Raw genomic sequence first — 72089 nt, forward strand, 5'->3', positions numbered from 1 at the left:
CACTTCTGCTCGAGCGGCAGAATCTGCGCTTGAGGGACCATCCTGTGATCTTGCACTTTACGCTCGAGCGACTAGAAGTTCGCTCGAGCGAGAAATACAAGCTTCCAGAAGTTTTCACATTTTGCAGGCCGCCTGAGCGACATAAGTTGTGCTCGCTCGAACGGGAACCTCAGTCTCACTCTCGAGCGACCGTCGAGTGGCCATCGAGTGGAGATTTCACATAACTAGCGCTTTTGCAAAATTTACAGACCGCTCGAGTGAGGGAATCTACGCTCGAACGACCCCTTATATGTTTGCATGTCTGCTCGAGCGAGGGTAGTTGCACTTGAGCGTGACCCCTATTTTTAGCAAGTTTTGTTAAGAGTTCCAAAGTACATTTTGGCATTCACATTTCATCCTAGACATTCCTAGGCCATGATTAGGGCTCAATAAAAGGTTAAGACCTAGAAACACATTAAGGAACGAAAGAAGTTTAGTACTAACCGAGTGTGTGTTTCATTATGTGTGTGTAGGCCATGCGCCACAAATTGTTTGACTTGTCTATTTTGCAAGTGGAGCCATCTATGTGTAATAGCTTTGTAAAGCTATGTTCACGTTGAAGTATTTTCTTATATGATATGACAAGAAATGATCAGTTTTTTAAAATGCTATGTTCTGTATCAATGAATAAATGTCCAATTTCTGGCAAGTATGCGTGGCATCCTTAGCACAAGGCCCTTGCCTAGGGGTAATAATACCGTGGTTTACAAGTACAAGGCCCTTGTCCGGGGGTAACAATACCGTGGTTTCAAGGCCCTTTCCGGGGAAGCAATAATATTGTGGTTCAAGTATGATACAAGTTTCTCAGTACTGGAGGTTACTTATGGAACTAACAAGCATGATAATGTTAATGGATGTACCGTGTATGATTAAGCATGAACTTTGATTTCTGTATGTAGTTTGAATAAGAATATGAATATACATCTGTTTTTTATATGAACTATGATTTCTGAATCTGTTATGGACATCATTCATTTAAACCCTTTACTTTGTTATTATTCACTGGGCTTCCGCTCACTATTTATATTATGTATGTAGGTGAGCAGGTGCGTGACCAGGCCTAAGTTACTGTCTAGAGTGTTTTGTGTCAGCTAACCATTGTGCCTCCTAACGAGGTTCCTTTTGAGTAGTCAAGTTTTGCGAACCTCATGAAGATGTTTTGTTGGTTGTTTTGCTTATCTGTACGCTAGGCTAAGTCCCTTATAACACTATATGTATGGTGATACAAGTCTTATAGAAGTTTGACATTATATAAGTTTAAAACTTATTTGTCTCATGTATGTCTTCACAGCTTTATGGACCGTGTATTTTGAATAATTGCTTCCACAGCCCCTTATATGTTTGTTATTCTGTTAAGAGGCCTTGGGTAATCCCAGGATTACTGGCCAATTGCGTCACTAAACCTAAAGGGGCAAGTTTGGGTCGTGACAATTATATTTAGTTTGAAAAAGCCATCAGACATCTAATCTTTTCCTACATACATTCTGTTTTTGGTAAGTACAAATTTGTTACTTTCAAAACTAGCCTAAACCCATTTTTACTTAACAGAGATCCGGAGATTAGATTCTTGCGAATGTTCGGTACATACAGTACATTGTTGAGAGTGAGTTCCTTTCTAGATGTCATCTTTATAATAATCTTTCATTGTCCTTCAACTTTAGAAGTTGAGGAGTTGCCCATAAAAAGTTGTTCGCCGTTATCCACTATAGAATAAGTTGTGAACATCTCTTTGTCGGCACAGATATGGCGAGTAGCACCAATGTCCACCCACCATTCTTTAGGATTTCCGACAAGGTTTTCTTCGGAAACAACTGCAGAAAGATTTATGTCCTTAACACCATTGGAAATTTTGTTCACTTTGGTCATATTGGCTTGAGCAGGCTTTTTGCTTGATTTTCCTTTACCTTTGCGTTTGCTACGGCAATCTTTGGCCGGATGTCTCTCTTTGTTACAGATGTAACATTTGCCATTAAACTTGTACTTCTTAGTTTCCTCTCCTTTAGAGCCTTGTGCGGAACTTTCTCCAGAATACTTTCGTTTCTTTGCTTTTAGAGCATGTTCCACCACATTTGCCTTAAACTCTATTGGATGCTTACCAGCCCGTTTCTCTGAATTGCGGTTGTCCTCCTCAATTCTCAAACGCACAATCAATTCCTCCAAAGTCATTCTTTGCACTTGTGTTTGAGGTATTTCTTGAATTCCTTCCAGCCTTGTAGTAATTTTTCAATTAAGGCAGCAACTTAGAAGGATTCATGAGAGACATGCCTTCTGTATGAATGTCATGCAGAATGAGTTAGAGATCTTGAACTTGGCTGATCATAGTCTTAGAATCAACCATCATAAAGTCCAGAAATTTTCCTACTACAAATTTCTTCGAGCCAGCATCTTTTGTTTCGTATTTTTTCTCCAGAGACTCCCAAAGTTCATTTGTTGCCTTAATAGGACTGTAAACGTTGTACAGCCTCCGTTTGGGAAGTGGGTTGGCTTTTTGACTTTTTTGGCTATTTTAGCCTGGGGCTAAAAAGCCTGGTTTTGGAAGGACTTTTTGGGTTTTTTGGCTTTTTGATGAGGTGTCTTCTTGTTAAATTACCAATATGCCCTTTTTGGCTTATTTTATTTTATTTTTATTTTGGATTTGGATTTGGCAAATTTTGCTTAAATGTTATTTATTTATTTATTTATTTTTTAATTTTCAGTTTGGATTTGGCGTATTTTGCTTAAATTTTTTTTTTATTTTTTTATTTTGGATTTGGCGTATTTTGCTTACATTTTATTTTTTATTTTTTTATTTTGGGTTTGGATTTGGCATATTTTGCTTTTAAATTTTTTTAATTTTTAATTTTTTTATTTTGGGTTTGGATTTGGCATATTTTGCTTAATTTTTTTTTTAAGTTTTTTATTTTCGGTTTGGATTTGGCGTATTTTGCTTAATTTTTTTTTTATTTTGGGTTTGGATTTGGCATATTTTGCGTACATTTTTTTTTTTTTTTTTATTTATTTTGGGTTTGGACTTGGCATATTTTGCTTAATTTTTTTTTAAATTTATGTTTTTGTCCTTTTTTTTATACATTAATTAGTTCTTGTTCTTTAATTTACGTTTTTTGCCTTCTTTATTTTTATTGGTATACAATAACTTTTCTATTTATTTATTTGTAAATTACGTGGCGAATGGTAATTTATGTTTTCATGTTTTTTTTTAAATGTTTTTGAATGAGGTGTATTTTTGTCGTTATTTTTTTTTAAATTTACGATTTTGTCATTTTTTTATTCACTCACATTAATTTATGTTTTTTTTTCTTTTTTATTTTTATTGGTATACAATAATTTTTTTTTATTTTTCAAAAATGAGTTTTCATGTGTTTTATTTATTTCTAAATTACGTCGCGAATGGTAATTTATGTTTTTATATTTTTTTAAAAAATATTTTTGAATGAGGCATATTTTTCTCGTTATTTTTTTTAATTTACGTTTTTTTTCATTTTTTAAGTTTTTTCTCGTTATTTTTTTTTAATTTATGTTTTTTTCATTTTAAGGTTTTTTTTTTTTTTTTTTTTTTGCAAATGGTTTTTTCATGTGTTTTTTATTTTAATTTTTATTTCATTTTCTGTGAAATGATAAAAAGTGAGGTTTTATTTTATTGTCCTGTGTATTTTAAATAATTTAATTTTAATTTAATTTTAAATATTTAATTTAATTTTAATTTTAATTTTAATTTTATTTTAAATTATTTAAATAATGTAAATAATCTAAAAAATTTAATAAGCAAAAAATTAAAATAAATATTCAAAAAATTTAAATTGTAAAAATTTAAATAATTTAAATATTCAAAAAATTATTTTAACAAAAAAATTTAAATAATTTAAAATGTTAATATTTTAAATTAAAAAACAACTCTACACTCAAATCGTAACCAAACACATAAAATAAAACTTAATTAATAAATTATTTTTAAAACTCATAACCAAACACATAACTCGAAACTCCATACTAATTTCACAATTCTACACTCAAAAAATAACCAAATACATAACAAAAAAATTAAAATATTTAAAAATATTTTTATAAATAGAGTTTGAATTTATTTTTATAAAATATTTTAACAAAAAACAAAAAAATGTTTTAAATTTTTTTTTTCAACTTTCTTTGTTAAATTTACGAAAAGGTGTGTTTTGGGAAAAGGTTTTTTTTTTTTTATATTAATTTTTGTGTGTTGCAGTTGATGGTGATGCCCAAAATTAACATGTGGGGGTAATTTCGTAAATTGACCTTGGCATTAGCTGTTGGGCTGTACCTGTGAAGGTTTTGTCCCCATGTGGCTAAAAAAGCCACCTTTGTTGTGACATGGCTATTTTAGCCCAAGTTTGGCTTCCCAAACACCACTACAATGTGTTATCAAGCCCATTCAAAATGTAGTTCCGACAAAGAAAATCAGCATGTTTCGAAGTACCGACTGCAGCAATCACTTATCAGTCGGTTTCATCCTCGTTTAGAGTAGGAGTATTCTCACGGAACAAACGCCGCTAGGTTTAGAGTAGTAAGATAGAACATCATTTTCTGCTGCCACCTTTTAAAATTAGTTCTTAAGAACTTCTCTAATTTTTCACCGTAATTGACTGGCACAGTCACAACAGGAGAAGGGATTGGAGCAATGGCAGTCACCATACCATTATTGGTTTGAGCATTAGTTTCAGTAGTCATGAATTCTAAATTACAAAACAAAATTATAATTAGAATTTTATATTACACAGAAAATTCAACCAAAAACACAGAATTTAATTCTATAAAAATAAAAGAAACAAGAATTGTAACTTTTATTTCTAATTAATTTGAAAAAAAAAAATTATTTAAACAAATTAATTCCACGCAGAAAAATGTTTCTGTAACACGTCAAAAATTAAAACATTAAAAATAGAATTTTAATTAATGAACCCTCAAAAATTATTTCTGAAAGCCAAAATTAATTTCTGACCAACTTCACAAATAAATATTCTAAATTATTAATGATTACCAGTATATTACTACTAATTGTCAAAGAAAATAAACAGTATACTACTATTATTTATTTTTTCAACCAGAATATTATTTTGTATAAGCATAGAAAAATAATTTCTGTAAGAAGAAGAAAGGAAGAACAGGAAATAAAAGAAAATTTTTGTATAAACAGAATAATTCTAATCTGCCTTAAGATTGTTGAAACAATCTTCTGTGTAAAATAAAATAACTTGAAACCAAATCAAACAAATAAAAATAAATTACTTACATAATTTATTTACCAAACCGAATAAGTACAAAAATATCAAGTTGAGTATGTGACTGTAACAAGCCCGCGGGGGACCTCGCTACAGCTCGGACTCGATTTTGTTGTCACGGTTCTAAATCTGAACCAAAGAGTCCAAATCCGGCAAATCGTTTTGAGAAAACAGATTTTTGAAAGAAGTGCCAAACATGGACTGCTTTGCCAGATACAGAGTCGCCACCTAAATATTTTATTTTGGGAAATTTAGGAAACCTTGACTCGGTGCCAAAAGGCCACGTGTCCGTCATCACCAAAGTTGCCTCGGCTCGGGAACTTGGGTACGATTGGGGAAGGTCACTTCGTGAGCACCCCCGCTCGCCCGATCAAAGATCGGCCTCTACTAACCGTGATATCTATTTTTGAAAACTTTGTGTGTTCTTATTCCGGTTATTAGCCTAGGTTACTATGTGATGCACACAGCATATAAGTATAGACTGGATCGCCCGAATTGGAACAAAACATTTCATGCTTGTTTATTTGAAAGATGATTTGCTACTCGCAAGTAGGCTTAAAATGCAGATTTTACCACCCGCAGGTGGGTTTAGAAAAGATGGTTTTGCCACTATCTAGTGGGCTTAAAACAAACAGTCGATGATTTATTCCAATCTAAACAACTCAACCTTCACCCACAGGCATTCAGGCAGATATATCACATAAGCACATAGCCTCATGGTAAGCATGCTATTCATGGCAGTCACTCACACGCATGCGAGGATGCTAAAGCATAGAACTTACCGAGTACTCCAAGCCAAAATAGGAACTACATTAGAAATCATGCATGATCCTAAGTATACAAAAATGCTTAATGCAACACATGCAAAATGCAACTATAGTAGGCTCGGCTATTCTAAGATGGCATATGAAATGCTACAACTAACATGTATTCAACTTGGAATTGAAAATACAATGCAGTTAGTATGATGCGCCGAGCCCGGTGCATGCAAAACAGATGAATGATGCAAACATGCTGTCATACTGTATGCTAATTTAAACATGCCCTAATCTAACCATCATAAGCGGATAAATAAAAGGGAGAAAGACGTGGGGTTGGAAGACATACATCACACTCACGCACACTTATTACAGTTGTGCCCTCACTCGGAGGGTCCGAATAAATAATACAGTCCAAATTACAGTTGTGCCCTCACTCGGAGGGTCCGAATAAATAATACAGTCCAAATATTACAGTCCCCAAAATAAAAGAATATTACAGTCCAAAATATTACAGAATTCTAATTAATTAATGAATTAACTAGAAAGCAAATAAACTGGCGTGCAAGCCAGGGACTGCCTTGCTTCTGGTGGATGATGCATGTCCGGACTGTCTTGCGCGGAAATCCACCGGAATGCCCCGATTAGCCTCTGTTTACACATGTTCTTGAAATACGTGCCAAGTTCCAAAAAGTTGCTGATTCCTCGTTTTGCTGCAATAGAGAGCAGAAAAGGGGCATAGCAATGTATTTGCACAAATATATGCATGTCTCGATCCTCGTGCCACCAATCACGCATACCGAGACATGATGGCCGAGGAGTCGAAATGCACAACTCAATATAGGATGAATGCACATGAAACTACAGCTAAAACCTAACTCCATCATGGATAATCCGGAGTGTCGGTGACTGGGGAATTGAGACACATTCCGTCACTCGGAGTACGAAATGTACCTCGTTTCCCGTGCCCGGGCTAACTCTTATTCCAGACACGATGCAATATGCATGATATGCATGAAATGCAACTAAGATACAATCCTAACATACTCAATGCTATGAAAATGAGATACCTCGAAATGCGTGCACACGGGCACGCAAACCGAGAAAATGATATGTCTCGAAATGCATGCACGCGGGCACGTAAACTGAGGCGATGATATGTGTCTCGAAATGTGTGTGCGTGGGCACGCAAACCGAGGCGATGATATGTGTCTCGAAATGCGTGCGCATGGGCACGCAAACCGAGGCGATGATATGTGTCTCGAAATGCGTGCACGCGGGCACGCAAACCGAGGCGATGGCGGAATGCAATGTAATGACATGAAAACATGATGTGGGCTTATACCAACATGAGTGAGCCTCAGCCACACTCACATGGGATGCCGGTGGATAAAAATAGGGTGCCTCGAAATGCGTGCACACGGGCACGCAAACCGAGGCAATGACAGAATGCTATGAAATGACATGGAAATGACAAGTGGGCTTATACCAACATGAGTGAACCTCAGCCACACTCACATCGGATGCCGGCGGATAAAAATGAGGTGCCTCGAAATGCGTGCACACGGGCACGCAAACCGAGGCAATGACAGAATATGATGAAATGACATGGAAATGACAAGTGGGCTTATACCAACATGAGTGAACCTCAGCCACACTCACATCGGATGCCGGTGGATAAAAATGAGGTGCCTCGAAATGCGTGCACACGGGCACGCAAACCGAGGCAATGCTAAAATGTGATGAAATGACATGGAAATGACAAGTGGGCTTATACCAACATGAGAGAGCCTCAGCCGCACTCACATGAGATGCCGATGGCAAAAAATGAGGTGCCTCGAAATGCGTGCACACGGGCACGCAAACCGAGGCAATGCATACGCAATGCAAATGACATGGAAACTGACAAATGGACTTATACTAACATGAGAGAGCCTCAGCCGCACTCACATGAGATGCCGACGGATAAAAACGGAGTGCCTCGAAATGCGTGCACACGGGCACGCAAACCGAGGCAATGATGAAATGTGATGAAATGTGGCAAAAATGATATGCAAGCATGCCAATGGAATTTCAGCACTAAAATATGGGGGAAAACAGTCCCGAAATGAGGCGAAATGACATGAAATGCAAGGAAATGTCCCGAAATGCAACATTAGGCACCCGAAATGACCTATAGCTATGCCAAACATGCACAATATGGATATGAAATGCAAAGACAGAAGCTAGACAGTCCCAAAAGATGCACTTTTACAGTTATAAACATGGCCAAACAGCAAGCATAGGTAGGGGAAAAATAGCATGCAAGAATAGGGGCCAAAAGAGGGGTAATGAAGCAAGTGGTATAAGAAAAACCCAAACTGAAAAATTTCCTTCTACAACACTGAAGATGGACCAAAAATATGAACATTTACAGTATATGGCAGCCTCAAAATCAGTATACAAACATGCTAAAAATATGATGCAAAATGAGGCTCAAAAGGTGCTAAAACATGAAGTATACAAAATAATCACCAAACAGAAAAAAAGTGTGAATGAAACATGAAGTATAGGCCAAAACAAGGCCACTTTCAGTTCGGACCAAGGTCCAAAAACAGAAGCAAAGAGGGCTACTAATTTATGCAAAAATGGGGCCAAATAAGGGATATAACTACAAGTGACACATAGAGACACCAAACAATGTTGAGCCATTCTCCAATGTTGAAGAGGGGCTCAAAATAAGCCTTATATCAGTTTACAACATGCTCGAAAATAAATTGCTCATGGGTCAAAAATAGCATGCAAAACTATGACATACAAGATGGTCAATGAAGCAAGTGTATCATGGAGGGCTCAAACAGGGTTGAGCCCTTAATGAGAAGTGAAGATGAGCTCAAAAGATGGCCCTTTTCAGTTAGGGCCGGAGCTTGAAACAAAAAGGAAGTGAGGCTTAGAAATGGATCAAGAAAAAGGGTCAAAAGGGTAAAAGTGTAACTTACCCTTGAAGATTCGAATTTTTGTTGCTTCTTGGATGGATTTGCAGCTTCTTTAGCCTTCAAGAATCCCTTCTTGCTGCTGGAAATGAGATGGTGGTGGTAGAGCTTGGTGGTGTAGAAGGAATGAAGGTTATGGACTTAGGGTTTTTTGAAGAATTGAAGAAGAAGAAGATGGAGGTGGCTATGGAGCTTTGAAGAAAAGTTTTTCTAACCCTCAAGAAGAAGACCCTCAGCTGGCTATATGGTCAAGAAAGGGGTGTAAAAGGGGGTGAATTGGAGAGCATAACTCTCTCCCAAAATATCCCCCGGATACAGAAAATATCTGGGGGATATTGCCCCACAGCTGGAAAGGGTACAGTGAGAAGAACACGGCCGGCCTCTCACTTTGGCTGGAGGTGGCCGGCCGGCCACACCCCCTAGCCGGCCAGCTAGGGGTCAAAAGGGTCAACAAGCTTTTCTGGCCGGCCAGATATTGGGGAGGTAGCCCTATGTGTGTACAACACAACCATGTAATTGAAGTTCCAAGAAAGTGGGCCCAAGGGGTTCAACAATGGCTCGAAAAGAGGGGGTCAAAAGGGTCAAGTTGACTTACTGGCCGGCCATGAACTTTTAGGGGCCTCTCAGGTGTGTACATCACAGATATGTGGTTCAAAGTTCAAGAAAAAAGGTCCAAGGGGTTCAACATTAGCCCGGAAGAAAGGGGTCAAAAGGGTCAGGTGACCTTAATGGCCGGCCACCAACTTTTAGTGGCCTCCCAGATGTGTAGATCACAGATATGTGGTTGAAAGTTGGCAACACTACCCCTAGGGTGTTCAACATTAGCCCGGAAGTTGGAAAAACGGGCGCCGGGAGGCTCCGGAGGAGAGATAACTGGTTGCTGCAACAATTACTAGCCTCCCACCCTTCAGTGACCTTCCTGGTGATAAAACAGAGGTACCTGCCAAAAATGAACGAAAACCGATGCAAAACGAATGTTCGGGGGCCAAAACACGCAGTTCGGGGCCCCGGAAACTGCCCGTTAAACACCGAAAGTGGCGTTCGGCCACGAAGTGGGTTTCTCAGACCCCAGTGTCCCTCAAAAGGGAGAAAATAAGATGTATGCCAAAAATCAGAGCAAACGGAGATGGTTAGGCGGTCCCGAACCGAGGCACACGGCCTGACGGCTCCGAAAACCGGAAACCGGGCTCCAAATTGGGAAAAATGGCCTACGGCCACCAAATGTAGCCCACGGGCACTGAGAGATAGTCTACGGGACCTCTCCCTTCCCTCAGGAAAAGAAACAGAGAAAACCGAGTCTGGTTCGCAAACCGAGACAAGGCACAGAAGAGGGTTCGGAAATCCGGAGGCGGGGCTCGCAGCCAAGACTCTGAAACTTCTGAACGAGCACATTATGCAATATCACCAAGTGCTCAACTGGTGACGTCTGAGTCTCAAGGTCGGTCAAAAATGGGGTGTCTACAGTGACACTCTGTCTTTAAGATAAATTTGCCCCGCTCTGGTGCTTACAGTTAAATGGTGTTTATCTCCTAAGATACAATGATCTACACAGATTGTAGTAGCACTCCAAACAATCTGCACGATGAACCAAACCTGTGTTCTATACTCTTGGAATTTTTCCCTAAACAACTAATATGAAGAACAATGAAACAGAGTGCAAAAATGAGAGAGAATAAATTTTTTGAATATGAAAAATTGCTAGAAATGATCTCTATTTATAGGCAACTTGGTGGAAGTTTGAACAGATCTGAACAGGTATGAAAAAGAACTGAATATGTGCAATAAACCTGAACAGATACAGTTTGAATTTTGAACAAATCTACTGGCAGTTTGAATATGTCTATAACTGCTAGGCAGTTTTAAAACTGTTAAAAAGTAGTTTGAAATTGTTGGAAATTTGGACTGGAGGAGACTTGTTTGGACAGAAATTAGAATTCAAATTTGGCGTGAAATTTGAATTAATTTCTCGCAAGAATTTTGTCCAAAAAATTAATATGAGAACCTACTCGAACCATAACCCAACTTGGGCTCGGCACAACCGGTCGGACGGCGACGGTGGCGTGCGTGTGTGGTGGTTTAAACCAAAGGCCACTTTGTCCATAACTCTTTCATTCTACAAACTTAGAGTGCCCCTTGGGGCCCAACCCTAGTGTTGCCACTTAGAACTTATATACACATACATAAGTTCTCTTAACTTTCCAATGTGGGATAACCATTTCAAGAAAACCCACATCTTACTTCTTTAATAGTCCATTCCACGAACCCGAAAACGACGTCAACTTCCCATTCACTTATAAATGGTTTTGACGAACCGTCTTTACTGTGTGACTTGCTATGCGGTAAGGAACACGTTACCTCTTTGGCCCCACCCCAAAAGAAGTGTTGGCCCCATCCAAATTTAGGCTCAAAGTTAACCCAAAATAAGTCTATAAAAATAATAATTCCAACAGATATTTTATATGATGTTTATTTATTTTTTCTCATCACGAGGGTTGTATATAGTTATTTTTTTTAATATTTGAGAAAATTAATTAATATCCAATAATAGTCAAAATCATAAATAAACAAAATATATTAAATTCCATAAAAATTGAGATGATTTGATTTATAATTTTTTTGGAAATTTTTTTTTTTTTGGATGTCCAATCCTAAGCTCCATATAGGTAAGAGTTTTGAGCGAGTGATTCTACTTACACTATTAATTTACCTCCTTATACCATTAAAAAAAAATGTGATTCTCATTACCCCCATTATATTACCAAAACTAACCCTAAACTAAAAACTTTTCAAAATTCTTTCAGTTTTGTCTCTTTACACCGATAGCTTTTGGTAATACAATGCTAAAGAATTTAAATTACTCTAATGCTGTGTTATCAAACAAACTAATTTTTTCCAGCCATTTGTTGGCATTTGATTAGATAATTTTACTTTACTTTAACAAGAAATTAGTTGGGGCTCATTTGTGAAGTAACTGTTCGGTAATATATTGATATACAAAGTAGATTACTCTAGTGTCATGTTGCCGAACTAAAATAAATTTTGTCCAGCCACCTGTCACTTTACGTGTGTTGTAGACTTTCTTTATTGTTATCGCATTAAAGGCATCCGTTCGTTTTAATGTAATTAATATCTCTTTTGGTCGCACTATACTCTTTGACATGTCAAATAACAATGATGTTTCTTCCTCAAATAATCCACTAACAGATGAGTGTCATTCAGGATGTTCAGTAGCAGGATAATTGTACTTGCATTGCTGTAATGAATAAAAACATAATCCTCCCAATCAAAAATATATATATATATATATATATATATAAATTAAAACTAGAAATGCACAGTAATGAATAACCAAACAAATTAAAACGTTCATCCTTGCATTATCGGAAATGTATTTTTTATTCGACAGTGGGTTACCAGACATATATTTTTTATTAGGCAATGTGATTCCGGACTATTTTATTTTGTTTGATTTTGACACACCAAACAAAAGTCGAATAACTCTCTCAAAAAACGAAACAAAAACTTACCAAACAAATAAAAAAAACTCATAATTTCACTTTTTTTTATAGTTCTTCAGTATCGTTTCTTCATTTATTGCTTTATTCTATAATTAAAACATTATGATTCTCACTTTTTAAAAAGAGATATTTAGTAAAAAGAAAACTGTGATACATATATATACTTTTTTAGAATGCAAATGTTAAAATATATAAAAGAAGTGAATGAAAAATTAGTAACTTTTTTGGCTATTTAACTTTTTGAATGTTTGGTTAAAATATGAGGTAAAAAAATCTAATATATTTGGGATGACATTAGGTTTTTACAAAAGAACATGTGAGAAATAGAGAGAAAAAAAAAATTTAACTTTTCTGTACAGTTTGTTGATTTTTTGACATTTTATGAGAAAACATCTACCACGGGATCCGTTTCAATAACTCGAACTATTTATTTTATAAAACCCTCTAAAAAAATTATGTCGATACAATAATTATAATATTTTTATTTCATTGCATATATTTTCAAAAAAATAAACGACAACTATATTTTTATTTTATCATAATTTTTTTATTGATTTTTTGGTTTGATTTATTAGCCCTTTTTTTTTATAATATATATCTTCAATGGTATTTTTTTTTTCAAATTTATTCACAAATATTTTGTTGGTATTTTTTCATAATAATACAAGAAAAATATATAAAATAAATTAAACAGAAATGACAAAATGATTTTTTGTTTATTAAAGGATGAAATACATAATAAATGGCACAACTAAATACATAAATAAATTAGATTACATTACTAAAAGAACAAATTATTAACATAGATAACTAAAAATTAGAACTTGTTGAGATAACCTAAATTCTAAAAAATTAAAGAACAAATAATAAGCAAAGAAGCAAACCAAAAACTGTGTGATACTATAGTTTCCTTAAAACAGATTCACCGCCTCTCAATGGATGATGAAGGTACGCCGGTGTTTGTCTCCCAGGATACGACGGTTGAAACCAGCTAATACAGAAGCACCTTCTGAATAACTTTGGACAATGGACGCACTCTCTCTAACAAGAACCAAAGAAGATGCTAACAAAAAAAGATATGAAAAATTTTCTTCGGTGTAAAAAATCATCTCAAACTTTTTATCTCAAAACATCATCTCATTTTCCGTCACAAAACCTCTCTAAAAACAACCTACTAAGTTAGAGGAGAAAGCCCTCTATTTACATTAGTTGGGGAGAGCCTCAACCATAAAGGCTAACATCAATAGGGCCATCAAATGTCATCAACTCTAGCCATTAGGGATAGAGTTACAAAGGTTTAAAACTTCAAAACCATTATATAAATCATAATGTGTATATAATACATAAGTTTTGAGAATTAAACTAGATGGGTTACAACATGGATACGGGTGTTGGGTTACAACCCAATCCAAGCCCAATCTCAAACACATGCACAAACTAAGCCCAGCATGGTTCCGCCCAAAGCTTAAGACTAGGTTTAAGTCCAAGTCTAAGACCAAACCTAGCATATACACAAGTATAAGTTTAGGCCCAGTCCAAATCAAGATTAAGTCTAAATCTAAACCTAACTTTATTGATGCCCATTTTATGAGACAATTCTTATTCATAATTCAATGGTTTCAACTCATTATTTTTGTGTTGCAATCTTCTCACTTAAGAGAATACAAAACTATTCAGACCTACCTCAACTGGCTGTTAGGTTCCACTTTAATTTCGAATTAAAGATACTGAAAACCCATTATTTTCCAACAATCCCCCACATGAATAAAATTGGCCAAATAAAGAAAAACGAACAACGCTTAACAACAAAGACTCTGAGAGAGAGCACATAGAATAACCCTGCACTAGAAAAGATAGTTGTTAGCCTTGAACCTTTCATAGTAAAAGCCTATTGGATTTACTGGCTGACCAGTGAACGTGATCGTGATGTCTTGAACTATTCTGCCGTTTATGTAAATTGAGACAATAGACCTCACACAGGAGTCACTCCAACCATTATTCTTGTTCTCCCTGGTGTGTCCAGTTTGGCCCTGGAACACTAGCCTGGTTCATAGAGTGTTTTTAAAGAATTCAGCCTCGTCAATTATTAAAGAAGTGGCCCTACTTCACACTCACATAGGTGACCTACATAATTGACTATTCATAGCACTTAGGTCATTAAAAGCATCAGCTTAACCACCCCATAGGGTATCACTGTATAAAGGAATGGGTAGGAGCATTTCCCTCTGTAGTGACTCACCCGTTACACGCAATTAGATTGTCTCTTTGAACCTAGATCTTGGAATTTCCAGTCAACTAGGTTGGGTTTTTTGTTCCGGCAACATTCGCTAAAGGCCTTAACCCCATTCCTTTTAACGACCTTTCTATTAACTCTCGATTTAACCCTTTCGTTAACGGATTCGTAATATCGTCCTTAGATTGTATATAGTTTATAGTGACAAAACATGAGATTAGTCATAGTATGGAACTACGTCTTCAACAAAAATGTCTAGACCTTTCATCCATGCCCTACCAATACTTGATTGGTTGTCGCAAAGTATACAAAATTTCTGGCACAAGCTTTGATCAACATGGAATATCCTCAAAAAACTGACAAAGCCATTCAGTTACTTTAGTAGCTTTATCTAAAGCAATAAATTCCGATTTCATCATTGTTCTCATGATATACATTTGCTTAGAAGATCTCCAAGACACAGTTGCAGCTCCAATTAGAGAAAACAAATCCACTAATGGATTCGTAGTCTTTGTATCAGATATCCAGTAGGTGCCTTTGTATCCTTTTAGTACAATTGGATATCAAGTGTTATGTAGCCTAAAATCCCAAGTGTAGTGTAAATAATCCAACACCCGCATAATGCCCTTTCAATGAGTAGTATTAGGATTACTCGCGAATCTACTAAGCCTGTTCACTGAGTAGGCTATACCAGGCCTTGTATAACTCATCAGATACTTTAAACTTCCAATGACCTGAGTATATTCTAGTTGAAATACACTTTCACCATTATTCTTGGCCAAATGTAGACTCAAGTCTACCAGTGTCCTCGACACACTTGTATCTGATTTACTAAATTTCTCAAGTATCTTGTCAACATAATGAGACTGAGAAAGTACAATACTACCATATATTGTAGTAATCTTAATACCCAGAATCACATCTGCAAGGCTCATATCTTTCATATCAAACTTAGAGTATAACATCCACTTGGTAGTATTGAGTATCTTCTCATAACTACCAATAATGAGCATGTCACCTACACACTGACACAACACGACATATACTATTGTCAATGTCTTTAACATAAACACATTTGTGAATACCCACTTGGCAACATAGTGTAGTCAAATTCCTCATGCCATTATTTCGACACTTATTTCAAATCATAAAATGATTCTCAAGCTTACAATCTTTCATCCTGGAACCGACAAACCCTTCAGGTTGTTCCATAAAGATTTATTCAACTAAATCTTCATATAGGAAAGCTATATGAACATCCATCTTGATGTATCTCTAGACTTCGCACAATTGTGATCACACTCACCATAACTGGTGATCACGTATCAAAGCAATCCAGGCCTTCTCTTTATCGGTATCCTTTGATAATAAGGCTATCTCATTGGCTTTCATTCACTTGCATCCCAAGGCTTATTATCTATGCAAGATAAAACTAAATTTTCTAGAGAAATCACAACTTCAAAGAAGCTTTTAGCCTCACTAGCCACCATATAGGTTTAAGAAGGTTTAGATAGAAGAACTTTAAAGTCCTAGCATATTAACATCTTTTAGGCTCATCTCTTTTCTTATGAAAATCATTTCCTCAATTTCATGATAGTATTCTTGTGTAAATCTGAATATCAGATTTGTCTACACAAAAAACCCGTATGCTCTACTATATTATGTATAGCCATTGAATATAAAGTCAACAGATTTTAAGGCTTATCTTATTCATCTTGGGTTTAGGTATTGCCATATTCTGCATGACACCCCCACATTTGCCACTTTTTGCGTGACACCTCCACATTTGTAGAATTTATACGAAGGCTCCCGGCCTCTCCAAAAATTCATACAAGGTCTTTAAACAATTTCATATGTCGCAATGATTATGAAACTCTCAAAATCATATCATAGAAAACATATTCCCAGACCGTCATTAACTGAATTAGGTCTTTCACGAATTTAAGGCACCAAAACAAGTTTGGTCCAACATGTCACTCTGAAGCCAATAGTCTTACTATTAGGAAATACAAATCCAGTGTTCAATAGTCTACTATTCGGAATTTCATAACATGGCCAGTAGTCTTATCACTAGGAATCACTAATTTCTCAACATATGCTTAGTAGACTTTCTACTACTAGGAATCTCAATGTTTTGACTTATGATCAGTAGTTACTTTACTACTAGGAATCACAACATCTTGACATATGATCAATAGACTCTTAAATTACTAGGAATCATCATGTCTTGACATATAATCAGCAGCCTTTCCGTTACTAGGAACCATCATGTCTTCACATGTGATCAGTAATCTATTCACTACTAGGAACCACAATCTCATAACTGTGTAGCCAGTGGTTTAACATCTCCTAGGAACCATAAATTTTCTATCTCTATGATTAGAGATCTTGTACTCACTAGGAGCCACCAATATAAGAGTATATTTGGAATTTAAAAAATTCAAAAATATATTCACCCACCCCAATGGGTTGTCTCATCTTTGCTTTCAAGCAAAGTCACATAGCAATCATACATGCTATAACTGACATAAAGATAACATGCTAATTGCCTTTGATTAATTCAGAGATATTATCATGCAATCTTATGATTTCCTCTAATCACACTTGATCTCTCTAGATCTTTCTTTAAGAACCTCGCAAGGCTTAAGGTTGTCAGGTGGAACCATATTTTCTGTTATCACCTCTTAAAGCCATTTCGGAAAAATCACTATAGATTTTCACTATTCTGTTTTTCTAGAAACTAATCTTAACACTAAAAAATTCCAAAGTCAGAAATTTAATTCAAAACTGATCTCACCATTACCCTAGAATTGAACATGGTCAGGAAAGTTTCCAAAAAGACTAGAGGGGTCACACCGGTTCCACTTAAGACCCAGTTAACCTTAGACAAAAGTTTCAAGAGCATGTTGACTCCTAATTCATGAGAAACAAATTTAAAATCAAGTTTTTTAGGGGATAAACTAGGTTAAAACAAACTAAATCTACAAAACTTATAAGTAATTAAAATTTGCTATCAGAATCACACCACTCATAAAAGTTTATCGGTACTCCCGGAACTAAACCCATTATTTCTGAATAAAAATCAGAAATATTTTAGCTAATGCTAAAAGTTGGTTTCTTTTACCGAAACAAAACACTTTGGAAATAATCAAATTATAACCAAATACTTTCTCAAAACTTGGTTTCCTACCACTTTGGAAATAAAAAGATTAAACCCAAAGATTTTCTTTAACCACAAGGGTTTGAAACCAAATCCATCTTAGTTGTCATTTCTGAACAAATCAGAAATACTCTTTAGCCAAGGCTATACTTTGTTTTCTATCATAGAAAACCAAAGCACTTTGGAAATAATAAAATTAATCCCAAAGACTTTCTCTAAACCCGAAGGTTTATAATTTCTTTCTTTCCCCCTTTCTTTTTAATATGGTGAAATTATTACAAATTAGAAATTAAAACCACTACAAATGGAAATGGAAATGCAAGTACAATTGTTACAATTACAAATTGTCTAAATCTACAAAACGGAGTTCATGGTTGCATCTGGAATCATCTTTTTAGCCAGGGACACACTTCTCCACTTGTAATGCTTATTTTTGTATAAAACACATTACAAAACTCGATTCTCATTGCTACTAAATCTCCATGCTCACTGTTCATATACACATTTGGATCCAAGATGAGTTAATGAACCAATAAATTGAATATTACACAAGTAATTTCAGATATAACTCGCAATGTGTAATTCAAAGGCTATAGATGCATTGCAATTACAAGAATGTCATGAGTTGCATGGCTATAAATCAATTATATATATATAGGAATATTATGGTCATAATATTTGCAATCCAACCATCAACTATGAGCAAATATATATAACAATAGAGTTAAATTCTCACTTATCATTCCATAAATATATAAAATATTTTGGAGTAATTTCCTTGGTTATGTATCAAGACATGAAAGAACTCACAATTGATACAACAAAAAATAAGTAGAATAAATGAGTTAATATCACTACAATACCAAGCTATACCGCCATGTGATAATGCAATATAATCATAAGTAAGCTTAGAAATAAGACCATTATATACAAAAATAGAAACTATTTACTAAATTTCCTCCTAAAATAAACCAGGTTGGAGTATACTATATCGTTGAAAACCTCTCGACTAACCGAATCTCTTGACATTCTGAAAATTCAGCTCTTTGTTTTTTTCAAAATTTAATTAATCAATTAAATTGAATTTGTTACCAAACTTTTAAAACAACAAACGGAATAAATCCGAAATTAAATTGAACTCTTACTACCACAAAATCATAAATAGATCACACTTTTTATGTGTGATATATGTTATTTAATCACAATTTTTAAGTTTTGTCAAAGTGTGATTAAAAAATGTCATTTTTAATTACACATTTTAAGTGTCATTAAAAGATGATTCCATCACACGTTATGCGTGTGATAATAAATATTTAGATCACACTTTCACACTTTTTACGTGTAATAATAAACATTTAGATCACACTTTTTATGTGTGATGTATAACTAATAAAATATGTGATTAATAATGAGATAAGATCACACGTTATATGCATTTCTCATTATAATTAATGCGTGTGATAAAAAAAAATAGTTCAACATATTTGAAGAATAATCGATATTATTTTTGTACGCATTTGAAGAACGTAATACACAATATATATATATATATATATATATATATATATACACTATCATTTGAATCACAACCACATATTGAATGGAATAACGTCATTTATTTCATAAATGAAAGTTGAATGTTTAAAAGTATATACAAAGGAAATAATAAAAAAAAAATTAACTGTGATTATATATATTAAAAAAATGAAAAAACTTGAAGCACAAAGTCCTTGAATTCTTTGACCATATTTTAAAATAATTTCTGATCTGAAAAATGATAACATAAATTAATTCAGAGGCAAAATTTGCCTCTTCTTTAGAAATAATTTTGGGCTAAACGAAAAATAAATTCAAGAAATTCACAAAGATGTGTGTTTGGGTCAAAATAATTAAGATAATATGGTTATTATGTTTTACGCACTTCAACTACAAAATAATTTTTGGGTAGTGACACATGTGAAAGAAGAATAAAAATTGGATAGCCTTTGATTAGAGATATCCCAACCCACATTAAAAAATAATCTAATTAGAACAAGAGATATCCCAAAATCTTCAAAGGTTGGGTTGGTTATCCATCCAAATATAATAATAAAGAAGGTAATCCAACCACAAATGAAAACGAATGAATCCGCCAGGCAACCCCAACACAATTAAGGTCAATATCAAATGAGGACCCAAATGACATACCTGATATAGTTGTGCACCCTTGTCATGAAAGCCAGCAACCAGCAGTGAAACACCAAAAGACCTTACACCATTACACAAAAAACAAAAAGGTAAGAAATTACAGCAAAAATAAGCATTTGCAAGAGCCAAGATAAAACCCATGGTATACAGAAAATAATAGGTGAGGAAAAGAAAAAAGGTGCATGCACATACTCAACAACAAAAGCAGGTAAGGGAATGAAAAGATAAAAGCACTCCAAAAATTTAGAGCTCTTAACACTGGACCCACAATAATGGACTTCCTTAACAAAAGTACTAGCATATTTAAGTACCTGCACATTAACACTTAGAATAAAAATATGGTAACTCCTAAGCATAGAGATTCCAGATGCAATGTTTAGTAATTACTCCTAAGCATAGGACAAAACAAAACAATACACCAACAAAAGGAATAACATGAGAGTTATCCAGCTGAATAGAAATGTCTCTCACATGGCAACCAAAGAGAAAGGGGTTCTTAATTAATTTTGAATGTCATGACATAACCAAATGATAGCTAAAAAATTTGTAAAAAATCTCAACTTAATTATTTTTTATTTTTTTATTTTGCAAATGAAACCAAATGATAGCTAGAAAATTTGTGAAATGTGGAACTTAACCTAACTTGATGAATTCCTCTGTCAATTTTTTGATCAAAATAGCACCATGTGTTCTAGATACCTTACTTGCACCATAACATCAATGAAACTATAGAAATATTATGATATATAGGAATTAATCAATACCATAGATATATGCTTCAATTCAATCAAAAGAATGATGGCAACAAAAGAACCATAAAACTTATTGCAAACTCACATAAAAAAGAAATATGAAACATTAACTATGAAACAAACCATTGGCCAAGCTCCAATGACTATGTGTAGTTTTCCTCACATTTTTATTTAACCCTCGATAGTGGGCCATGGCATTGCCCCTAATCAAATTAAAACATGATTCATGCTAAAGTAGTATAATTCTCTTTCATAATTGAAACTCAAACAAAAGTCATTTTCAAAACCCCCAAAAAAATATAAAATGATGATGAAAAGAAAAGATTGGACCTTTAATAACTAATGTACAATACCTGAAAGAAGGCATAAACCTTAATTGCTAATTGGTAATTTATGTTAAATCCCTATGTATTAAAATCTTTATTAGTTGGTTGGTCATTCAAAATCGAAAGTTGTGGACTCGCATTTTTTCCGCGCCCTGCCTTTCGAAAGGTTTGAAAAAGAAAGGCCTCACAGTTTGGATTCCCGCAGTTCTGAATCTAGTCTCACAAGTGTGATGTGAAACTGATAAACACAAAAGAGTCCAAATCCGAAAAATCTTTTTGAAAAATCGATTTTAAATCAAATAATGCCAAAATTTAACTGCTTTGTCAGATGCAGAGTCGCCACCTAAATATTTTATTTTGAAAAAATTTAGAAAACCCTGACTCGTGCTGAAGGCCACGTGTCCGTCATCACCAAAGTTGTCTCGGCTCGGGAACTTAGGTACGAAGGGGGAAGGTCATGAATTGAGCACCCTCGCTCGCCCGATCAAAAATCGGCCTCTACTAATCATGATATGATTTCTTATCAACATTATGTGTTCTTGTTGATTATTCAACTAGCTTTAATATGTGATGCACACAAGTAAGTATAGACTAGTTTACTTAATTTAGAACAATTCAACTTATGTTTGTTTGCGAAAATGGTTTGAATTTGCCACCTCAAGTGGGCTTAAAGATTGCGGATTTACCACCAAACAAAGTGGGCTTAAAACATGATTTGCCACTCAAAAATGGGCTGAAAACGCACATTCGTTGAATTGTTCCAATTCAAACAACAAGCCTTCATCCACAAGCATTCAAGCTGTTAATCATCTAAGCACGTAGCCTCATGGCAAGCATGCTGATTATGGCAATAGGGCAATCACACTCATGCAAGTATGCTAAAGTATAAAAACTTATAGAATACTCCAAGCCAAAACAGAAACTAGTTAAAAAGATGTATGATCCTAACTATACAAGATGTCTAATGCAACGCATGCAATAATGCAATTAATTGGCTCGGCTACTAATATGGCATATGAATTAATTTGATAACATGCGGTTAAAAATGTATTCAAAGAAGTATTTGAAATTGCAATACAGTTTGAATGATGCGCTGAGCCTCGGTGCATGCAAGACAAGATGAATAGATGCAAGCATGCGATATGCTAATCAAAACATGACCCTAATCTAACCATTGAAAGCGATTAAATAAAAGGCAGAAAAACATGAGGTTAGAAGACATACACACACGCACGCACACTTATTATAATATTATGCCCTCACGAAAAAGGGTCCGAATGAATAAGCTAACTAACTAGTTATGCTAATTAAGCTATCTAATTATTACAAAACTCGAATTAATTAACTATTTTGGTTAACTAATTATTACAAAACGAAATTGATAATTAGATATAACCAATTAATTACAACACATGCTTGATCTAATGCTAATTAAACTAACTAGTTAATCCTGGGAAGCGAGGAATGCATGCATGCTTGATCTTTCACCCAAAAAAGCTATTGCTTTGCTGCTGCAAGCCTCTATTTGCATGTTTGAGCATTGAAAATTCTGCCAATTCTAGAACACCTCTGCTTCACCTCAGGAACACACTGTGCAAAAATCACTGATGGCCGACAAGAGGACAAGAGGCTGGTCGGCTACCACTGGTGGCCGGTCGGCCACTGATGGTGGCTGTCGGCCACTACTGGTTCACACTTCCATGCTGCAACAGAGAGCAAAACAGTGTATTCTCACAGGTTGTCTGTATTATTTACCCTCCTTATCATCACACAAGCTCAAAGGAGAGAAACTCTTGGCCCTCAAACCACCAATCAAGCAATTTTCATGCATGATAGCTAAGGGACCAAGTGTGTACAGGTTTAATAAATGCACAAACAAGACCAGAATGACCACCACCCTATCATGCATGATCAAGGGCAATGGTGACCTAGGAAAATGACGCATTTCATCACTATTGAGTATGAAATGTCCCATTTGCCTTGTGTTCAAATTAACGTCCAATTTGAACACATGCAATGCAACACAAAGAATGCTTATCTTGCACACTTTTACTTGTCAAATTTTGTTTACTCATTTTAGTTACCAAACCATCCGTTAATCAATTTGTCTATTGGTGAGTGTCTTCTAAAGTGAAAGAAGTGTTAACCAATGGGTGGTTTAAGGCATGAGGGAAACTCCATGCCGTTGGTAATAAACCCTCAAAGGAGGATTAAATCATTAAGCATGAGTCTCAACCTCAAGCTTAAACAACCCTAAGATTGAAACAACCCTCGAAGCAAATGAAAAAGTGAAAAAATCAGAGAGATTGCAGAGATTGAATGTGCTGAAAATGAGTGATAAAAGCACTAAAAACATGCAACCAACTCACACTAATGATGATTAATGCCTTGAAACACTAAACTAATGAAGGAATTAACACTATAACTATGCAAAACAAGACTCAAACAAGCTAACCAGCTGAAAACAAAGCTAAAAAAAGGTTATTTCAGAGACTAAAACATGCTGGACTTGAGCTAAGTTAAGCTAGAAAAACATGCTGACATGTGAAGTTGCCTAGGCATGCAAACAAGACATGAAGAGGGGAGGCTAACCCCTCCAATTTTGGACTTCAAAATGATTTTTTGGCCACTGAAAAACCTCTGAAATTCAGTGGTTAAAAGGCCCAAAAAATTTGATTTGAAAGTGATGAATGAAAAGCACAAAAGCTATACAAGCTAACAAGCAAAAAGGATGGACCACCTCTAACTAAAAAAGGGCTCAAAGTACCATTTTTAAGACACAAAAACAGGGCTTCTTACGGTTCAAAACCAGCCTCAAAATAGTTTACAAAGATGAGAAAACAAGTATACTAAACAAGTGAACAAAGCAAGTAAACTACCTCTTGAAGCAAAGAGCAACTCTAGGCACAAATCCAAGCTAAAACCAAAGAGAAATAACTTTGATCAAGATAGGGTATGTAAAAGTGTAGAGAAAACTAGCTACAAAGCACAAAATTGTAAGAGAGAGAGAGAAATCTAGAGAGAGAGAATTTTGTTCCAAAATTGCTAAGCTCTCAAAATGGGGGAGGAACCCCCATATTTATAGAAAAACACTCTTTGAGCTTGGAAAGATCCCACCATACACGTGTAGGGAGATACAACCCATTGTGCTAACAACTGGCACAACTGTCAACAAATACCTGGAAAAAGGCATTGGTGGCGGTCAGCCACCACTGGTGGCCGACCGGCTACACCCCTGGCCGACAACCATCATCCATGGCTGACAACCTATGGTGGTGGCCAACAGGTCACCAATAGTTCCAAGCAAGCAAAAACAAGGTTTTGGTCCAAAACAAGGCACAAAACAGATAAGGTTTCAAGGCTTAAAAGGCAAGATAGTCCACTAAGAACTTCAAGCACTCAAAACGAACACATGCAATCATAATCATCGAGTGCACAAGCGATGACGTCCGAGTCTTGAGGATGGTCAAAAATGGGGTGTCTAAAAACGTGTTTTGGGTTTTCCCTTCATTTATTGAAGATTTTAGCTAAGTAATCCATTGATTCAATCAGGGTAGCTTTCTAGACTAATGATCATTAGGACATTGGGTTTTACTCTATAACTGATATGCTTGCATTCATGGCATTAGGGTATTGGACCTAAAATGATTGTAGTTTGCAACTGTAAAGTGATTCCATGAAAATTTGTAAAGCAAACTTTGGATGCCAAGTTAAAATCTACTCGATTCTTTCCATGCTGTAGCTTAATAAATATAGGCTACTCTCAGAGATACTATGTTACAGTATCTTAACACCACAATTCTGCACAATGAATTCATGAAGCATGTAATTCAGTAGCATCAAATTTCTAACCTGAAAAATTGCTAGAAAACTTGGTGAAGTTTTTTGGGTCTAATTTAGCATGATTTTCTCTTCCATAACAACCAAAATAACAAGCATTAGCTATGTGAAAATATACAACACATTGAGACATACACACCAAAATAAGGCAGGTAGTAAAAGCAACTGTGAAGAGCTCCATCCCTCTTCAACTACTCCTGTCAACATTATGCATGAGAGTGACAAAGATAATAGATTCATACAAATACTAATTAGTATATGATTAACAAAAGAACAACCCCCATCAAATTATTCTTGGAAATAGATACATTATGCATGGGATTTGTGAACCTTAGACAACAAAATGAGAATAAATTATTACAATACCTGAGTTCCAAGTCGCTTGTTCAAGGCTTCATTCCAAATATTAGCTACATAATTAGGCTATAGCTGGCTCCAAACAGTTGTAATAGAAGCAACCTGTACCCATAAAAGGTTAAAAATCTAAACTAGTAAATGAAAATAAAAGCCATCATCATGATACTAGTATATAGAAGAAAGAAGAGAGAGAATCAATTAAAATGAAAAAAAGGCCATATAAATACATTACCACATGAGCATCCAAGGGTGGTGGATAATTCCTAGGTTATGAAAACCAAAAGGCTGGCTGGACATGCTTGGTGCATACTCTCAAGCAGCAGTCTCATTAAATTTGGCCCAGAGATCAAGATGCCAAGAAAGCAACGCAATATGTGCACTGCTATCGTCTTTAGTGAACAACCATTCATTCCATGGCAAAATAACAATGATATCGTGTCTCTGAAAAATTGAGAAAAAAATTCCTGAAAATAATTGTGCAAACAGTTTGTAAAATGAGCTTGTTTGTAGTAGTTTTCATTTTTTTTTTAATTTTAAAATGAAACCAGTTGCGAATCTTTGGTGCATTACACAAGTAATTCATTTATTTAGAAGAGACTATATAGCATAGCCTATTCCATTGCAAATCCTGAAACGATCCATTCCTAAAATTTGGAATCATACATGATATTCCTTTTTTATGGTTAACATCTATGTCACACATCCATATTGTAATGAATGACAATATATTTGAGTTAAAAACTCCTCCAAATTCCATGTCTCAACTCCATGATTGTAATAAAATGAGGCAAGAAGTTAAACATTACCATCGAAGCTGACCTGTTATGGTGCAAACCACAAGCATACAAACTAATAGTGCTGAAACATATAAGAATATAATTAGTAGCAATAGAAATTCAAATATAATTTTATTAAGATCGTAAAGCCACCACTGAGTAATCATGTTAAGCATTATGTGCTGAGTTACATCTCTATGACATAAAGCTTGGATCCCTTTTAACATGGGTTCTTACTTTTAAATGGTGATTTATCATGCTTTATTAAACTAACTTAATAGAAGATCCACTAAAAATTTCCACATTTAAGCACTTAATGGTGTTATAAAATGAGCCAAATGTTTTAATAAGATTAATTCTTTAAGGGGCGCACTTTGCCATAACTGAAAGACTCATATTTGAAAATGTTTATACCAACCAATTTCCATTCCTGAATAATCAAACAAACATGCAAACAAGTCTAAGGGAAAACATGAATTGTTAAGAAGAAAATCGAAATCTAAACAATAACAAAACCTTCTAATGAGTCATTCCAAGAAAGCCAACAAAACCCTCAAATTTAGCATGCCTGAAAACTGAGACTCCTAAAAACCAAATTTCCCAATATCTTATTACAATCAATCGAAAAAATCAAATAACTAACCAATAAATAACCCAAATCAATTTTGTTTCTGCTCACCACAAACATACAGAGAAACCCATTTTAGAAATTCTACCAAAAGAAAGACAAAAAAGCCCAAGCACAAGAAGTAAGCACTATAACACCAATCTGCAGGTACCCAATACTCCAAAAGTGCAAATGATCTCAGCCATGTATCATTTTAACCACTAAAACTTGATTGGGTCTTGAAAGCCTTTGTATCAAAAGAAAGGGAAAAAAAACCCCTAAATGTAGATCAAAACCCATAACCCATTTACTTGTTTCTCATAAATCAAACCCATACAACATTAAAACACAAAAACAAACAAATCCTAGAGCTAGTGTCAAATTAGGAAATAGATGGAGGGAGAGAGACAAAGCAAGACACAGAGAGAGAGAAATAGAAAAACCTGATTCAAAATCAATGGGCCTGAGATGGTGTACCGATCGTGGCGATGAGACGATGAGTGACGGTGGCCGATGGTTAGTTGATAAGAGGAGACCAATGGGCAGTCGACGAGAGTAAGAGCAAGAGACAGTGTTGATGGGTATTTCCTTTGGTGTACGTATTATTCGATACATACAGAGAAATAACAATAAAAAAAATTAAACATAAAATAAAATTAGTCGGTAAATATTCCCTCCAAAAACTTTTGATCGCCCTTATTTAGAAGTTGTGATTACAAAAATTATAAATAATCACACTTATTTAGAATGTGAGATTAAAAATATATATATATATATATATATATATATATATAATCGCACTTAAGTGAAAAGTGACATAAAAAAAAATATTATCACATTTAATTAAATTACGTGTGATTAAAATATCAATCTAATTTTTTTTTTATCACACTTCTAATAAAAGAGAGATATTTTCATTTGTCAAAATGTGATCTTTACTGTTTTTGTAGTAGTGTCTAAAGTGAATAATTAAATTCACTAAAATTCTGAAGGTCCAAGGTAATCATGTTCAAATAGACAATTAGTAGTCCAATTTACTAATTTCAATTTATTTTATTTGTTCGTATTATATATCATTCTTTCTCGCTTAGGCAAACTTGTAAAGAAAGTTAACTACAAAAGAAAATAATCAAATAAATTAAATAAAATAGTAAGAATCTTACATAATAAAATTTTTATTTTTATAAACTCCAACAAACTTAAACACTAACAATCAAATAACTCATGCAATAACAACTAATTAATATAAAATAAATTGCATGAATAAATTATTAGAAATAAACAACTCAAAACAATCTGATAACTCTTAAATTAATTTTAATTTCAAGAGTTACTAGAATAAATTAAAATAAAAGCTAAATTATTTTTTCAAAAACTATTTATAATGAATCTATTTTAAGATTGTTGGTATTTTTCCATAATAATACAAGAAAAATATATATAATAAATTAAATAGAAATGACAAAATAATTCTTTTATTTTTTGTTCAAGGATGAAATACAGAATAAACGACACAACTAAATACAGAAATAAATTAGATTACATTATTAAAAGAACAAATTATTAATATGGATAACTAAAGATTAGAGCTCATCGAGGTAAACTAAATTCTGAAAGATTAAAAAACAAATAATAAGAAAAGAAGAAAAAAAGCCGAAACCTGTGTGATACCACAGTTTCCTTAAAACAGACCGCCTCTCGATGGATGCTGGAGGTACGCTGACGTCTATTTCTCACGATACAACGGTTGAAATAAGCTAATACAGAAGTACTGATTAAGGCCGAATTGTGCAACATTGAGGCCGTTAATTAGGATCTTTTAACTTTACTTGCTTGTCAAACTGTATACTTTATGTGTGGTTAATGTCAATCAGGTTGTACATAGTCGGAGTATAAAATGGGCAAAAAGACATGATTTTGAGCGAAAACAGATTCCTGCACGTGCGTTGACTTTCCTGCACGTGCGTTGATTTTTCTGGGAAAACGTGCCCGATGTTTTAAACCTGTTTGGACGAGAGCAGAAGTATAAATAGGCAAGAAAAAGGCTGGATTAGGGTTCTGAAATTGTTTTTGGCAAGAAAAGAGAGGCTAGGGTTTCAAGAGTGATTCTCTCCAAAAAGCTTGAAGGACACTTCCATGGGGTCTTCTTCCTCATTTTTTTCCTCTTCCCACTCCTTTATGAGTGGCTAGTCGACTTTTCTAGGGTTTTTTTATGAAACCCTAGCCATGTAATTAGGTTTTTCTTTTTGATTTTCAATTATGTAAAGGTTTCAACAATTGTATGGTGTTTTAGAAGTTCATATATATATATATATATATATATATTCCATTATTTCTTCAAATATTTGGCTTTTTGTGATTGTTGAATGTTATCCATACAAGAGTTTTCCATTCTTTCACATTCAAGGTATGAGATGAACCATACTATAAGAACGAGTCGTATCACTACCTTTGTTTAGAGTGAACAATTCGTATTACTTGAGATGGTTCGTGCTCGTACATTGAACGTGATGATTTTCTTGTTAAATGCTTTGAACTTGTATTTGCGAAGCATTATTCCGTTCGAACCATGGCATAATTGTTTTCAATTTGAAAACCTATTTACGTAACTTGTGGTGGAATCATTGCCTTGGGTTTTTCCCCAAATCAGTAAATCTAATTTTATTTATAATTGATAATTTAATTACTTAGTTTAATTTATTTGTTATTAAATTAGGTTATGAACAATCAATCTTTTTATCAAAATTAATTTAGGAATTTAACAATTAAATTAGTTTAATTTCACAATTGTCCCTGTGGATCGATACTTGGGCTTGCCATTATTCTGAAAGAATTTGGTATAGTTTTGTGTTTAATTTTGGTGTGTTCAACGACCCATCAAATTTTGGAGCCGTTGCCGGGGACTTCTGGCAAAATTAATTAATTTAAAGTTATATTCTTATTTTAATTTTTAGTTTAGGATTTTATACTTTCGTGTTGCTAAGTGTGCAGAGCGTTTGAAAGTGAAAACTATCATTGAAGTGCAACCAGAGCGCAACCGAGCTTAAAAAAAAAAAAAAAATCGCAGCACTAAAGTACTTAAACAGAAGCAAACACTCCCAAGTAAAGCACCAAAGTGCTAAAAAGAAAGACAAAGCTCATTTAGAGGTTGGAGACAACGTCTACATGTCAAGCACCCGCAAGACGAGTAAAGCTTTTTCGTTAAACCGCTGTGAGTATTTCTCCTTTTGTTACTTTTCTTTCGTAACTTAGTGCACAGAGTCGGAACTTTTTGTGTATGTGTGGGTAGTGTATGCACGAGCGCCGTTCTTGTTGCCCTGAATTGTGAAGTTTGGACCTTGAACTAGAAAGGACTCTTAGGAGACTTAGAGCCTCTGCCGTATTCCTAGGCTTGAATATTCATATTCATACATTGAGCCATTAGAGATGGAAGATCTCAATGTCCCGAATGTGCCTTACCAGACCCTTAAACCCACTGCATATACATCACCATCATGCATCAAATTACCCAACACCACTGTTGCTCATTATGAGATTAAGTCCAGCACCATACAAATGCTACCATCATTCCATGGACTAGCTCATGATGATTCTTACAAACATTTGAATGAATTTCTGGAAATTTGCTCGACAGTGAGGATCCAGAATTTCATAAATGAGGCCATAATGTTGCGATTGTTTCCATTCTCATTAAAGAATAAAGCCAAACACTGGCTGAATTCCTTATCTGCTAATTCAATCACAACTTGGGACCAATTACAACAACGGTTCTTGGAGAAGTATTTTCCCATAGGTAAAACCAACCAACTTAGGTGAGCCATCACCAATTTTGCTCAAATGGATAGCGAGCAATTCCATGAGACGTGGGAAAGACTTCGGGACCTTCTTCAACAGTGTCCCCACCACCAAGTGCCTGATTGGCAACTTATTCAAACATTTTATTACGGCTTAACTGAGCTGCACCGCTAAATGGTGGATTCATCCTGTGGTGGGACATTCATGTCCAAAAATGATGCCGAGGCATGGCAATTGTTTGAGAACCTAAGTGATAATTCCCTTCACCATACCTTCGCAGCCTGGCAAATCCGGCAACTAGTAGTTGAAGCCCCGAAGAGAGGGGGCATGTGATATCCCTGTTCCGTAATATGCTAATTGGTCCTTAATTTGAATATGATTATGTGTTTAACATGATTTTGTATGCCATTATGTGAATGTATGTGATTTTGGGTTTTTATCTGTTCACCGTAGGAATATCTGTTTGATTTTTCCGCTTTGGAGATTAAATTGAGGGCCTTATCGGCCACAGAACCCGAAATTGATTGCGCCATTGTGATTGGCATAATTTTTAGAGCCTACGGTGGAATTTAAATGAAATTTGATTCGGGTCAGATTAAATCGATTAAATTGATGAATTAAATGCCTAATTATTTTATATTGAAATAATATGTTGAGTGGGGTTAAATAGGAACCTTATTATAGCCAATTCTCTTTCCTTATATCATTTTGGCTGATGCTGACTCAAGAGTGAGAAGAGAGGGTCGGCCTTAGGAAGAGAGAGGGAGAGAATTGCATAATTTGACTTAAAGCTTGGAAATTTTGGAGATTTAGCTCAAGAGTTGACTAGAGCTTAGAAGATCAAAGTTTCTAGGTGAGTAATTCTTGGATTATAGTTTGTAATTTTATGTGTTCAAGCTAATTTGGTGATCAAGTGTAAGATTGAAACGAATTTGTGTTGGATTTGTTGAATTGGAGCTTAATATGTGCATGCATGTAAGAACTTACTTTGAAATTGCATGTTTGAACACAATTGTGTATAATCCATGTGAAATGTTAAAGGAAACCCATGTTTTGATCACCATTTGTGTTATCTAAGTTGGGAATGTGGCTAATTCATCACATGCATGTACAATTTGAGAAGATATGAGCTTGAATGCATGAGTTTGTTATGTTGGTGTTGAGTTTGACATATTTTGGGACATGCATGTAGATAAATCAAGAAATTGAGCTTCATAATGTTATAATCTTGCATTGGCGCCATGTTAGTATAATTATATTTGAGATTTGAGCCATTTCATGCAAGAAATGTTAGCTTGAAGGTCGAATTGAGCTCAAGAACACAATCTGGGAAACCCAGAATTTTGATGTCCGCTCGAGCGGGAAAAATGTGCTCCCAGTACTTTTTACTGACTTGGTGTCTGCTCGAGCGGGTTAGTTCACGCTCGAGCAAGGGAGCTACGTAGACAGGCCTTCCGCTCGAGCGCCCTAAATCACGCTCGAGCGTAATTTTGAAGTAACCAGTACTTTTGCAGGCCTCTTGGGTTCGCTCGAGCGGAGAAGTCCACGCTCGAGCGTGGACCCTGTTCTCTAAAATTTTGTATGCTCGTTTTGTGTTTCGTTTTCCGTTCTCTTTCACTTGTAAGCACTCTTAGGCATATGTTAAACATTGTAAATGAGTTAATAAGATAAGAATAAAGCCTAAAGAGAAATATGTGAATCAAAGAACGGATTGAACTGTTAGTGACCCCTTGTGTGTTTATGAAATGTGTAGGGTCAAGCTCCAGGGCAAATCCATAAGCCAATCACTGTGAGTAATATCGATATTTGAAAGCTTATCAATGTCCAATTGTTTATTTCCCTTATAAGCTTTATGAGTTATTAATTGGGATTGTGGACAAAAGTTTGACATGATAGAAATGAATGGACCGAAGGTCGTTTTGATAGAAATGAATGGACCAAAGGTCATTTGATAGAAATGAATGGACCGAAGGTTGTTTTGACATGAATGAGTGGGCTGAAGGCCGTTTTGACATAAGTGAACGGACCTAAGGTCGTTTTGACACGAATGTATGGGCCAAAGGCCGTTTTGACGTAAATGAATGGGCTGAAGGCCGTTTTGACAAAAATGAATGGGCCGTAGGCCGTTCTGACATAAATGAATGGGCCGAAGGCCGTTTTGACATGAATGGAAATCTAATTGGGCCAAAGGCCAGTATGTTTAGAACTACAGTCATTTGATCTGAATTTTGTATAAGCGTATATATGTTAAGTAGAAATATGTATTGGGCCCAAGGCCGTTCGGAGCATGTTGTTTTTCATATTGCTTATGTAACTTATGTATTCGATGTTATTCACTGGGCTATCGCTCACGTTCATTCATGTGTTTGTAGATGAGCCGAGGGAAGTCCAAACCCAGCCCCAGTAAAGTCTGCCAGGAACAACATGAGTTTTGGAGAGTCAGCCTTGTGTCTCACGTACGAGACCCATCCTTGCCATTTTGTTATGTATTTATATTTTGTCTTGTTGGCAAGGACTTTGTGTACATCTGTATATAGTTTTGATATGGGTTGACTCAGTTTGGATGATCCTGTCTGTAAAGGATTTTGTGATACTGTACTTGTTTTGGGTTATTAACGTATATGTGCATGGTTTGTTTTGAGTGCATATAAGCACGGCTCTATGGACAAAGTTTTAAATTTGTGCTTCCGTTTGGCCCCTTTACTCTGTTGAGTTACGTTTGTTTTAGTTTGAGGCCGTAGGTAATCTCAGGATTACTGGTCGGTTATGTCCTTAACGCATGGGGCCGGGTTCGGGTCATGACAGGGCATTTATGAGGTCGGGCAAAACCTAGAGTTAGCCCAACAAGTAGAGGCATTGTCCTGCAAAATGGACCAATTATTAGCTGCGGGACATGCCCCTACACAATAAGATCAGCCTCAATTTCACGAGGCATGTGCTATATGTGCGAGCCCTGCTCATGACTTGAGTGAGCGCCCTTCGCCATCACAATTTCCGGAGTTAGTCCAAGAGCATATGAATGTGGCTCAAGGATTCTCTAACCCAGGCAATGACCCATATTCCAATACCTATAACCCCGGATGGAGAAATCACCCCAATTTTTCATGGAGACCTCCTTCACAAGGCACTTCTTACAATCCACCACCACCAAGGCAGAATTTTAATAATTTTGCCAACCAATCATCCTACCGACCACCGCAACCTTATCGACCTCCATAACCGTACCGACAACCACAACCCCCGCTTGTTCTTCAAGGCAACTTGGCCTTTGAGGCTCAGGTATTAGAAGTTCTCTCAGAGCTTAAGGGGCTAGCACCAGTAATTCACTCCCACACTCACTCCATTGCTAAGCTAGAGAACCAATTGGGTCAAATGGCTAACAACATGAATAGGAGAGATGAGGAAAAATTACCGAGTCAAACTGTGGCCAACCCTAAGGGACAATACGGGGCAGAGAGTTCGGGTGGGAATAGAAAGCACCATGAGCAGGTGTAAGCGGTGATTACTTTGAGAAGTGGTAGGGAGTTAGAGCCTCAGTCAGTTGCGTCTGATGCAACTACAGCTAAGAAGGGTGACCACAGTGGTACACCCAATGAGAGCAAGGGTGGGGGGGAAACACTTAAGAGGGATGACTTAGTCCTTAACACTTCATATGAGCCCAAGGCACCATATGTGCCTAAGGCACCCTTTCCCCAATGCCTTGATATACCATCCCCTTTTAATAAGAAGGCGACATCCATGGAAGCAATTATGGTGGTTTTTAAATAAGTAAAAATCAACCTCCCATTGTTGGAGGCGATTAAGCAAGTACCCTCCTATGCGAAATTTCTGAAGGACCTTTGTACGCAAAAGCGTAAATCTAAGACACATGTGTCCTAAAAGGTCATACTCACAGACCAAGTAAGCTCCATTTTGTTGAATGACACACCCCCTAAGCTTAAAGACCCGGGTGCCACAACCATTACATGCATTATAGGAGACCATTTCATTGATAGGGCCTTATTAGATTTAGGGGCTAGTGTCAATTTGTTGCCGTACTCTGTGTATGAGGAATTTGGGCTTGGCGAGTTGAAGCCCACTACTGTTACCCTCCAGTTGGCTGACCGGTCCCTCAAAGTGCCACGTGATATGATCGAGGATGTGCTAGTAAAGATTGATAGGTTTTACTTTCCTATTAATTTTTTGGTGTTAGATATGGAACCGGTAGCCCGTTCTAGGAAACAAATCTCGGTGATTTTAGGTCGACATTTCTTGGCTACAGCCAATGCATGCATTAATTGTCGTACCGGGGTTATGGAAGTTTCATTTGGTAACATGCAAGTGAAACTTAATGTTTTCCAAGCATCCCAACAACCCCATAAGAGAGAGGAGTGCTTATTTATGGATGTTGTGGATAGTGCTGTTGAGGAAGCTTTGCCCTCCATTCTTGTAGAGGACCCTCTAGAGGCTTGTCTAGCTCATTTTGGGTTTGAAAATTTTGATATTGACGGATCGGTTGAGGAGGTGAATGCCCTGCGTAATGCTTCTTCTACACTGGATTTTCCGCTGTGGAAAGCCCAGTTTGAGTCACTTCCTCCTCTGTCGAGAGAACCCGCTATATCATCTTTGGTCACACCACCGACACTTGAGTTGAAGCCACTCCAGGCCATACTCAAGTATGCATTTTTAGGGCCCCAGGATACTTTACCAGTCATCATTGCATCTGACTTGACTGCAGAGCAGAAGAGTTAGTTAATGAGTGTTCTCGTGGCACATCGGAGTGCTATAGGGTGGTCGGTGGCTAATTTGAAAGGGGTAGATCCCTCCGTGTGCATGCATTATATACACCTAAAGAAGGACACCAAACCTTCTTGTGAAATGCAACGAAGACTTAATCCTAATATAAAAGAGGTGGTGAAAAAAGAGGTATTGAAACTGTTAGATGTGGGTATTATATACCCTATCTCGGATAGTAAGTAGGTAAGTCCCACACAAGTGGTGCCCAAGAAATCGGGCATCACTGTTGTTGAGAATGAGAGAGGAGAGTTAGTCCCCATACGAACCACTACTAGGTGGCGAGTGTGCATTGATTATAGGAGACTGAATTCCTCGACTAGGAAGGATCATTTTCCCTTACCTTTCATTGACCAGATCCTAGAGCGGTTAGCGGGGCAAGATTTCTACTGTTTTCTTGATGGCTATTCGGGGTATAATCAAGTCCCAGTGTACCCCGCGGATCAGGAAAAGACCACATTCACATGCCCTTTTAGCACTTTTGCTTACAGGCGCATGCCCTTTAGGCTATGTAATGTACCGGCGACTTTTCAACTGTGTATGACGGCCATTTTCTCCGATATAGTGGAGAAATTCTTAGAGGTTTTCATGAATGATTTTTTGGTTTTTGGAGCGTCTTTTGAGGAATGCCTTAGGAACTTAACTAGAGTGTTGGAACGATGTACTGAGGCAAACCTAATCTTGAGTTGGGAAAATAGCCATTTTATGGTTCGTGAGGGTATAGTGTTGGGACACATTGTGTCCCCTCGAGGTATAGAGGTAGACAAGGCTAAGGTTGACCTCATTGCAGGCCTTCCTCTACCCAATTCCATGTGTCAAATTAGGTCTTTCCTAAGGCATGCAGGTTTTTACCGTAGGTTTATCAAAGACTTTAGTAAAATATCACATCCTTTGTGTAGTTTACTTGTTAAGGACGCGCCTTTTATCTTTGATGAGGCATGCTTGAAGGCGTTTGAAACACTGAGAATGGCTCTGACCACCGCCCCAATCATGAAATCACCAGATTGGTTGCTTCCCTTTGAAATTATGTGTGATGCCTCCGATTATGCTGTCAGGGCTGTGTTGGGCCAAAGGGTCAACAAGGCACCATTTGTTATATACTATGCTAGGAGCACTCTCTCGGATGCACAATTGAACTATACTACCACTGAGAAAGAGTTGCTAGCTGTGGTATTTGCCTTAGATAAATTTCGTTCCTATCTCCTAGGTTCCAAGGTCATAGTCTTCACTGATCATGCTGCTTTGCAGGATTTACTATCAAAGAAAGAGACCAAACCTAGGTTAATTAGATAGATTTTGTTACTTCAAGAATTTGACCTAGAGATCTAAGATAAGAAAGGGTCTGAGAATGTGGTGACGGATCACCTTTCCTGAATCCTCGTTGAGTATACTAGTGACCCTCTTATTTTGCATGATTCATTTCCAGACGAACAACTCCTTGAGCTGTCACGAGCGAGCCCCTGTGGTTTGCACATATTGTGAATTACTTGGCCATTGGGCAAATTCTGCAAAATTGGTCTAAGCAAGACGAAGACAGATTTTTCTCGCAGGTTAGGCATTATTTTTGGGAGGATCCAGAGTTATTTAAATATTGCTCTGACCAAGTGATCCGACGGTATGTGCCGAAGAGTGAGGTGCATAGCATTCTTACATTTTGTCATTCTTTTGCATGTGGCGGTTATTTTAGTGGGCATAAAACGACTGCCAAGATTTTATAGAGCGGGCTTTATTGGCCCACAATTTTTAAGAATGCCTATCAATTTTGTAGATCTTGTTTGCGCTGTCAGCAAATGGGTTCGATATCTCGGCGTGACATGATGACAATGTCCCCTATTCTTGTGGTAGAGATATTTGATGTTTGGGGGATTGATTTTATGGGACATTTCCCGTCGTCATTTGGGTTTGAGTATATTCTTTTGGCAGTAGACTATGTGTCTAAGTGGGTGGAAGCGATAGCTACTGTAACGATTTGAAATTTTTCCCTCCGCTCGAGCGGGGAAGTTGACGCTCGAGCAGACTTGAGAGGTTCCCAACATTTTTGCAGAAGGTTCAGAATTCTGAGAGTTGTGAATTCCCGCTCGAGCGTAGGAGTGGCCACTCGAGTGGACAGCTTTGTTGGTCTGCGCGCTTGAGCATAGAAAGCGACGCTCGAGCGTGGAAAGTGAGATTGCCCTTGACATTTTTATTAATGTATTTGGAACCTCCTTATTTTATTTTGGAGTATTGATCGAAGTGGTAGCATAATGGCAAAGTAAGAGTGAACCAAGAATTTAATTCGAATAATTTTTCTTACGAGCAACCATCACTCTTTTGCCCTTTTCTTTTTCCACACTTTGAATTTGGATATGAGGCTAGAACCATTGGAAATCTTATTTCTGGGGATTCGATTTGGACACAAGAACGATCTAAAACGAAGTCCGATGAGAGAGTTATACTTATTTGAAGTTTTGAAATCTGTGCTAAAAGCAGGTACGCTCGAGCAGGAAAAGAGAGGCTCGAGCGGACCGCGCGAATTTAACAAGTTTAAAAGGACTTTTCTAGATCATTCTTCACACTTTTCATCTCCTCTCTTCATCCTTCTCACCTAGGTCCGAAAACCCTAGGTCTTTGACCTCAAATGCCTCTCATTTCCCTTTGAATTAATCAAGATCTTCTACCAAAAAGTGAAGAAGGCTTTAAGAACTCACTTTTCAACCGATTGGATTTCGGATTGGCGAAGGATTCTTCTTGGAGCTTCGTTCTTTTTCTTGATTCTTGAGGTAGGAGTCCTAGTTCCCTTTCAATACTTGCATTAATGGATGGATTTGTGATATTTTGACTATATAAATACAAAATCTATATTTTTGAGCATATAGTGTCCAACATAAGATTTGGGGGTTTAGGGTTTGAAATGTTAGGGGTGCAATTGTTGGGTTAAGATGATGGATTATGAACCTTAGGTGTGTTAGCAATGGGAAAATTGGAATAAAAAGTAATGGTTTGGAAAGTTTGGATTTTCTTGAAAACCCTAGGTTGATTCATGATGATAATTAATGATTTTTTCCAAATTGAAAGTAGAATCATGAAATTGAGGTATTGAATTATATACGTAGAAGTTTAATTGAATTTTGGAGATGTTTGAAAATTATGCTAAAAATTAGCAAATGAACCTTGATATGGGCATTATAAATCATGTTATAATATGAAATGAATTGGGGGAGAAGATGTGTTAATGATATGGATGACATAAACATGGTTATGGAATGTTGAAATGGGATTCAAGAATTTATCTTGAACTATGTTGAATTGTAAATAGTATTGTTGAATTAAGTTGTGTTGACTTATGTTGAATTAAGTTGAGTTGACTAATATTGAATTGAATTGAATTGTGTTGAACTATGATGAATTGTGTTTGAATCATGTTGGGTTGTGTCGAGTTTGGGTTGAGTTGAGTTGGGTGGTGTTATGTTGGTACCCACACGGGGAGTTGAAAAATGGCTTTTTTCGGTGCCCACGACCGTCCGTATTATAGTCGGCAAGTATGGGGGATGGTTTTAAAAAGTTGAAAAATGATTTTTGGAGAAATATGGTTTTTGAAAGAAAATAGTTTCTGAGAAAATGGTTTTTGGGAGTTCATTTCCCGCTGTATAGTAGCCGGCGAAAGGTGGATTGTGTTGAGCTATGTGCTGAGAAATGTGTTGAGTCGATGATGTCATTTGTGACTTGTGTTGAATTTGTGACATTGCAAATTGATGTGTAATTTGGTATAAAGAGAATTGAACAAGTTAAGAACGGAATAAATTATATAGTGACTTGATTTCTATGTGCATTATGAATTATGTAGGGTCAGCTGCAAGAGTGGGTGGACCAAGCATCTGAACACTGTGAATAATAACTTTGTAAAGTTATGTTTAATTTTAAGTATTTTCTGACTGATATGATACGATCTGTTTTCTGAAATGCTATTTTATGAATTATGAGTGAATGTCCATATTTCTGAAATGTATTTATGGCACCCTTAGTTCACGTGGCCCTCGCCTGGGGGTAACAATACCGTGGCCAATAGGCATGTGGCCTTTGCCTAGGGGTAACAATACCATGGCCAATATGCACGTGGCCCTTGCCCGGGGGTAACAATACCGTGGCCAATATGCACGTGGCCCTCGCCCAGGGGTAACAATATTGTGGCTTATATTCACGTGGTCCTTACACAGGAGTAACAATATTGTGGCTTATATTCACGTGGTCCTCACCCAGGGGTAACAATATTGTGGCTTATATTCACGTGGCCTTTGCCCGGGAGTAACAATACCGAGGCTTATATTCACGTAGCCCTTGCCTGGGGGTAACAATACCATGGCTACTTGCGCCCAAGACGTGGACCGTTATGGTCGTCGGTACAGACTATACATGTGGGTTTCAAGACCAAGTTGATTTGATAACTAATGGGTGTACCACGTATAATCTTATGCAAAATATGAATATGAATATGAACATGTATTTGAATCTATTTCCGATTTGAAACCTGAATATGTATAAGACTTTGTTTCCGATAAGAATATGCTTATGATATAATAAGAATATGTTTCTGATATAAGCTCTGATTTCTGACCCTGTGTTGGACATCATTCATTAAAAACCCTTTACTTTGTTATTATTCACAGGGCTCCAGCTCACTGTATTATTTTATGTATGTAGGTGATCAGGCGTGTGACTAGTCCTAGAGCTACTGCCTGGATTCTTCTTTCTGTCAGCCAACCTATATGCCTCCCGTGGAGGTTCCAGACGTGTCTAGCGTTTATGGCTAAGTGCATAAAGTTTAAGCCTTGTCTTCTTGTTTGGTCAAACAAGTTTTCGTTTATTTTGTAAATAGGGCCAAGTCCCTTTTTGTTTAGTCTGTATGTATATGATGTCGCAAGGATGATGTATAGATATGTATATAAAAGTTGAAAATTTTTCTGTCTCATATAAGTCTGCACAGCTCAATGAATGTTGTATATTTGTTATTTGCTTCCGCTAGCCCCTATTATTATATTAATCTGTCTCAGAGGCCTTCAGTAATCTCAGAATTACTGGCCGGTTACGATGTTGAACCCATAGGGGCGGGTTTGGATCGTGACAGCTACCTGAACAAACGATCATAGAGTTGTAATCAAATGTTTGCATGAAAACATCTTTAGTCGTTTTGGGTTTCCTAGAGCCATAATAAGTGATCAGGGTACACAATTTTGTAACCGGTTCTTTGAGTCGGTAGTTAAGAAATACTCTATCACTCATAAAGTTGGCACTCCATACCACCCTCAGACTAGCGGCTAAGTGGAAGTCTCAAATAGGGAGGTAAAGCACATAATAGAGAAAACGGTGAGGCCAGATAGGAAAGATTGGTCACAACGATTGATTGATGCATTATGGGCTTACCGTACTGCTTATAAGACACCTATTGGGATGTCACCATATAGGGCGGTGTTTGGCAAAGCTTGCTATCGCCCGGTTGAACTTGAGCACCGAGCATTGTGGGCCATAAAGAAGTTTAACTTCGATATGGCCGCGGCTGGGCTCAACCGAAAATTGTAACTCAATGAGTTGGAGGAAATTCGGAATGATACATATGAGAGTTCGGGAATTTTTAAAGCTTGGACTAAAGAATTCCATGACAAGCACATTAATAGAAAATCTTTTAAACTCGGCCAAAAAGTGTGGCTTTTTAACTCAAAATTGAGACTCTTTCCTGGTAAGCTTAGATCAAGATGGGATGGTCTCTTTGTGGTTGTTGAGGTGTTTATTCATGGCGCCATTGAGGTGCAAGATCCAAAGACCGGCCACACTTTCAAAGTGAATGGCCAAAGACTGAAGCCATATATAGAGGGGATTGGGAATAGAAAAATGATTGAGTCTATCGCTTTGATGGACCCTTTTTACTATGATTGATAGATTGATTTCTTGTTCTCTTTTCTTTCCCTTCTATTCTATTATTTTTTTATTTGTTCTCGTTGTGCTTTATTTGCGTCTAGGAGACTTTAAATCCTCTAAAGGTGTAATTCCTTTGGTGTTAGCGATGCTCGAACGGCATCTGACGGTCTGGCATAGCCACCTAACCGTGTTTGTAGTGAATTCCTAGAAGACCAACTGAGACGGTGGAAACTAGAGTTCGAATGGCAAAGCCTAGAACACAAAGATTTGGAATTTCTGAGACGAGAGTCTGGTTTAAATACCCAGGGGTGTGGAGATTGCTTCAAAACTACCCTGGCTTGAACTCTATATGGCAGCCCCATAGGTTGAGGTAGCTTTATGCGCCTCGATTTTGGATACCGAATCAATCTAGTCTGTCACCCTGTTGGAGAATAGGGAAAGTTACACACACTGTTAGGGAGAAAAGTAGTACCCGTGTTTTTTGCGTGAAAATTATATCCTTGTTAGGCATTCCGATATTTTCTAAAGTGCCATATTTATTTCGGATGTTAAACGAAGGTAGAAATGGTTTAGCATGCTTTAGATTGTACTCGGTTCTTAATTTCTTGTCTTTAATCTTTCAAATATATATATATATATATATACATATAGTTATATTAAAAAAAATGTGTTGTTTTTGGTAAGTGTTGTTTTTGGTCTCTGAAAAAAAAAGTCCCGCACGTGTGGCACAAAATTTCATTCCTCAATTGCGTACTACATTAATTTCAGGTGCGCGCGGAGGTGTGTCAATCAAGCCGCATGTGCGGCTTGGGCCCCGCACATGCGGAAGCCGCACGTGCGGAACGTCATTCTTACCAAAAAAAAAAAAACAAGTGAGGAAATCGCCGCACGTGCGGCGTGTTTCCCGCAGGTGCGGGAAATTTTGTGATCTGCACACCGCACACTGCTTTATATGCAGATGCGTGGCCTTGGTGTAGTGCACGTCCGCACGTGCGTGGAGAAATCCCGTACGTGCGTGACGACGATCATTAAAAAAAATAAAAATTAGATTTTGTTTTGTTTTGTTATTATTATTATTTTAATTTATTTACTTATTTCAAAAAAAAAATTCAGAATTTTTTTGTTTTGTTTTATTATTATTATTATTTTAATTTATTTATTTACTTCAAAAAAAATAATAATAATAAAATAAAATAAATACTTTTAAAAATAAAAAGAAAAAAAAAGTGTACAAATTTTATTTCTTTATTTATTCTTGTTTCCTTATTTTATATACATATTAATATATATATATATATAAACAAAAATCTGATTTCTTTGTTTAACTTCTGTTATTTATTTTATTCTATTTATTTTATTTTATTTTGTTAAAAACAAAAATAAAAATTGACCTCAACAAAACCTAACCCACTCTCTCAACCACTCACATTCACAGATTTCTCTCCCTCTCTCTCTCTCTCTCTCTCTCTCTCTCTCATAACCCCACAAACCCACCATCACCATCTTCTTCTTCCTTTTTCTTCCCTTTTCTTCTTCTTCCTTCTTCTTCACCATCATCTCATCGCCGACATCACTATTTCCTCTCCGTTCGACGAATCTCCGGCGACCACCATTTTTTCCGACGAATCTCTATTCTTTTTCTCTCTTTCTCCATTTTTTTTCAAGGTAAATTTTACTTTTTGTTTAGATTTGTGGGTGTAGAAGAAGAGAAGTAGAATTTTGATTCTAATTTTTGTTCAAATCTTGATCTATGTTTCATACTAAAAAAATAAAAATAAAAAAAATTCGGGCAGCAAGAAGATGACAGCCGCACGTGCGGCCCACTCCGGCGCACGTGCGGTCCCTCTCTGAAAAAAAAAAATAGTTGTTTTTACTTGTTTTTTTTTTTCTAATTTATTTTAGTTCGTAGGTTGTCCATTTATTTATTTAGCTATTTAGTTGTTTGTTTATTTAGTTATTTATTTATTTCATCAGTTGTTACTCACATAACATGCTTAGGTGTCTAGTTGATTTTATTTTAGGTTTCATATATTGTAAATTAAAAAAAATATAAATAAATAAAAATAAAAATTTAATTCCTAGCTTTTCTAATTCATTGTATTTTCTAGCTATTTATTTAGTTGTTTAGATGTAGTTTATTATCTTAGAATTCCTTGTTAGTTTAATTTAATACTTGTTAAAATGTTAATATGTAAGTTTAAATTATTCTTTTTCATTTTGTAAAAAAAAAATGGTGCGAATTGCATGTGGTACGTCAGTGGGCAAACTTGTGCTTTAACATTTTATTTGATTCACATGCTGGTTTCACAGGTATATGTGTTTATTGTTGATGTGTGTAGGACATGAGTCGACGTATTTTCGCTCGAGCCTCCAAAAAGGCTAGAGATTCATCCTCTTCGGCACCACCGCCGCCATCGTCACCATCGTCCTCACCACCACCATCGGGTGACTTGTCACGGCCGGAGAGGGCTTCACGCCCGCTTCACAAGCTCACACAGTTCAACATTTCATATTTTCAGCATGACCTCGCCACTTCTTAGGCTGTTGAGTAGCTCCAACTCCGGCAGCAGTTAGGCTTTTGCACTGTGATAGCGCCAACTTATCCTCGTCTGGTACAGCTTTTCTACCAGAACCTGTATGAGTCACCCACCGAGCACGGGCTGTTGTCCACTATTGATGGCCATCTCGTCAACATCACCGAATCCATGATTATTGACGCGTTAGGGTTCTTCTCCAAGCCGGAATACCAGCCATTCTCGAAAGTTGAGGATCAACAACCCATACATAGCCTCATCCAGCAATACTTCCCGGGGGCCCACAGTGACACCAGTTTCACATGCTTGCAGCGAAGCAAGCTGTCTGGCTGCTTGCTATTCATTGATTCCGTGGTCCATAAGAATGCCCTTCCACTTGGGCATCGAGCTGAGCACTGCTTGGAGTTTGTTCGGGTTTTATACGGTTATCAGCATGGCTATTAGGTTCCGTTTGCGAACATTATCTTGAACCATATGTGAAAATTTCTACGGAAGGTAGTTTGGCCGCAACCTATGCAGAACTTGACTTGGCCGCTACCATTTTCCAACTTGCTGACACTTGTCTTCGAATTGAATGGCCTCCTCATGGATTCGAATGAGGAGATTGATAGAGCTTGTCCGATTTTCGGCCAGCAGGAATGGCAGCATAGCAACTCTCGCATCCCATAGCAAGTTGGTGCCCCGGTTGATAAGGCCCAGGACCCTGCCTACAACCAACCACCTCATCTTACCCCCTTGTGCCTCCTCAAGGGGACCCATTCTACATGACTCGCGAGGAGTACTTACAGCTTCAACACTCTGTGGATCAGGTCCACAGTATTCTTCGTGATCACCACTAGAGTCTCATGGGGTTGCGCACTGATTTTCAGGCGTATCGAGACTATTCTCAAGCGGCCTTCGACCAGCTACACGCCGACCAACACGACATTCAGCAGTCAGTTGCATCACTGCAAACTGACTTTTATACGTATTAAGAGTCAAGCCAGCAGCGTTTCGATCAGCTCGGCTAGCGGGTTCAGGATGAAGCCTTTGAGACGCGATCTTTGATAAACACCTTGTTTGCCTAGCATTTTCCACCACCACCGCTGTCGGATTCTCCTAGTACCGGCCTGTATTTTGTTTTGTCTCTTTTCTTTTTATTTTTTTTCTTTTTATTTTCCTTTTCTTCAAAAAAAAAAAAAAGTGTGTGTCTGTTACTCTATGCCTACCTGGATGTGCACCTACAATTTCTGGTAATATTCTCTTCTTTCTCTTTACTTTTCCATTGAGGACAATGTCATATTCAAGTTGGGAGATAAGGGTTATATTTTCTTTTGTGCATTTCTATTTGGCTCATAATTCATGCTTATACCTGTTTCACTTGATTGCATTACTTCACTTGATGTGACTTGTTGCTAGTAGAGTGATGATATTTGCATATGTTAATTGGAGAGCATAGTACACTTGTATGGAAAGGGTTTATTGGGTAGATACTTACATGCGATGTTTGCATGAGGAGAGTTGTTTGTGTTTGTGGTATTAGTACACTTATCATGAGTATGCCTTAATTCACATGAACACACTATCATAGCGGTTATCTTTTTATTATAATCCCTAGTGTACATCATTGATAGTAGCTAGGGTTGCAGAAAAAAATAAATGAGGAGCCAAGATTCTTAAAAAAAAAAAAAAAACTTGACTTGTTTGAGTTCGTAGCCTTTTTAACTCGAGTTATTAAGCCCGTAGGGATGTCTTTACACCTAGTGCCCTAAAACCATCTGGTTTGGGAGTCATTGGCCTAATACTTGCTACATGGGTTGATTAGAAAGCCTAATGGATCAGAACATTGCACAGTCATTTAAAAAAAATAAATAATTGAGAATCTTGGCTGCAACAGTTTAGTTTTTCTGTATATTTTGGGTGTTATTACGAGTTACGCTGGGCTATTATAGTGGACAATTAACTAATATGGAGATTGCACTTTACACCGAGGGTACTCATGATTTGTCTACTAGCATGCACAAGTACAAGGGACTTTACTTTTGTATTAACTGAATTGTGGTTTTGACTTAATAGGTTCCTTCATACTTGTTCACTGTGCCTTTAATGACTCATTATGTCTTAATATCACACTGTAGTGGCACATAAGTTGATTGTTAGGTGGAGTAGTGTGGTCAATTATTGTCAGGTATATATGAATATGTTAATGTTTGTGGGTATCATTTCTAGAAATCCTCACGAGACTTTACTCGTCCATTTGGGGTAACTTTGTGGTTTAAAGGCTTGTTGCATATACTAAATGCAACCGTTTTCCCACGAAAGAGGAAATAGCTAAATTTTGTTTTATTTTATTTTATTTTTATTACTTGCTTGAGGACTAACAAGTTGTAAGTTGGGGGATGTGATTAAGGCCGAATTGTGCAACATTGAGGCCGTTAATTAGGATCTCTTAACTTTACTTGCTCGTCAAACTGTATACTTTATATGTGTTTAATGTCAATCAGGTTGTACATAGTCGGAGCATAAAATGGGCAAAAAGACAAAATTTGGAGCGAAAACAGATTCCCGCACGTGCGTTGACTTTCCAACACGTGCGTTGACTTTTCTGGGAAAAAGTGCCCAATGTTTTAAACCTGTTTGGAAGATAGCAGAAGTATAAATAGGCAAGAAAAATGCTAGATTAGGGTTCTAAAATTTTTGGCAAGAAAAGAGAGGCTAGGGTTTCAAGAGGTGATTCTTTCCATAAAGCTTGAATGACACTTCCATGGGGTCTTCTTCCTCATCTTCTTCCTCTTCCCACTCCTTCATGAGTAGCTAATCGTCTTTTCTAGGATTTTTGATGAAACCCTAGCCATGTAATTAGGTTTTTTTTTTTTTTTTGATTTTCAATTATGTAAAAGTTTGAACAATTGTATGGTGTTTTAGAAGTTCATACATATATATATTCCATTATTTCTTCAAATATTCGGCTTTCTGTGATTGTTGAATGTTATCCATACAAGAGTTTTCTATTCTTTCACATTCAAGGTATGAGACGAACCATACTTTGAGAAACGAGTCGTATTACTACCTTAGTTTAGAGTGAATGATTCGTATTACTTGAGATGGTTCGTGCTCGTACATTGAATGTGATAATTTTCTTGTTAAATACTTTGAACTTGTAGTTGCGAAGCATTATTCTGTTCAAACCATAGTATAATTGTTTTCAATTTGAAACCCTATTTATATAACTAGTGGTGGAATCATTGCCCTGGGGTTTTCCCCAAATCAGTAAATCCAATTTTATTTATAATTGATAATTTAATTACTTAGTTTAATTTATTTGTTATTAAATTAGGTTATGAACAATCAATCTTTTTATCAAAATTAATTTAGGAATTTAACAATTAAATTAGTTTAATTTCACAATTGTTCCTGTGGATCGATACTTGGACTTACCATTATTCTGAAAGAATTTAGTATAGTTTTGTGTTTAATTTTAGTGTGTTCAACGACCCATCAAGTACCTTTTGAATAGCTTCGATGAACTTGACAATGGATGCACTTCTCTAATAAGAACCAAATAAGAGACTAACAAAAGAAGATAAGAAAAATTTTCTTTGATATAAAAAACCATCTCCAACTTTTTATCTCAAAACATCATCTCATTTTCCATTACAAAACCTTCCTAAAAACAACCTACTAAGTTGGAGGAGAAAGCTAACCCTCTATTTATATTAGTAGGGAAGAGCCTTAGCCATAAAGGCTAACATCAATAGGGTTATCAAATGTCATCAACTCTAGCCATTAAGGTTAGAGTTACAAAGGTTCAAAACTCTAAAACCATTATATAAATCATAATGTGTATATAATATATAAGTTTTGAGAATTAAACTAGATGGGTTGCACCATGGATACGGGGTGTTGGGTTACAACCCGATCAAAGCCCAATCTCAAACATATGTACAAACTAAGCCCAACATAGCTCGACCCAAAGCTTAAGACTAGGTCAAAATCCAAGTCTAAGACCAAACCCAGCACACACACACAACTACAAGTCTAGACGCAGTCCAAACGAAAACTAAGTCCAAATCTAAACCTAACTTTATTGATGTCCACTTTATGTGAAAATTCTCATTCACAACTCAATGGTTTCAGCTCATTATTTTTGTATTGCAATCTTCTTACTTAAGAGAATACCAAAACCACTCAGACCCACCTTAACTGGTGGTTGAATCCCACTTTAATTTCGAATTAAAGTTGCCGAAAACCCATTATTTTCCAACATATTTTAGAGACAATGACAAAAAATAATCTTAAGGTTTTAGTCTTGTAACAAAATAAATCATGATTTTTTTATTTTGTCAATTTAAACTATAATTTTTTGATTTATTTTTAATGTAAACTATTTGCCTATTTTCGTTAAGTAAAATTGATAGAAGAAAATATTTTAGTCATTAAATTTAATGTAGATATAAATAAATAAAATATCTAAAATATCATTTTCATTGAGTTTCATGATTGAAATATTTATTTTTCTATTGATTTTACTTAATCAAAATAGTTTAATAATTTAAATTGAAAAGAAATCAAAATTTACGATTTAAAAATTTAGAACTATTTAGTTGGAATGGTCAAATTCTGATATTGTTTTTTGAATAATTTACTCAATATTTTATGTTTTAGGTTTATCTAAATTACGTATATTTAAAATTAACTAAGACATAAAATTTTTGATTAAAAATAAAAAAATATGATTAAAAAAACTCAAAAATTAAATTACAAATTACAACTGTTCCAAACTTTTTGCCAAAAAAAAAAAAAAAAAAAACTGTTCCAAACTTGGGCACAAGCGTTCCATCCACAATCTAGTAGTGACATATCATCACTTCCAGCTTGTTTCCCACAAGGAAGATTACAGCATTTCTTTCCCGAATAGGATTATAAACGAACCTAAACAAGTCCAAATAGTTAATTATTTAAATTTGATTTTATAACTTTAACAAGTTTTAAAATTTATTTAAATTTGATTTGTAAAATTTTTGAGTAGTTTTTAAACAAATTTTTATCAAGTCAAGCTCGAATAATTTGATATTTTATATAATTTTAAGCTTAATAACAAAGCCAAATGAGCAATTGATTGTTCTATTTAGATTTAAAAATTTTAATAAAATTTAAAATATATTTAAATTTAATTTATTTGTTTAACTAACCGAGCTTTTAACAATCTAATATTAGTTGAGCTCTAGTTGTTTCCCTACCCCGAAGACAATGACAAATTCCGAGAAAAGAAAATTAAAAAGCGGAATTGCAAAAAAATAATATCAGCACAAAATAATTTTAATGTCACGAAATTATAATTAATTTATATATTAATATGGTGTTTGATAAAATTAAAAACTGAAGATTGAAAATTGAATGTTAAATTTTTAAGCTAAAATATTGTTTGATAAATATTTTATTGAATTAAAAATAAATTGTTTAATATGTATAAGATTAAATTTAAAATTTATTATTTTTAAATTGTATATTTTAATTTTTTTTATTGTGATGGTAGTGGTAGTTGTAGCGGTAGTGGTATGATGATGGTGATGGTGGTGGTGGTAGTAGTGGCAACAATGGTAGTGGTAGCAATAAAAATGGTAGTGATAGTAAAATGATGGTAATATTAATGACAACAATGACAATTGTGATAAATGTGATAGTAGTAATAGTGATGGTGATAGTGATGATAGTAATAGCGATGGTAGTAGTGGTAATGGCATGATGGTTAGTAGTAGCGATAGTGGCAGTGGAGGTGATGCCATGGTGGTGGTGGTTGTGATAGCAGTAGTGATAGTAGCGGTAGCGTTAGTGGTGGTGATAATAGTGATAGCAGTGGTAGTAATGATGGTGACGATAGTGGTTGTGAGTTTATAATAATGTATATCGATACTTATATTTAGTATTTATAAATTTAGTTAGAATTAAGTAAGTTTTATATTATTTATTTTTTTTTTAAATTTTAAACGACATTTTAAGAAACATTTAAATTTGTAAATGATATTAATTATGATTATTAAACAGACTTATTGATTATCACTTAATGCATTCAATTTTAAATGCCAAATCATGTTATCAAACACCTCTATATTAATGTAAAAAAATGCAACAGGTCTTAAATTTCCTACTAAATAAATGAACAAAAGTCTTACCTTAGGTGTGGGGTCCACAAAATTACGGACCCCAAACTCATATAAGCCATTTAGTCATTTATTTAATAGAAAATTTAGTACCCCTAACACTACTCTATTATTTAAATCTTGTATTTTATGATTTTGTAATTATTTTAAATTTGTACCCATTTTTTTTTTACCCCAAATTGAAAATAGACGCGAACTATGCTCTAACCTTTTTCTCATGTCTTGATTATTAGTTACTCTTTCTTTCCAATCTTTATGACAGAAATAGCAAAATGGGTTATGGGTATATTCCCATTTGGTTTCTGATTCCTTTCGCAGATTTATCAAATCTATGTTGCAAAAATTAAAATCTTGTAATAATCTATGTAAGTCCGTAAACCTTTTTGTTTTGGAAATTTATCTCCTCTCATTAATTGCTTCTTGTTTCTTCAAATCTAGTTTGATATTTATCGATCTATTCTAAATGGGTAACTAGATTTTGTTTTCAGGTAAACTTTCTCGATCTGTTTGTAGTCTTTTTACTCTTTTTAATGTTTTTCTTGTTGCCGTTGTTGTGGTTGATTGAAAATACTGATTTTCCCCCTCTTTCTCTGTGGAATTTGAATTTTTTAGCAGAGTATAGAATACCCATTTCTTAAATTGTTAGAATTCTGCAGTTATACTGACTTGTGATCGAATTCAGGGTGATCTGGGTTTGTGGGTGTTGTTTGGATGGTCTGAAAATTCTCTTTAATTGACAGTTTCAGTTAGGTCATAAGTTTAATTGCATAAAATATATATGGGTTTTGTAGTTTTGTTTGAGCTATCAACAGTTAGGGTTTTTTTCTTCATTTCTTTTGTTTCTTGAGCTTTGTGTACCTAAAACTATAAAAAAAAAAAAAAAAAAAACTTGGTTCCTGGGTTGTACTGGTAATGGATTACGGCCAAGAATCCGGGTTTTCTGGTGGAAATGTAGTTCAGGTACTTACTGGACCACAGAGCAATGGTGTGGGTGAGAATTGGGGTTCGGGGTCTGCCGACCAGGCGGTTTGGGCAAGTGAAGATGATTATAGGGTTTGGAATAGGGAAGCTTCTGTTGATACTACTTCCAATTCGGATTACGATGGAAGGCAATTGCAAACTAGGTCTGGTAGTGAACCCCCAAATAAGAAATCAAGAAACTCCCAATCTGGTGATAGTCGATCGAAAGCAATTGGAAAGATGTTTTTCAAAACCAAATTGTGTTGCAAATTCCGAGCGGGGACTTGCCCATATATCACCAACTGCAATTTTGCGCATAGTATTGAAGAACTTCGGAGACCACCTCCTAATTGGCAAGAGATTGTGGCGGCCCACGAGGAGGAGCGAGGTGTATCGTCTGAGCCAAGAGAGGAGTTCCAAATTCCATCACTCGGGTCATCTGGTTTTAGTGGGGAGACTCAGAGGTCATATAAAGGGCGACATTGCAAGAAATTTTATACTGAGGAGGGCTGCCCATATGGAGATAATTGCACGTTTCTTCATGATGAGCAGTCGAAAGATCGAGAGAGTGTGGCAATAAGTTTGGGTCCTGGGAGTGGTGGGGGATATGGGGGAAGTGCGAGTGCGACTGCAAGTGGATCAAATTCAAATGTGAAGCCTTCGAATTGGAAAACGAGGATTTGTAACAAGTGGGAGATGACAGGGTATTGCCCATTTGGAAATAAGTGTCATTTTGCTCATGGGTCTCAAGGTATGATTTCATCCACAACTTTCTATTTCAAATTCAAAGTAAAAAAAAATTTGTTCAAGAGAGGAGAGACTCTGTGATCCATCACTTGGTGAATATATATTCGAAATAATGGTTTTTTTCTCTTTTGTGCTATTTTTGAATTCTCAATTTTGACGCATTTAGTTTAGTTTAGTGACTTAGCTCTATGTTAATGATGTTGAATACCAAAATATGCCAAACTACAAATGGCATCAGATGATCTGATTTCTTTCGACTGACGTAGGTGTTTGGCTCCGACTTTTAAGCTGGCTTTAATTTATGTTTTTTTTTTTTTTTAGTGATTTATTTATTTATTTTTTAAATTTGGTCATCTTAAAAAAAATAAACTTTTTAGGGGCTTCTAGAAACAAAGCTAATTTCTTGGTCTTTTTCATATGGCTTTTTTGTTTTTAGTGGATTTTTTTTTTCAAATTTGTTCCATCTTTTGTTTATTTATAATTTCTAGGTGTTTCTAGTTGGGAAGCACCGAAAAAGTAAAATACAAAATGGACAAAAAAAATTTAAGAAAAAGTTCATGAAAGACAGAGCTGCCAAAAAAGCGAAGAAAAAAGTCCACAACCATTCGATACCTATTTGAAGGCAAATTTTTCACCTTCCACGTATGCAAAGAAAAAAGCAACTTCTCCATCTTTATTTGCTTTAAATGTGCAGAAGAGCAATAACAAACAAAATGTGAATGCCTAAGGAAGAGAGAATTTGTACGCTGAGGACAGACAACTCATTTTATTTACCTTCCTTCACTTCTATATAGAAGACAAACCACCATAGAGAAAACAAATTCATGCATTTTTTAGATGTGGCTGATAATGAGTACATGCATGAGAAACGTTTGTTGTATGAAGCATATACCTTTTTTTTTGTGTATGAAGGTTGTATGAAGCATATATACATACTGATAGAACTACATCCTGCACTTAAAATTATACTGATTTTATAACGAGTGAATCTAAATATGAACCAAGTGGATCTGTGTATGCATGCCTTCACATGCTCATGTCCACTTAAATGTCTATATGTGCGGCATGTGTGTGGTATAGAGGTGTTTTGGGCATAATCGTTGACATGCATGGGTGTTTCAAGGTGTTACAGAAAGTGTACACACTGGCTTGTTCATGTAGCATTTGGATTGTATCTTAAGGAGTAAAGGATGAATCTTCTCAACACAAGGCATACACTTTGTGAAGTAACGCATGGGCCTCATCAGTCAAATACCGACCTCATTGAAAATTAATAGAGAGCTCAATCCTTTTAAAGTTACCAAGCTACAACCATGGGCTAAAAGCCCAAAACTCCTCTATAATACAAGATGATAGTCCAATTTATGTAATTTAGTACTTGATTGCTTATTTGCTATTATTATACCTGAACATAAGTTAGCATGCCATTTAGCTTTGTCTCCTTGCTATACTTTTCATAAAACAAAAGAACTTCATCTTGTTATACATATCATAGGTTTACTTTTCTGTAAGTGCATGCTTCCTTGTTCATCTCTCATCATTTTTTGGCTAGTTAAAGCATGTGCCCCTATTAGATCACCAATTGTCCCAAAAAGTTTAGGTTGTCTAGAAATAGGCCCGATGATGTATATCAAGCTATTCAACACTCTCCCTTACGTGCGATCCCATCTTGTATGTAGTTTAAGTTGATAGAAAATGGACCCAATAATATATATCCAGCTATTCAATACTATCCATGACATGTAATCTGGTCTTGCACTTAGAGATGCAAACATACATACATAGAGAGAAGAATGAATGCAAACAAAAGAAGGAATTCAAACGAGGACTACATGCAAATAGGGAGAGACTTGAATCTAATACCTCTCCCAACCTGAGATCGCTTTGATACCATGTTAGATCACCAATTGTCCCAAAAGGTTAAGTTGTTAGGAAATAGACTCAACAATGTATATCAAGCTATTCAACATAGACCCTACAATTTTAAAGCATTGTTCTCACTTCTCATGGTGGTGTTTACTTCATCTTGTTGGCTTGTCTTTCATGTTCCTTTTTCTGAGTTTGGCCTCAGATTTCATGAAATCAAGCATATGGCATACTAATTTTGTTATTGGTGATACCTTAATAAAAAATTTGGTAGAAGTTTTGTCGATGTAGTCATTACTTTTATTAATCAATAGTGAAATTTATTATTTGTCTCAGAATTGCATCGTTATGGTGGGGAACTTATGGAGACAGAAACTAGAGATTCTTCCTTCGCTCCTCCAGATGTAAAGCTGGGGGCAGTGCCTTCGAGAACTCTGGCTGATACTATAGTTGCGTCTGTCACTTCAGCTCCTCATTCAGACGGTTATCATATTGGAGTTCCGTCACAGAGATTGTCCAATGTAATCCAGAGGACAGGTCAGAGACCCCACCAGAAGTGGAAGGGTCCGGATAAAATTAGTAGAATATATGGTGATTGGATCGATGACTTTGAGTAAATTCTTCACCGGCATATATTGAATTCCCATGAAAGAAGTTTCGCCCAGAAGGTAGAATGATTTGGCGCTTTTGGAAACAGTACTTCTCTTGCCCTATCTCTTAGATTAAGTGAAGATTTGCTATTGCTCTTGTTTTTAAAGTTCCCAGGTGACAAGGCTTGTAGAATCTCAAGCACATGTATGAATTTACAAGCTTTTTTCTTTCATGTTTGTAGGTTCGGTAACTTATGTAATCTTTCTTTTGCTCTGTTCATTCCCTCTTTCTATTGGGAAGGCTCATCTTGGTTTTAATATAATCCGAGTTTGTGCTTAAATCTCACCGCTTATGTGTTTAAATTGAAATTATGAGACCTGTCATTACTTGTTACCTTCAAAATTTTGCAATTTGTGAGGTATAGAGTTCTATGTGATGTGCGAGGCAAAGGAAACTTTATTATTTGCATCAATGCATGAAGGTTGATTAGAGAATGATGCTCTTTGATGATATCAGAAACTGGGTGGATTATATTGGATCTTCCATGAGACAAATTTTGTTAGTATCAGGGTGGCCTCTTCAGAAGTCCTCCGATCTAGTTAGTGGAGAGCTTGAAGGTGAAGATCTACCAATGGGAATCTGACACGTGGGATATTAGCATCGTGCATGACTTCTAGGGATTATGGTCATGAGATATGTCGTGCAGGCGGCTGCAGGTGGGGGACCACTCTAGATCTCTCCGTGCATTCCTCTCCTGCCACTCCTGCCATGAATCAGTCCCTAGAGTCCCCAAGTTGACATGGGGTTAGTTGAGTAGAAGAGGCAAAACAATAGTTGGATGAGCTGGTGTTCGATCTAGTGGTTGGTGAATCCATTGAGTTGCCTGATGTATAGTGGTTGACGAAGCCATTGAGCTGTTCAACCTAGAGGTCAGAGAAGCCATTGGTTCGCCCGACCTCATGGGCGATGAAACCTTTGGGCTTGACTCATACTAATTGATCCATTACGACCAACATGGCCTGACCAGGCTTGACCGATGGGCTTGACTCTTTGGCCTGGCTCAGCCCCCTCCTGTATGTATCAGTCCTAACCCATATGAATCATTCTTTGGATTTGCCGACAAGTGGGGCTAGGCATTTTTTGATCAATTCATTATCATTAATAGCATTTGCCAAATCATGATTTTGTTCCTATCATTTTTCAGTCTGGTAGTACATAGGATCAAACTACTAATTTCTATAATTAGTGTACATGGTCATAATTAGCTGTGAAGGATTTTTTTTTTTTTTTTTTTTTTTTTTTTTTTTTTTTTTTTTGTGAATTTGAGTCATGTCTCATATCCAACTCCAAAAGCTAAAAATAAAAAAATAAAAAAAATCTTAGGCCGGACTAACAGGCCTCCAGCCAACAATCAACTTTCTGCATTTTTATTCCGGCAATGATGCATCCAAAAAAACACTTTGGAATGATTATCCTCGCCAGTGACTATAATCCTCACCATCCTCCTCGTGTTCTTTGTTTTTTTTTTTTATTTCCTTCCATGACCTTCTGCCGGTGTTTCATGGAAAAGCTACTTTCTTTGTAGTATCTCCAACACAACTAACATTCAATCATGAAATTATGAGATTATTTTATGAAATTCTTTATTTTAGAGAAATAGCAAAGGACATTTTCCAGCATAGTTGACATTCTCAACTTTGTATATATTAACTTGCTTTGTGTAATTAACTTGTTATATGTATAGTCTTCTGAACTATCAACCACATATATATATACATATATATGTAAAATTTTTATTTACTCAAAAAAGACAACAACGGAACTTGACTTACAATTTTCATAAGCATCAAAATTGCTTTGTGTGTGTGTGTGTGTGTTTTTTTTTTCCTTTTTTTGTGTCTTTCTTTTCCTCTTTCTTAGTAGCAAAAAAAAAATAAATAAATAAAACAAAATAAATAAATAAATAAAGATAGCATAGTAGACTTGTGTTTGAACTAGCGATTTTATACGATCAACCAAACACGTCTCACAAACAAATTTTATTCTCCTTAGGTAATTCAAAAAGCTGACACGTGGATTAGTTTTGTGTCTATATCTTGTTTCATAAGCGCTCTAGAGTTAATCATTTGGTCTCATAAGAAGCGGTACCACCTCCTACACTCATATAAGTAAGCATACTGAGAGTATCCCTGTAACTATAGTATCCTAACTCACCGTTGTAAACTTGTTAAGAGTTAAGTAGCTCAATCTCATCTTTTAGCATTACAGGTTCCAAACATTTTATCTTGGGATGGTTATAAAAATAAAAATTTAAGTGCTTGCAATCACAACATATGGTGTGCTTGGGCTCATTGAATTCAAGGACTTGATGTTTCTTCAAGCGTTGAGTTGAGTTTCTACTAGTAGTGATTATGTTACTTGGGTTTAAGACCTATCCCTTCTGATGATCTCACATCAAATTCCTTGCAATTACTTCTAGATAATTCATAGTCACGTAGACAATATTCTTCCATAGCTATGTATTACGATAGTTTATGACATGATCAACATGTTCGGACTAATAATTACTGTCATAACTATCAACTCATATTTTGATGATGAGTTTGTATCTTGAAAATTTCAAGAAAAACCCATGACAAAAATACCATGTCACTCCATCTCTTTTGTTACAAGAAACTAACAAATTGTTAAAATCATCTCTTTAATTCTAAGAGATAAACCCCCACCAAGAGTAATCTTTGTTAACTCTTAAGCCATAGTTATCATGCTAAGTGTTCAAACTTGCGCCTTTGTATGCTTTTAAATAACTGGATATCGATTTTAACATGTAAACTAACTATTCTCAGTAATTTTGAGAAATTAAATTGCAGGATTTAAATAGTCAAATACTTTAGATATTTAGAATTAATGTTTTTGTATTTGTTTTGAATCATAAATTGATTATTCAAATACAAGTTACATAAATTAGAAATTCTAATTTAATTACATTTAAAAACTTCACCAAATATATAATACTCTATATTTTCTCATGTTTCAAAAAATCACAAACCAAAAATATACCTTGTTTTATAAATAAAATCATAATTTGACTTTAAAATATAATCTTAAAACTTTCACAAAATAGGATTTTAGCTCAAACCTGAGTCTCCTTCTTAATCCATATTCATTCATTATATAGATAGATGAATAAAGCTTCAGACCCCAGTGGGGGTGTTGGGGTTCTCTTTCCATTGGTCCAAAAAACAATTGTTTTTTTTTTTTTTTTTTGATTTTCAGCCAACCCCATGCTGACACGTGGTACTGGGAGTCTGTAGCATTGGTGTAGATAGATTATGTGATCCAGAATAGAATTTGGGCTGTTTAGTAAATTGAATACATGGATTTAAACCCATATGACCCAAACAATTTGATTCTATAATTGGTCCAAAGTGATACCTATTAAACCCACAACTGTACATGGACCTTATTTAAAAACAAAAAAACAGTAGCTGATGCCCCAAACTTCTGTCGATATGGTGAATCAATGTTAAGAGTTTGCAATACACTTCTCCAAGAGTCAAGACGGCATTACTGCATTTTTTTATATCAAAACCAAAACACAAAACCTGTTAATACATAACACCAAACCTATACTTTCCACTGCTTTTAGAATACAAAAGCAACTGTCAATAGATAAGCAGAAATATGTTTCATTTTCCATCCCGCTAGGTCATCTTCCCCGACAATGGTAGCCAAGCTATCAATGGAATTAACCTTGTCTTTGCAAAAATGCTGACGGAATTCAGTTTGCAAAGAAATCCGCAGAATTTCTGTGCCACGAAACTTTGCAAAATACAGAATGTAAAACATGATAGATAGATAGATACCGAAACTAAAGATTCCCGTTTGCATATTGATAAAAATAAAATCTCAGCAGCAATCAATACTCATCCGAATCATACAAAAAGATTCAGATTTTTCAAATAGAAATTTCCTTTTCCAACTTCAAAGTCAATTTGTGGAAAAATCAAGCCTATCGACTTATACACACACACACATATATATAGACTAATAAAATTTTCATATGAATCAATCAAATAATATCCTACAAAACTTAAAAGTTTCATGTAACGTGATAATATGTAAAACAATAAAATTATGTGTTTCACAAATAACGTGCAAAATGAGACAAAAATTATAGTTGACCTATGTTCTAGTCACTGAACACTAAAAATGAGAAAGATCTTACTTTCTGAATTACATCTCATCGATGCCAACAAAAAGTCATATTTATCATGCAATAGAGAAAGCAAAAATTCTAATTAAAAACACATAATTTGTTCATCACAGTTTCTTTCATGGCATATGAGTAGGATATTTTTCCTCGAAGGTTACGTGTCAACTATAGACACAAACTTTTTTATCCGAGAAACAAGAGATATAGGCATGCAATTATTCATATCATACTAATTTTAAAATAGAATAGAAAATAACCCATACCTAACAATCTGATTTTCGTTATCATCATCATATAAAATCGTGCACATATAGAAAATGCATACCTTTCTACTAGAAGAAAAATACAATTACCTTCAATCGTTTATAGAGTGTTCGTCTAGAAAGTTGAATGAAAGAACAACCCAATATTAGAACCAACGTGGGGAAAAACTCTGTGACTCGACAATGTTTCTGTATCCGAACAGATTCGTTCAATTAACACCTCACTAAATATTGAAATTAGATCAATACTTTATTGTTAATCGTATTTTCATATAAAAAATTATTTTTTTTTCCATCACTTCTTAACATTGTTGGTGCAAATTTGGTAAATGAGATGGAAGAAAATAAAACATAAATAATTAGGATTGCTTCAAGGCACGTTACAACATTGCTTTCCTTAAGATGATATTCTCCCTTACCAATTCTATCGAATATGGTGTGCATTGGGTTACCTGCAAATCCGTCTCCAGGATACAATAAAGCCCAGTTTAAAAACTGATGTCTGACTACGTTATGCACGAACGAAATCAGATCCTTAATACCTTTGGATTTTTCTAATCCACCAAGTACAAGAAGAAAATAACTATATTAATGTTAGAGAAAAATTCTATAGAAAGTGTATGGATTTCTTATTATCAATTGCCAATCCATTCCACCGTTATATAGGCATTAGTTTGTATCTCTTAGACCAAAGGTCGTATCTTTTAAATTCAAAAGTGACATCCTTTAAATCCAAGAGTCATGTCTTTTGGTTTAAATCCAAAAAACACATCTCTTTATTTAAACTCAATGGTTACACCATTTGGTTTAAACCCAAAAGTCATACCTCTCCATTAATTCATATAATTAAAATATATATAAATATATTATGAAAGTGTTCCAACAGTACCACCTATATTTACTGTAGGAGTATTGAATAATTTCTCCAATCTCATTAGATATTCACATCACTCACTAGCCTTATATTCGATTATGATATTTGTTTAGTTTAATTGATATTATGTTATGGTATTTTTTGCCCCCCCTTAATTTGGCTAGTATATATAATTGAATGAATTTTCTAAATTTTGATAATTTTGAATTCAATTGATACCATTGTTATAAATAAGAAGACGACCCTCTCAAATGCTTCTTAGATCATCTCCAACATTTTACCTATTGTTTCATCAAATTTAAATTTGATGAAAAAAGGTCCCCTTTTGTTGCTCCATCGTTTCACCAAAATATCAAATCGAAGATATGTTAAATCTTTCGCCAAATTGAGTATGGTTGTGAGCTATCATCAATTCATTAGTTATACCTGTTGCATTTTCACCACCAAACTACCGGCCGGTTGTCCTCCTGAATGACTATCTCCTTACAAAAAATTGTGAAAAAATTAAACTGGTCGGTTGACCGGTGTTTTGATGAAAGTTCAAAATCTTTCGTAGGAACATATGATATCAGATGGAGTTTTTACTTAAATTTAATAAAAAAAAAAGATATAATATTGGGGATACTCTTAGACCAAGAAAGTAGTGAACTACGATTTAAGAATATAATAGAGATAATTCAATTCAATACAACGCGCACACCATACACATCATCATCCTACCGCCTAATTTAATTATTCTAATTATGAAATAGAGTGTTATCCAAAAAAATGTTTGTCCACTTGTTCTTCGAATCAAAAGTTTAATTTAAAATTTTATTGGATGATTGTGACTGACAAGACACAGACACATATGTCACCTTTGCGACCAACGAGGGGCGTTAGGATTCTCTAGAGTCTTTCCCTGGAGTGATCTCCTACAATGAAGGAGAGGAATTCGACACGTGTCCCACTCAGCCTTCAAGAGTTGAGATTTAAACTCACCAAAATGACGTCGTTTTGGTGACTAAATTGAAAAGAACAAAACAAAAAAAAAAAATTCTTGACAACATCTATATCTTTTTCACTCAGTTCCTGGGGAGAATTAGAGAGAGAGAAAGAGAGAGAGAGAGAGAGAGAGAGAGAGAGAGAAGGGACCAGAGCTTTGATTTTGGGTGCTTCGATTTCTTTTAAATCGATTCAATCTCTTGATTTAGCTTCTATACAAACAAACCATCCATATGCTTGAAAGAGGTAGATTTGTTCAGCCAGGCCTTGGTAATGATGATGATGAAAACAATAGCCCCTCTCCATTCTCTTCCTCTTATCTTTCATCTTTCTTTTTTATTCTCTCACTGCCAAAAAACAGAGAATGCCCCAAATTGGCATCAATGCCAATCGCAACTGTTGGACAATCACCATTTTATTATTTCCCACCCAAAAAAATCAGTTCCCCCAAACCCTATTTCATCCATAACTGCCACCTTCTCGTATCACATTAACATCCACCATCAACTCACCAAAACCTCTACCATGGATGCTCAAGATTCTCGCATCTTTGATATGTTTATCTATAATCTGTGGAAAAATATATAAATGTTAGGGATTGAATGCAAATCACGAAACGAAATGTAACGATCTGATCATCATCATCATCAAGGTGTTTGAAATACCTTTCTATTGCTAAGCCACCAATATTGCTTCTTTTCTCCAGTCGCCAAAGATGGAGATGTTGCTGCCAAGCCCTGGTCCTTTCTCTCTCTCTAATTCTCCCCAGGAACTGATGAGTGAAAAGTGAAACCCAGAATTTTGGATTTTTTATTTTTTCTTCCAATTTACTTACCAAAACGATGTCGTTTTTGTGAGTTTAAATCTCAACCCTTGATTTTGTGAGTGGGACACATGTCGGACTCCTCTGCTTTACTGTAGGAGATCACTCTAGAGGATCCTAACGTATTTTATATCCATTTCCATATGTGTACGTGTATTGCACCTCCCCTCCCCAGTTGATAAATGTTCTATTTAATCTTCACCCCCACTTTCTTATTTTTTTTATTTTGCTTTTAACTCGAATAATTTCATGTGCACTCTATGTGAAAAAGTATTTATGTTGTATTTGATTAATGAATTTGAATAGAAATTTAAAAAGGAAAAGAGAAAAAATAAGTGAAATATGAATAAAATATATAATTACATTCCATATACATAGCTTTTTTTCTTCTTTTTGTAAATTTCTACTCAAATCCATGAATCAAACACAACCTTACTATAACCTACTTTTATGTTTCTAATGTCTCTTGTTATTCTCTCTTCTTTTTGTTTTCCCCTTCTTCTATTTTATTTTATTTTAGGTGGGATTTGACAATTATTTTTTTAGTTTTATTTATTTATTTAATTTTTTTATATGGAATTTAAAAATATTGGTTTGTTTCGTAATTATCAAAAAAGATTTATTTTAATGAAAAAGTAGATTTATTTTGCGTTTTTTTGTCGAAAACAAGCATTTACTTCAATATATATATATATATATATTTAGCCGAAACAAAAAGGTGATAGTTATCAGGTTTATTTATTTTTAATTTGGTGATGTTCCTATCTTTCTAAATTAACTTGTACATGGTTCTTTGAAACTGAATGAAGTGATGCATGTATTGTTTGACCGAATGCTCTCTCGTTGATATTATGTTCGTAAAATGAATCAAATTATGTAAGTTTGGTATAAATTTAATTCGTTATTTTTTTTAATCGGCACGTTATATAGATAAATCAATTTTGAACACAATTTACAACTTATTAAAATTTAAATAATTTACTACTCAGTTTGATTTAGCTCTAAAAAAAATTATTGTCATTCGTGAGTTTGACTTGTGATTAGTTTAATTAAACCTCATCTCAAATCAACTTGAAAAATAAATAAGTCAAATTCAAATACATTTTAAAATTTGTTAAATTTAAATAAATTATTATTGAATTTGACTTCCATTGGCCCATATGGGAGGTGGGCTTCAAATAATGTGAGCCTAATTTGGACCATTTTGAACATTTCGTTTTATAAAGTTGCAACACATCATAAAATATTAATTTATATATATATATATAGTTGAAAACTTAACAACTGAACTAATATTCAGTGGCCACAAAATTTAAGATCACTACAAGAAAAAGCACAAATGGCGACTAAAATTCAGAATTTCGTCGCTGAAAGTTGACCAAATGGCGACTAAACTGGATGTAGTCGCCAAAAATGAAGCCTTTTGCCGACTAAAATGAATTAGTCGCCGAATACCAGGGTTTTAGCGACTAAACTGTTTGTTGGTCGCCGAATGTAGCAGTTTTACCGACTAAAGGTTGTTTGGTAGCCAAAAGCGACGATTTTTGGCGACTAAAATAATTTAGTAGCCAAAAGTGATGGTTTTGGCGACTAAAAACCATTTTAGTCGCCGATTATAGGTCTTTTGCCGACCAAAAAAAGATTAGTCGCTGAAAATGAAGGTTTTTGGCTACAAAAAAAAATTAGTAGCTAAAAATAGTGAATTGGCGACTAAATTTGAATTTAGTAGCCAAACCAGGACGTTTTTGGCGACCAAAAACAGATTTAGTCGCCAAAAGTGCTATTTTTAATTTAAACATATTTTTTTAGCGACAGCAAATTAATTAGTAGCCCAAAAATCATAGAATTGGCGACTAAATAATTGATTTAGTCGCCAAAAGTGGCCTAAATTTTTTTTTAATAAATAATTTATTTTTTACATAATTTATATTTGAATAAAAATAATTATATTTATATAATTAGTTTTGTATTAATACCGATTAATATACTATATAAATAATATATATTGCATATACATTCATGTGATGTTATAGTGGCATAGTGGAGAAAGTGTTTGGTTAAAGGTTTAGAATGTGAAAGGGTCAGTGGTTTGAAACTCAGAAAATGCAAAGAAATAAGGTTTTTTTTTTTTTTTTTTTTCACGGAATACCTTTGGCGACTAAAATTAGTCGTCGCCAAAAGTGTTGCTTTGGGCGACTAATCACTTTGGTCGGCGATTCATGGCTATCAGCGACTAAAATATTAGTCGCTGAATGTATAATTTCCGAAAGTGTAATTCACTATTGGCGACCATCACTTTCGTCGCTGAAACACCTGTTTTTGCCGACTAAAACTTGTTTAGTCGCCAATACCTCTGCCGACTAAGTACTGGCGACAAAATGGGCGACTAAAAAATTTAGTCGCTGAATCTGAAAAATCCACTTTTGGTGACTAAAGAGGGACTTTTGGCGACTAAAAATTTAGTCGCCAAAGGTGATTTTTGTTGTAGTGGATGTTTAGACCTGGTGTGTGACCTTTTAAGTAGTAAACTTTTTAATTGCCTCTTATCTCATTAAACTAAACCCTTTGGGGTTAAAATCATATTTTAAACTTTTCATATTTTAAACTTTTCTTATCAATAGTTTACAACAATCATATCAATAAAAAATTTTAAACTTTTCTTAAATAAAAATTTATTGAAGTAAATCAATCATAGTTATTGATCCATTCAATTGATTGAATCGGAGTAATCTTACGGCCGTATAGTATAGTTTGTATAAATCACTTTAAAGCACATTCTTTTTGAAACAAGAGTCTCATGAAATCAATACAATATCCAAACTATAAAAATAAGATTCTCATGAAATCAATACAATACCAAAACTATGACTATTTTACTTGTATGACTTTATCCGCAAAAATAGTGTGGGTCACCTACCAAAAAATAAGCTTATATAAGTGGTTTTATTGAATAAATATGAGAAAGTGTTTCAATCCAAATCTGTATGCAAGCAATATCAAGATGGGTAAAAGAAAACAATATCATGCAGATCTACTTGCAAGTTGGAGATGTTGGAGCAAACCAAATGTCACACCGCGAATTATGAACATAATTATAACACCATTTTCTATCTAAACAAAAATATGTTAAAATTTAAATTAAATATGTTGAAAGTAATTTATGCTCGAATAACTGAAATTTAAAAAGTGTATTGTTTTAGAACTCAATAAAATATTACGGCCCAACACCTCCGGCTACGGCATAGTTGTCACTCTTTCACTCTCTCGTATTCCTTCTTTTTTCCTCTCTTCTTCAGCAAGACCTCTGGTTGTGGCTCCATGGATGTTATCAGTTCGTTGCAGAGACAGTTCGGTAATTACACAACTTCCCTTTATCGCGAGGTCAGTGTATTTCACAAAATTTTCAATTGGGTTGCTCTGTTTAGGGTTCTTTTTGATTTCTATGGCTTTGATTCCGATTCTTTGAGGTTTTTTTAATGATGGGTTGTTGTTTTTTGGGGGTGCGAGAAGGGTTTCTTGGATGATCAGTCTACGCAGCTTTAGAAACTTCAAGATAAGAGTAACCCAGAGTTTGTTGTTGAAACAGTATCACTGTTCTTTCAAGATTTTGAGAAGTTTCTCAACAATTTGACCTCTTCTCTGTGAGAATCTTTTGTCTATTTTGTCTTTCTTGTATTTTTAATGTATAGGAATTGAATATGGAGACCTAGGATTAATGGGTTGTTTTTGGATATACAAACAACAACGGATTGTAGATTATAAACAGGTGGATGCCCATGTCCACCAGTTCAAGGGTAGTACCGGTGTTTATTCATGTATTTCGTTGAATCTGTAAATCTTTATGGACTAAAATGCTTTAATATGTGTTCTTAGAAATACTTGTAATGTTGATGACTTATTATTTCTTTACAAAAATCATAATTGCTTATTCTTGCATTTTTCTTTAATTTTGTATGTTTTATTGACTAAAATGATCTAATTCGTAAACTGCCCACATATCTGCATAAACCGCAACCTGCATTGCTGGCGGTTGAGGGCTCAATTTTTCCCAAATCGCAGACATGCGGACAGGTCCAAACCACAAACCGAACCATCCAAAACCGATCCGTGACCACCCCTAGTTTCTAGTGCTAGCAAAACCCAACTGATATTGCTTCACTTCCTCTGCTATAGGTGAAATCGACCACCATGACACGAAGAAGGGATAGAAGACTAGCCACTGCAGATATCATGTTCTTAACAAGGCCAAAACCACAACAACTAGAAACCCTCCTTTCATTATGCCTAAATTACAATTACTAAAAACTTCATACTTAATTTTTTGGGTAAATTACACTTACCTCCCCTAAATTTCTGACAATTATAGGAACCTTCCTTATAGTTTCAATAATTACAGTAATTTCTTCTATTTTTGAAATTATTATCAAGAGTCCATTTTTCATCGTTAATTTGTTAGAATGTACAATAGAATGAGATGGTGTCATCAACTTTTGCTATTAAAAAGTCAAAGTTGCCCTTGATCATTTATTTCTTGCAATACAAAGATTAAAAAGTAAATTGCACTAAACTCCCTTGAAATTTTACATAATTACAAAGGCCTTCCATATTTATTATTCCTATGGGCGCAACTACAGGATCTTAGCCCACATTATCTTTTTCCTCTCACTAAATTGATACTCTCTCTACTGTATATAACATTTTTTAAAAAAAATCCATTTTCTTCTTTTTCTTTCTTTTTTCTTCTTTCTTCAATTTTTTTCTTCTTATTTTTCTTATTCTTCTTTCTCTTTAAGCAAGATCCATTTACTCTCTCTAAACCATCCATCTATCTTTCTTAAATTAATTTCCAATTTTCTTATTCTTTTTATTTCTTTCATTCTTCTTCTATTTCTTCACTTTATTCATAGTTGTTGCTACAACTAATAGTAGCGCCATATACTTTTTATTTGCTCTACCATTCTCTCCTTTGTTAATTTTCTTTATCATTTTTTCTCCATCATTGTTATGCCGCATGTCATTTCACAATCCTATATTATTTTCAAATTTTTTTTTTTATTTTAGTTCTTAATTTTTAATCGACATTTCACTACAAGAAAAAACACTTTTTGTGACCACCTATTTTTTTTGGTCGCAAATAGTCCACTTTCTGAGACTAAAATCTAACTTTTGGCGACCACAAATTTTTGGTCACGAAACATCACCTTTTGGCGACCAAAAAAAAAGTTAGTCGCGGAAAGTATACCTATTGGCGACCAAAGGCTTTTTTGGTCGCGGAAGATCACCTTTTGGCGACCAAAAAAATGTTGGTCGCGGAAAGTATACCCTTTGGCGACCAAAGGCTTTTTTGGTAGCGGAAAGTATACCTTTTGGTGACCAAAAAAATGTTGGTCGCGGAAAGTATACCCTTTAGCGACCAAAGGCTTTTTTGGTAGCGGAAAGTATACCTTTTGGTGACCAAAAAAATGTTGGTCGCGGAAAGTATACCCTTTGGCGACCAAAAAAAAAGTTGGTCGCGGAAAGTATACCTATTGGCGACCAAGGGCTTTTTTGGTCGCGGAAGATTACCCTTTGGCGACCAAAGAAAAAAGTTGGTCGCGGAAAGTATACTATTGGTGACCAAAGGCTTTTTTTGTCGCGGAAGATTATCCTTTGGCGACCAAAAAAAAAAGTTGGTCGCAGAAAGTTATGGCGGGATAATTTTTCAAAAAAATGGATACTACTGTAATTACATGCTATTTTTCTGTTTAGGCATTAAAAGTTTTATAAAATAATATATAACCCAATTTTTATGGGTTATATATTTTCTCTACCAAATATGAACAAGAAGCGTGTTATTAGTAGAGTGGATTGGGTGCATGGTGACTCCTTGGTTAGGAGTTCAAGTCTTAGGCAGCGTAAGAGAATTAATTTTTTTGGGTCAAGGCGCTGACTTTTGGCGACCAACTTATCTATGGTCGCTAAAAGTTCCCTATTGACTAATATGAATTGGACTTTTCGCGACCAAAAAAGTTGGTCGCCAATGGTCACTTTTTTTGGTCGCTAAAAGTTCCCTTTTGGCTAATATAAATTGGACTTTCCGCGACCAAAAAAGTTGGTCGCGAATGGTCACTTTTAACGACCAAAGGCTTTTTTGGTCGCAGAAAACTATCTGTCACGAGGCTTTAGCGACCAACTCACGACCAACGTATTTTGGTCGCGAAAAGGTTTTAGTGACCAAATATGGTACTTTTCGCGACCAAACATGTTCGTCACAGAAAGTGTTTTTTCTAGTAGTGTTTAATAAAAAAAATGTCACTTAATATTCTCTAAGTTATTAACAAAGTTTAAAAGTAATAAAAAAAGAAATAATATAATCTTTTTACAACAAATGTAAATTAGTTGATAGGGAATGAAAGATTTTTTTGTTTGTTTGTTTGTTTGTTGAGAATGTCAAACTATTCAAAGAATTTGTCATTTATTACATAAAAAATTAAAATTAAACTTTACTCGGACCAGTCTTTAGTTTTATTTTTTAAAATTTTTATTATAATAGGTATTTGATTTTGTTTTTAGTATGAAAATACCTATTTGGAGAAATTAGAGTTTTTATAAAATTTTAAAAATACCTATTTTTAATAAAAATTTATCTTAAAAATACATATGGCTATTTTGAATTTTGTTTATGAAAAATACTTATTTTGAGAAATAATTAGTAATAAAATTTTGAATTGGTAGAGGTAGAATGTCATGACTCGAACCCGTCCCTATGGATTAAGGTCATAACCGACCAGTAATCAAGGGATTACCTACAGCCTCAAACATGATCAAACTTATTTTCAATAGAATAAGAGGCCAAAACGGAAGTAGACTTAAAAATTTTGTCCAGCGACCTGTGCTTACATAGTAAAACAAACATTTCATAATAACTCACACGTATAGATAAAATTAATAGATTATGTGTCCAGGACCTTTCAAACATATAGTCAGTCCAACAAAAAACTTATGTACGTGGTGATCCAACATATTCATCAAAATAACAAAAGGGAAATTAAAAGTAAAAGAAATAACGCAAGGTCTCATGCGTGAGACGTTCGGGCTGACTCCACAAAAACTTGACTCCTCTCATGTCTTTCACTGGGGCTGGATTTGGACATCTCTTTGCTCACCTATACATACATAAATGAGAGTAAGTGATAGCCTAGTGAATAATATCAAAATAAAGGAGTACATGAATGAGATTTGTAGCAGCTATACCAAACGGCCTTAGGCCCATCATGATTCTATCCAATACATCAAACGGCCTCAAGCCCAATTCGTTGTTATGAAATGGCCTCGGGCCTTATTTGTTCGTGTCAAACGGCCTTTGGCCCATTCATTCATGTCAAACGGCTTTTGGCCAAATCATGCATATCAAACGGCCTTTGGCTCAATCACTCATGTCAAACGGCCTTAGGCCCAATTCGTTTATGTCAAACAACTTTTGGCCCAATCCTTCATGTCAAATGGCCTTTGGCCCAATTCGTTTATGACAAACGGCCTTCAACCCAATTCATTTTCATATTTGTATTTATATGTGTCACATACCCGTGATCATCATCATACCCATATTCAATTAGTCTTATGCAAAAGATTGATTTATCCATAATTCAAAATACAAATCCATAAGGCTCATACAGAAGTAACGTTTGGAAAATAACGTACTTGAACATATCTTTAATAAGATATTACTCATAGTGATCTGGCGGATGATTTACCCTTACACTTAACCCTACACATTTCATAAACATAATGGGTCACAAGCGATTCAATCCGTTCTTAATCCATATATCCTTCTTAGGCTTCTTCCTTATCTTTTTAACTCGTTTATAATTCGCAATGCATGCCTAAGAGTGCTCAGAAGTGAAAGAGAACGAAAAATAAATCATAAAACACACTTTAAAAAAATTTCTGAAACAGGGATCTCCGCTCGAGCGCAGCTTTCGCCACTCGAGCGGACTCCTTTGGTTCGCAAAAGTACTTGTTACCTCATTTTTGCGCTCGAACATGACTTTGGACACTCAAGCTAAGAGTCAAAACATGTGACTGGGCGCTCGAGCGTAACTACTCCCGCTTGAGCATACATCAATGTCTGCAAAACTTCTGGGAGTTAACATTTCATGCTCGAGCGGTGGTTTCCCCGCTCGAGCGGACATGCCAAATTTTGGAATTTCCAAAATCGCATTTGAAGCTCAAACTTAGTATTCAAAGGCCCAAAGCTCATGTTTTTGGTACAAAAACATGGAAGCTCAATGCATGGCATGAGAATATAGGTTATTTGAGACAAATTGACCAAAACCATGATGTAATTCTCAAATCATTTAACATTTTTCTTGATATGGTTAAAGCTCTTGCATTCAAACTTCATACAAACTTCATATCTTCATGAATCATTTATGAATGTCAATTATTGACTCCAATCCCTCTTCAAATAGCACAAAAGATGCTCAAAATTATAGAGTTCATTGAAATTATGCATGCATGTATGATTTGGTGTCATATTCTTCATGTTTCAATAACCAACTTCTAATTACAACATAAATCCATAGAATTGAGTTTCATATCATGATAATTCTCACATGTATGTAGTAAAGGACTCTCAAATTAACCTGAACTACATATTTCATGCTCAAATATGCAAATTCATGGCAATTTCTTACATGCATGTGTACATTGACTTCCATTTCATCAAATTCAACTAAATTCTTGTTCTTAGTCACATAACAAGCTATAATTCATGCAAGGATGAACTTAAACTCATGAAATTGAGTTTATTTACTCACCTAGGAGTTCAAATCTTCCAAATTCTAGCTAGCTCTTTGAATTAACATCCTCAATTTCAAGCTCTTAGTTCAAATCCTCAATTTTGTGCTCCCTCCCTCTCTACAATCGGCTCACTCTCTCTCTAGAGTGTCTATTTCAGATTTTTGAGCTCCTAGGAGAATGAATATAAGTGTAATTAGGCCCTTATATAAGCTTGCCTAATCAAATTTGATTAGGGCTACGTAATGGTGCTTAATTTAATCATTTTAAACTAATTAATTTGTTCCGAATCAGTTTTTAATTAAATTTCACCATAGGCTCTAAAAATCATGCCAATCACAATAATACAGTCTGAAAAATCTAGAAATTCCCTAGATGTTGATTTGTGATTATGTATCAATTTTAAGCAGTATATAACAATCCCAATCAAACAATCAAGACAAATCGACACAATGATTTTACGTGAAAAAACCACAATTGGACACCTCCAATTGTAATAAAAAAAACCACGGCAACAGCCATAAAACAATCCACTAAGAAGATATAAAGGATTTACACAGGTATACTCTCAATTACCTAGCGAATCCATGCTCGAATTGAACCAACCTCTATGTGCCTCTTCCAACCCCGTCTTCACTTCGAAATTGTCTTGATGATGAGCCACTCCGGAATCTACCAAAGATTCAGGCTCAAATTCTTCAGAATCCACCGAAGAACAACTCTTTTTTTTGTGTAGAATGAACAAACAAACCTTTGATGTATACTGTTTAAACCATGAGTTGAATACTCAATGAAAACATCAAAGAAAACTATCAAAATATCCCCAGATATAAACCTTTGAATCCAAAAAGAAGATCTGGAGGACTTGTCCAAGTTTTGGGAGAAAAACCCACTACTTATAGAAATCTAAAGTAATCCTAGTTTTGGAAGAAAACCAATTCCTTATAGAAATCCAAGAATCAGTGTTCGCGCGGTTCGCTCGAGCGTGGTAATTCCCGCTCGAGCGGACGTCCCCACGCTCGAGCGTCGAATCACACTATCCAGTACTTTTTCAGGCGAAGCAGAGATGCTGTGAGCTTGCAATCCCCGCTCGAGCGTCACTTTCCCCGCTCGAGCGGGATGACCAAAATTGGAAAATCTGGAAAACTTGATCCTATTACAACCTTGGTTTTGATCCATGGAAATTGACAAAGGCACGATTCAGGTTGGATTCGCATCTAATAAACTCATAGCCTCACTGAAATAAAAGGTGCGAAAACAAATACAACTGAAAGGAGTTTTGTCAAACGGAGTTGCCAAGAATAAAACCTAACACAGTCAATTTCAATTTCTGAAACCTCCACAGTCTTAAATCTTCAAGTTATCGCAGTAAGTTGGACAGATTTTTCTACGGTGAACGGATATAGTTTCAAACACTTGAATAATCACATAATTACCGCTAAAAATCATATTGAACATATAATCACAATCATAATTGAGATTAATTAGCATAACACGGGACATGGTTATCACATAGAAATATAGAGAAAATGAGAGGATAAATTACACTTATTTCCCTTGAGGTTTCTGACAACTATAAGGATCTCTCCTGTGATTTCGTGCTCAGACCAAAGGGTAATATGGTCATTTTGTACATCCAAGTAACGTCGTTTGTGCTAACTTAACATATTAGGAGAATTTTGATAATAGTTTCAAAAGTAGGGAATGTTAGTATAATTATCGAAACCACAGGGGAAGTCCTTATAATTGTCAGAAATCTGAGGAGAGGTAAGTGTAATTTAACCTTAACTTTTTAAGTTTTGAAATGATTGAATTTTGACTAAAAATTTATAGAAGGTTGGTAGTAGATTAAATGCATAACAACTACTACTGAGAGGGAATAATAATAACCACAAGAATTATATGGGTCCAGATACTGCCACGTGGCATGGTTATGGATTATCACGTCAAATTCTTAACAAACACTGCGTCGGTGTTTTATGTTATGTAAAACTCAGCAGGATATGAAATCTTATCGATATAGAAGTCTTAAACAACCGGAGATTGTTTGGGACAGGACTTCTAAAACATCCAAACTACTTG

General features: G+C 35.3%; 1 protein-coding gene and 1 long non-coding RNA gene across 22 annotated transcripts; one reads left to right on the plus strand and one right to left on the minus strand.

The window, feature by feature from the left end:
* Window positions 1–18125: 18125 nt before the first annotated feature.
* LOC145792857 (uncharacterized) lies at window positions 18126–27381 on the minus strand. Of its 21 annotated transcripts, none has more exons than XR_014332962.1 (6): window positions 25624–27381; window positions 25401–25493; window positions 25174–25225; window positions 20309–20427; window positions 20117–20177; window positions 18158–18418 (listed from the first exon to the last, which is right to left on the minus strand). It is a non-coding gene; the product is annotated as an uncharacterized LOC145792857 (long non-coding RNA). The 21 variants fall into 21 exon arrangements; XR_014332952.1 differs by having other exon boundaries at window positions 25174–25231; XR_014332945.1 differs by having other exon boundaries at window positions 18126–18418; window positions 25174–25493.
* A 22663-nt stretch (window positions 27382–50044) lies between these two features.
* LOC114315623 (zinc finger CCCH domain-containing protein 12) lies at window positions 50045–54409 on the plus strand. Its single transcript, XM_028262232.2, has 2 exons — window positions 50045–51616; window positions 53815–54409. The coding sequence occupies exons 1-2, from the start codon at window positions 50818–50820 to the stop codon at window positions 54093–54095; spliced, it is 1080 nt and encodes a 359-aa protein (XP_028118033.1). The 5' UTR covers window positions 50045–50817; the 3' UTR covers window positions 54096–54409.
* The last annotated feature ends 17680 nt before the right edge of the window (window positions 54410–72089 follow it).

This window comes from Camellia sinensis, chromosome 6 (assembly GCF_055761805.1).
Source record: "Camellia sinensis isolate YWXY chromosome 6, ASM5576180v1, whole genome shotgun sequence".
NCBI classification, from domain to species: Eukaryota; Viridiplantae; Streptophyta; class Magnoliopsida; order Ericales; family Theaceae; genus Camellia; species Camellia sinensis.

Excerpts from the sequence above, each read along its gene's own strand:
- LOC114315623 (XM_028262232.2), top strand. The coding sequence starts at position 50,818 with ATGGATTACGGCCAAGAATCCGGGTTTTCTGGTGGAAATGTAGTTCAG. Across the intron at positions 51,617-53,814 it reads TTTTGCTCATGGGTCTCAAG|AATTGCATCGTTATGGTGGG; the intron begins GTATGATTTCAT and ends TATTTGTCTCAG.